We start from the raw sequence: 64,424 nt of genomic DNA, 5'->3' as shown, positions 1-64,424 counted from the left end.
GACACTACAACCACAGAGAATGCATGAATTGTAGAAATACATTCACAGTGTACCTGGCGGGCTGCGAGGCCTGCGGTTTGCAGTATGTAGGGATGACCACAAGGGAGACCAGAGTGCGCATCAGAGAACACCTCTCTGATATCAAGGCTGGTACCCTAACAACACCACTCGTCCAGCATTTCAAATTGGTCCATTACAAAAACAATTCTAGTTTTAAATGGACCATAATAGAGAGTGTAAAAGCTGGCCGAAGGGGTGGGGGACAGGAAGGCAGCACTTGCACGAAGAGAGATTTTTTGGATATTTCAAATGAAAACAAGACATCCTACTGGATTAAACTCAGCCTATGACCTCATAAATTACTGGTACTAAGAGAAAGCAAGGTAGGAGGCTGGGATAATACATCTTTAGTGAATACCACTTAGTGTTTATTCACTCAATTGTTATTTATTCATTTAATATTTCAGGGCCATTCATGTTCAGTCATAGGCATTTATAGCATAGGTCTATTTTGCCAATACACTTATTTCTAATGTTGATATTTAATGGTTTTGATTGAAATATTTTTGCCCTGTACAAATTGAGAAATATGAATATATAAATATATAAAATTGTAAATATATAAAATTGTAAGTCCAGTCTAGGAGTATAGGTGTAATACAGAATATAATGTGCACAATGTGTACAATATAGTATATATTTATCTATACACTGTTTCCCCTTTCCAATTGAAGTAAGAGGCAAATAGGTAGTTAAAATTGAATTCTTGTTGTCAATATTGGATAAAAACCATTACATGGTATTATAATATGACTAGGTAATAGTGTATATATTATGACAACATTTATACATATATATGAGTCATGTTTCTGTATATTTCTTTGCATAATAGTCAAGTCCTTCATTAGATTCACAGGTAGAATAGATGGTAATAATTTATGTGAATAGGTAATATTGAAATTCACAGGATAAGAAAGAGTTAAGTAATTAATGCCCATCAGCCAATCCGGTGGTTTTTATTCCTTTATTAGGCCCAACAGATGTAAAGGATTTTGAGAGCTATGAATACGGCGATAATGCAGAAACGCGTAAGCTTATCAGTCAACTGAAGGGCATGTTTGTGCTATGCTGTTACCAGACCTGTTTTAAGGATAAATAAAGATATCATACTTTATTTCTGCGGCTCCGGACTTTTCTTGAATCATAGAACAGTAGACAGACTGACTTCACAGCACAAAGACCCTATCTATTTCACTACGAAATATAGTAAACAATTTTACAAAATATGTGGAATCATTAAAAAATATCTCCCAGTACTGAATGGGGATATGATACTTAAACATAAATTAGACAACACAGTAAAATTCACAGCAAAGAAAGCCTCAAATATAGGAGATATAATAAAGAAAAAAATTCATAATAAAGAACCAATACAGACCAACTGGTTGACACCTACGGGCTCCTATAGATGTGGATATGCCAGATGCAAAAGCTGTGACTATACCAATGTGAGTAAGAGATTCACATCAACTCAAACAGGAAAGGAATATTTTATCAAGAGAAGGATTAATTGTACATCCACCTTTGTAATTTATCTGGTGACTTGTAACCAATGTGGTTTTCAATATGTAGGTATAACTACTCGTCCCCTTAAGGAAGGAATAAGGGAACACCTCACATCCATAGAAGAGGATATACCCAGAACTCCGGTAGCAAAACATTTTCACACACATCCAGAAAATATTAGAAATTAGAAAATATTAGAAATTTTTCATTTCAGGGAATAGAACATATAATTAACGACCCCCAGGGAGGAGACAGATTAAAAACTCTACTTAAAAGGGAAGTATTCTGGATTTTCACATTAGAAACGAGGACACCCTTAGGCATCAATAGGAGATATGATGTTAATTTATTTACAGAATGAATATATCTATCACTTACAATCACAAGTAATTTAGTAATGAATCTCAAACTCAACTGGTTTATGTTAACAATAGTGTTTAACTGTCATATAGAATACACACATGTACCAGGCTAGACAAGTCTTTCCTTCAATGTACTATAAGAGATATATTCACATTATTCAAATATTCAAGCAATGAACTATAGAGTATGTATCATCTTATTAGTTCTCTAACTCACCATTGTCAGGCATATTATGAACAATATCATCTTCAATCAGCTCTGAGGTGACTATCGGACTCCTGCACATATGTGTGTCCCTGTGGATGCGCGCCAGGGTGTACTGGTACGCATCCGTGGGAACACATACGGATGCATATGCAGAAGTGAGATTTATAAGATCTCAGAACACCACACTGTTTCCTGCTATTCCTCACATACATATGTCTAAGTATAGACTCATATACGGAATTAACATACAATGTAAGGTTTGGCAGGATTCCAGTGATGGTATCCCTGATATGTTTTCAATTTTAATAATAAGGATATCTTTTTAAAAAAAAGTAGCATATAACAAATTAGGACACACAATTATTACCTAGCAGGTAGTGTGCGTATCACATTTTTGAAAGAAACTCTCTGAATTTGTTTATGCTTTACTCATAGCTACTATTCTTACTTTTCTAACTTAACTATCGTACATAGTATACAGTTTTTGTGCAGAAAGTAACCAGTAAGCATCCTTTTTGTATTTTTTGCATTCTTTTGTATTTTTATGTATATATACATATGTTTTTTTGCATTTTCCTATATGTTGTCTTGGAGAATATGTCTGCACAAGCAATTCTTTTATATATACTTGTAAAGTTTAGTAAAATCCAATGCCAATATTTCATCTCTGTAGTATTTGTTGCAGTGCCAGGGGTTAATGTCTATTCAATATTCCACTTAAGTCTAGACCAATGGGAGGAAATTAATTAACCCTCTTACCCTACTTAAACTCGCCTGTGGCAGTCTAACAACTATCTCTGAGGAAGCGAAACATGTCAGATAATATGAAGCTGCTGCTGTTCACTATCTGCTGAATAAACTCATCCTGACATTTGGCTACCAGTCCGGTATTCTGTCTCTTTTATATATATATATATATATATATATATACACATACACACACACACACACACACTAATCAAAATTAATGTGCAACATAAATGTGATTTTACTACAATCTTCCTCAAATTTATGTTAAACGGATATGGAACCCGAAACATTTCTTTTGAGTTTCATGCAGAGCATACAAAAAAGTTTCCAATTATTCTTTTATCAAATGTACTTAGTACCCATGATATTCATTGTTAAAGCAATACCTAGGTAGGCATCTGGAGCTCTTCATGGTAGGAAATAGTGCTCCAGAAATGGGCTAGCTCCTAAGCATATGTCCCTGCTTTTCAACAAGAATGATACCAAGAGGATGAAGAAAAGTTGATAATAGAAGTAAATTAGAAAGTTATTTAAAATCACTTGCTCTATCAGAATCATGAAAACAATGTGGGTTTCATAAACCTTTCACTTGATTGTTAATTTTTAATTATTTCTCCATATTCTCTGTTATTTGCTTTAGTGGGAACTGTTTGGTGATCTGTTCTCTCTCTCTCTGTCTCTCTCGCTCTTTTTTTTTCTCTCTCTCTCTCTCTCTTTTTTTCTTTTTTTCTCTCTCTCTCTCTCTCTCTCTTTTTCTTTTTTTTTCTCTCTCTTTTTCTCTCTCTTTCTTTTTCTCTCTCTCTCTTTTTCTCTCTCTCTCTTTTTCTCTTTTTCTCTTCCTTAGAGCTTGAATGGTGTTTGGCTGAACAAGGAGAGGTTGGAGTCGTGCAGAGCCTACATTGTGAGCGTTGGAAGCTGCATCCAGCTTGGTGTGCCGCTGCCTGATAAGGAGAGACCAGAGTTTGAATACAGACTGGTTCAGGAGCGCATGTCACAAGCCTTTCCGTTACCAAGTGCACCAAAAACTTTGAAGACAAATGGGTCCCGGGCTAAACGGAAACTCAACACTGAGGACTTTGAGGTGTCCACTAATTCCTCTAAAACAAAAATCCATCGGACATCAATAGAATGTGAGAATCCTGCTAAATCCTTGCACAGAACAGAGCTAGCTAAGCAGCCCACTCTGAGGGTGGAAGATGTGGCCTCCGAGGACTTGCCAGAATCATGTGACTCAATAGATGGCGATACATTAGCGCCCACCCAGCAGCAGTGCCGCAGTACCTTACAGCTGTCCAAGGTGAGACAAACCATGGTGGAGATAAGGAGGTTAAATGTGCAAATGCAGGAGAAACAGATGGAAATGCAGGAGAGGTTAAACGCGCCCCACCAAAGCCAAACAGGAGACCTCAAGGATGTGCTAGCCATGGAAAAAGAACTACACGAGCTGCAAAACCAGCTGAGCAATGAGCGTAAGGAGCATCTCCAGAGGGTGCAGGACCTCAAGCAGATCTACCAGGAGGAACAGCAGAAGCAGGTTAGCGAGATCTTTCATTATAATATGTAAAATACTGTAGTGTTGTTAAGTCTGCTGCCCCGATTAGTCAAGAGAAGCATAAAGCCTAGGGAGGCGCTGGTCTTAGATCTCTCGTAATGATATTAGATGAATTGTAAAATGTTCCTAGTAACTTGTTATAACAGCAGCCAAGTATGATCTGTTATGACTTGCTCCTTTAGGTTTATATTTGTATTTTAAAGAGCTGCGTTTGCTTGTTCAAACCATCACATATTTTTCTGAAAAATGTGGCTGTAAACAAAGTACAATACTTAGGTACTGATATTTTCATTAGGGGTTATGGTTTTTGTGAGCAAGACCAGCTATTTTAATTGCAAGAATCAACCTATAGGAACCATTTCTAATACATTTATACCCTGCAGCTGACACAACAAGCCTTTGGGAACACATTATAAAGAAACCCACTGTACAGTGTCCCTTTAAAGGGACATGAAACCATTTTTAAGATTGTTATAAAACATGTAATTATTTGTAGTAAAGAACTTACAATATAGACTCATTATATATTTTGCTTTTGTATAATATTTGTTCTTGTTGCATTCATAAAGAGGTTTCCTTTAGAATGCATTGCGCAGGAGTAAATATGCTGACAGCATATGTTGTAGTCTGATGCTGAATTACATCATTATTATTCACTACACTGAGCATTCTTGCCTAGATGACAGCTGAGCTCATGTGCAGCTCTCTGGTATGGGTGCCTTAAACCTGGGCTCAACAAACCCACCTAAAATTTTACCCCTGGCTCCTAACTTTTTTGGTTATTCTCCATATATCTATATACAAATCCCACTGTCTGGCTCCTAATTTTTAAACCGATTTGTCAAGCACTGTCCTAAACACTGTGTGTAATTGGTGTTGGTAATATTTATAGTAGCTCAGTAAATGAGTATATTGCTCTAAAGATTTCAGTGGGTGGTTAGTGCCTCTTCCTGCAACTGGTTTAGGGAGCCGGGGTGTGATTTGCAACACACCTCTTTTTCCATCCTACTGCCCTTAGCACCTCACCTGCTGCCCCTTACTTGTACTTCAGTCATCTGTAGAGCCCCTCATTTTTGTTAATTTCTCTCTGCGTTTGTCTGCAGCAAGTACGATCTAAAATGTCAGTTGTTTAGAGAAGCCCAGTAAATGCAATCACACAAGAACATAAGCCATGGCTTCCTCAGTCAATCGGTTGTCACTCATTAGTCCCCACTTATTAAACCTTCGGAAAATAGAAAGGAGCGTTAGTGGAAATATCCATGTCACACCGAGTGCTCTGAATGACAGCCTGCCTAAGGAATTTATTGCAAAAAAATCTGCAGCAATTCCGATGTGGTACTAGGCAAACAATTGATAAATAAGAGAACAATATTGCCACGAATATGTTAATATATCAAACCTTCTACGCTGTGAAAGGTGTTTTTTTATCTTTTGTGCTCATGTGATAAAGGGAAGTAAATATTCTCACGGCACAGTTCTACCTGCATGCAGTGCAAAAGGTATGTATGTGTGTGTGTATATATATATATATATATATATATAATATAATATGTTTGTGTGTGTGTGTGTGTGTATATAGGGGAATCTCTATTTAATCGCAATTTTCACGTCAGCAGCCCCTGTAACCTAAATAAGCCCCATAAGCCCCCCTCTGTATTCTACATAAGCCCCATCAGCTCCCACTGTAACCCCACACCCCCATAAGCCCCCCTCTGTAACCTACATAAGCCCCATCAGCTCCCACTGTAACCCCCCAATAAGCACCCCCTTTAACATCGTAAGCACAGCCTGTAACCACCATCATGTCCCAGCACACCCCCCACCCTGTAACCTGCATCAGCCACAGCACGCGCAACCCCCTCCCTGTAACCCGCATCATCCGCAGTGCTCCCCGGTAAGTCGGCTCAATGTCACAAGGCGGGCACAGCAAGTTAGCGGCCCTCCTGTACATCATAGGTGATGTCAAAGGGGGCGGGGCTAAAATTGCATACTCTCACGGTTTTCAAACTGCGGCTATTAATCACGGATTCTGGATCCTGACTGGATGTGTGTGTGTATATGTATGTATGTGTATATATGTATATGTGTATATATATATATATATATATATATATATATATATACATATACATACATATACACACACACACATACATCCGGATTTATAGTTAAAACTTTCATAAATGGAGGCCATTGTCTCTACTGCATCTAGTGCCTACCTCCATCGTCAGCTCATGTGGGTGCAGGACCTTAATATATGTATCTTTTTATTATCATTTGTTTGTATTTTCCATTGTCGAGTACTGTATAGTATGATGAATATATGAACAGACATCTTAATATTTTTATAATGGATACAGTAAATTGTCTGAACTTTTAGCATTGTTTTGTTGACCAACATAATGTTTTGCCTTTTACAGGGAGAACGGAAGTTGGCTGAAGAGGAACATCTAAGGGAGCAATTGGCACAAGCCCTTCAAGAGGTATTGCAACTGCACATGAGTTTAATAGTGTATGCACCAATGGTGTGGGATTTTCTGGTGTATACGCCAATGGTGTGGGGTTTTTCTGGTGTATGTATCGGTAGCATGCGTTACCTGTATCAGCTGTCAGACGTCACTGATCATGCCAAGTAGCGTTATCAACCTCCAGAAGGCTTGTAGGGTCAAGTCGTGTCTGTTTTTTCAGTGCAGCTGACCCATTACAAGCCCTACCGTATGGTCACTGACTTATATTAGAATCATTTTAGAATCATTTCATATTCTTATCCACATAGTAAGTAAATTTCCTGTCTTGTTTTCACAGCATACTCTCCTCATGGAAGAACTGAATCGTAATAAGAACAATTTTGCACAGATTATTGAAGCTAAGGATAAGGAGCTCCAAGAAACCAAGGTACTGAAGTTGTCTCTGCTTAAAGGTGACGGTGACATATATGTGTAGCTGTGTGCGATCATGGCTTTATGTGAAACAGTGAAACCTCTTGTAACGTTACACGAGCAAACAGATCACACACTTAATGGAGACCTGAAACTGTGTTCATCTCTGCAGCAGAGCTTAGAAACATTTCTGTATGCTGCTGTTTGTATGATCCTACATGAAAAACATAATTTATGTAAGAACTTACCTGATAAATTAATTTCTTTCATATTAGCAAGAGTCCATGAGCTAGTGATGTATGGGATATACATTCCTACCAGGAGGGGCAAAGTTTCCCAAACCTTAAAATGCCTATAAATCCTATAGAAATATAAATATAAATCCACCCCTCACCACACCCACAATTCAGTTTAACGAATAGCCAAGAAGTGGGGTGATAAGAAAGGAGCGAAAGCATAAAAAATAAGGAATTGGAATAATTGTGCTTTATACAAAAAAATCATAACCACCACAAAAAGAGTGGGCCTCATGGACTCTTGCTAATATGAAAGAAATGAATTTATCAACTTCCATGCAAGAGTCACTAGAGAGGGAGGGATAAAATAAAGACAGCCAATTCCGCTGAAAAAAATTAATCCACTACCCAATCAAAAGTTTCAATTTTTATAATGAAAAAAAACTGAAATATAAGCAGAAGAATCAAACTGAAGCAGCTGCCTGAAGTACTATTCTACCAAAAACTGCTTCTGAAGAAGAGAAAACATCAAAATGGTAGAATTTAGTAAAACTATGCAAAGAAGACCAAGTCATTGCTTTGCAAATCTAAACAACAGAAGCTTCATTCTTAAAAGTCCAGGAAATAGAAACTGATCTAGTAGAATGAGCCGTAATCCTCAGAGGCGGGGATTAACCAGACTCCAAATAAGCATGATGAATCAAAAGCTTTAACCAAGATGCCAATGAAATGGCAGAAGCCTTCTGACCTTTCCTAAAACCAGAAAAGATAACAAATAGACTAGAAGTCTGTCTGAAATCTGAGAAGCTTCAACATAATATTTCAAAACTCTTACCACATCCAAAGAATGTAAGAATCTTACCAAAGAATTCTTAGGATTAGGACACAAGGAAGGGACAATAATCCCACTACTAATGTTGTTAGAATTCATAACTTTAGGTAAAAATTGAAATGAGGACAGCAAAAACCACCTTATCCTGATGAAAATCAGAAAAAGGAGATTTTACAAGAAAGAACAGATAATTCAAAAACTGTTCTAGCTGAAGAGATGTCTAAAAAGAACAATACTTTCCATGAAAGTAATTAATGTCCAAAGAAAGCATATGCTCAAACAGAAGAGCCTGTAAAGCCTTCAGAACCAAAATAAGACTCCAAGGAGGAGAAATTGACTTAATGGCAGGCTTGATACGAACCAAAGCCTGAACAAAACAATGAATATCAGAAAGATTTAGCAATTCTTACTGTGAAACAGCACAGAAAAAACAGAGATTTGTCCTTTCAAGGAACATGCAGACAAAACCTTATGAAGAGACTATAAAATCCTAGGAATTCTAAAAGAATGCCAAGAGAATTCATAAGAAGAGCATCATGAGATGTAAATCTTCCAAACTCGATAATAAATCCTACTAGACACAGATTTACGAGCCTGCAACATAGTATTAATCACTGAGTCAGAGAAAATTCTATGACTAAGTACTAAGCGTTACATTTTCATACCATCAAATTAATAATTAGAATTCCTGATGAAAAAAACGAATGTTAAGATATAAGGTCTGGCCTTAATGGAAGTAACTAAGATTGGCAACTGGACATCCGAACAAGAACCATATACCAAAACCTGTGAGCCCATGCTGGAGCCACCAGCCACACCAAAGATTGCTCTCTGATGATTTAGAAAATCACTCTCAAAAGAAGAACCAGAGATGAAAAAATATAAGCAGATTGATAATTCCAAGAAAGTGTTAATGCATACACTACTTCCGCCTGAGGATCCCAGGACCTGAATTGGCCCCTGGGAAGTTTCTTGTTTAGATGAGATGCCATCAGATCTATTTCTGGAAGCCCTCACATCTGAAAAATTGAAAAACATATCTGGGTAAAGACCATTCTCCCGGATGTAAAGCTTGATTAACAGAGATAATCCGCTTCCCAATTGTCTATACCTGAGAAAAAGACCACAGAAATTAGATAGGAGCTGGATTTAGCCCAAGCAAATATCCGAGATACTTCTGTCACAGCCTAAAGACTGATAGTCCCACCCTGATGATTGACATACGCCACAGATGTGACATTGTCTGTCTGAAAAAACGTCTCTTCTTCAAAAAGAAACCAAACTGAAGAACTCTGAGAATGCACGGAGTTCCAAAATATCAAATGGTAATCTCGCCTCTTGAGATTTCCAAACCCCTTGTGCTGACAGAGATCCTCAGACAGCCTCCCAACATAAAAGACTTGTATCTGTAGAGATCATGGTCCAGGTTGAAAGAACCGAAGAGACCTGTAGAACTAAATGATGGTGATCTTAACCACCGAATCAAAAATAGTTAAACCTTTGGATTCAAAGATATAAAAAGAGATATCCTAGAATCCCTGCACCATTATTCAGCATAAAAAACTGGAAAGGTTTCCTATGAAATGAGCAAAGGGAATCGAAACCAATGCTGCAGCCATGAAAACCTAAAATTTCCATGCATATATAGCAACTTGAAGGAAATAATAGAGACTGAAGGTTCCGACAAACGGAACCCAATACACTTGTCACTTGTCTGTTAGAGACAAAAACATTGACACAATCTATCTGGAAACCTAAAAAATGTGATCCTTGTGTGAGTATTCAAGGAGCTTTTGATAAAAAGATCCTCTAACCATGTCTTGAAGAAACAACAAAGTTGAATCGAATGAACTTCAGGAAAGTGTTAGTCTTACTGGAATAGCTGGAATATGATAGAGAAAAAAGACTTCTCACAGACGGTTTTACTCTGAAACCTATTCTGTACCCAAAGTCTAAGAAGTTTGGACCGAATAGAACCAAACAAATTTCAAAAAAAGTCTTAACCTGCCCCTTACCAGCCAAGCTGGAATAAGAATCGCACCTACATGCAAATTTGGGGGGCTGACTTTGAACTTTAAAAGGCTTAATTGAATGAAGAAAAAAACTTCCAATTATAAACATGTTACTTGGGGAAGAATTCAGGATTCCGTTCCTTAGTAAGAACAGAAAACTAATATTATCTTAAAGTTTTAGTCTTAGAACTCAATCTTGAAGCCCAGAGTAACAGTTAAATAATTGAATCCAATTATGAACCAAATAATTGATTATCTTGGAAAAAAAAGAAATATGGATTTTAGAAATCAAATTGGCATTCCAAGATTAACCCCTTAATGACCACATCACTTTTCCATTTTCTGTCCGTTTGGGACCAAGGCTATTTTTACATTTTTGAGGTGTTTGTGTTTAGCTGTAATTTTCCTCTTACTCATTTACTGTACCCACACATATTATATACCGTTTTTCTCGCCATTAAATGGACTTTCTAAAGATACCATTATTTTCATCATATCTTATAATTTACTATAAAAAAAATTATAAAATATGAGGAAAAAATGGAAAAAAACACACTTTTTCTAACTTTGACCCCCAAAATCTGTTACACATCTACAACCACCAAAAAACACCCATGCTAAATAGTTTCTAAATTTTGTCCTGAGTTTAGAAATACCCAATGTTTACATGTTCTTTGCTTTTTTTGTAAACTATAGGGCCATAAATACAAGTAGCACTTTGCTATTTCCAAACCATTTCTTTTCAAAATTAGCGATAGTTACATTAGAGCACTGATATCTTTCAGGAATCTCTGAATATCCATTGACATGTATATATTTTTTTTTAGTAGACAACCCAAAGTATTGATCTAGGCCCATTTTGGTATATTTCATGCCACCATTTCACCGCCAAATGCAATCAAATAGAAAAAATTGTTCACTTTTCACAAATTTTTTCACAAACTTTTGGTTTCTAACTTAAATTATTTACAAACAGCTTGTGCAATTATGGCATAAATGGTTGTAAATTCTTCTCTGGGATCCCCTTTGTTCAGAAATAGCAGACATATATGACTTTGGTGTTGCTTTTTGGTAATTAGAAGGCCGCTAAATGCCACTGCGCACCACACGTGTATTATGCCCAGCAGTGAAGGGGTTAATTAGGGAGCATGTAGGGAGCTTTTTGGGGTAGTTTTAGCTTTAGTGTAGTGTAGTAGACAACCCCAAGTATTGATCTAGGCCAATTTTGGTATATTTCATGCCACCATTTCACCGCTAAATGCGATCAAATTAAAAGAAACGTTAATTTTTTCTCAATTTTAGGTTTCTCACTGAAATTATTTACAAACACCTTCTGCAATTATGGCACAAATGGTTGTAAATGCTTCTCTGGGATCCCCTTTGTTCAGAAATAGCAGACATATATGGCTTTGGCATTGCTTTTTGGTAATTAGAAGGCCTCTAAATGCCGCTGCGCATCACACGTGTATTATGGCTAGCAGTGAAGGGGTTAATTATGTAGCTTGTAGGGAGCTTGCAGGGTTAATTTTAGCTTTAGTGTAGAGCTCAGCCTCCCACCTGAAACATCAGACCCCCTGATCCCTCCCAAACAGCTCTCTTCCCTCCCCCACCCCACAATTGTCCCCGCCATCTTAAGTACTGGCAGAAACTCTGCCAGTACTAAAATAAAAGGTATTTGGCCCTTTTTTTAAAAAAAAAAAAAGCATATTTACATATGCTGATGTGTAGGATCCCCCCTTAGACCCCAACCTCACTGATCCCCCACCATACTGCTCTCTAACCCTTCCCCTCTGCAATAATGGGCGCCATCTTGGGTACTGGCAGCTGTCTGCCAGTACCCAGTTTTGTAACAAAATGAGCCTTTTTTTTTTTTAAATTCCCTTTTCTGTAGTGTAGCTTTCCCCCCCCACCGAGACCAACCCCCAACCCCTTCCAAAACCCTTAGATTGCATTTAAGTTTTTTTTTTTTTTACTTTTTAACTTTTTTTTTTCTGTAGTGTAGCGGTTCCCACCCGCTCCCGCCCCGTGCACGCGCCCGCCCACCACCCCCGTGCACGCGCGCGCTCCCGTGCGCGCCCCCGTAGCTCCCGCCCCCCGATCCCGCCCCCCTCCACTCCACATAGCGCACCGATGGCCGCCACCCGCCTCCCACGTAAGCTCCCACCCACCAACGATACCGGCCATCGATGTCCGGTGCAGAGAGGGCCACAGAGTGGCTCTCTCTGCATCGGATGGCCAAGGGGGGTTATTGCAGGATGCCTCCATATCGAGGCATCACTGCAATAACCGGAAAGCAGCTGGAAGCGAGCAGGATCGCTTCCAGCTGCTTTCCACACCGAGGACGTGCAGGGTACGTTCTCAGGCATTAACTGCCTTTTTTTTGAGGACGTACCCTGCACGTCCTCGGTCGTTAAGGGGTTAAAATCACAAAGGTCTTTTAGCTAAAATAGCTAAAAACATAGATTAAACCTCATTTGCAAAAATATTTAATAAAATGACAACACAAATGAAATTATTAGCATGTTAATCAAGTTAAAGGATCAGACAACACACTGGACTTGCACAATCAACAAATGCAAGATAACAAGACAATGCAATAGCACTTTGTCTGAACTTCAAATAAGTAGAAGATTTTGTCCTTTTAACAATGCTAAACAAATCATAATCCGATACTTGATCTTAAAGTATCCAACCAGAAAGATGCAGCAATTGCAACATCAGCCAAATCAATTACAGGTCTAAGAAAAGTACCAGAAAATAATTTTCCTTAAATAAGATACAACCATCTGAAGGAAAAAAATAAATACTATTTGCTATAAGAATAATAGTATATTTAGCAGGAGTAGAGAGAGCCCCACTAACTTGGGGAATCTTTCCTCAAAACTGAAAACTAACTGCCGGCAAAGAATACAATTTAAAAACCTTAAAGAAGGACTAAAAGAAAATTCTCAGCCTATTCCATTCCCTAGTATCAGGAACTGGAAAAAAACCTCTGAAGAAACCACAGAAGATAAATAAGCAGAATTTAAATGTTAGCTAGTCTTTAAAATCAAAAGAACTAGATATTTCAATATCCAAAATAATCAACACCTTTTGAACAAAGAACAAATGTACTCTATTAAAAAATAAAAAAGTAGATTTGTTAGTGTCAATATCTGATGAAGAAAAATTCTGAATGAGAAAAAAAGCACCATCAGAGAAGGATAATTCATTATGTTGTTGGTCATTTGAAACTTCATCAACTAAAAAAGAAGTTTGAAAAAGACCTAAAATTTTTATTAGAAGGCACGATGTCAGACAAAGCCTTTAAAATAGAATCAGAAAAATATTCTTATAAATTTCTAAGTATATCTTGTACATAAGATATAAAAAGAATAGCAATATATAAAGCATAAATACTAATGGATTCTGCATGTAAAGGTTTATCATGATAACTTATTACAAACCATAGCTAAAGATAAACATTCATAACATTAAAATAAATGAACTTAGCTTTGGTAGGACTGATATCAGTCATCAGGAATCCCACAGTATTTCTTGATACAGGAACAGTGTTTTGAATATCTTGCAATATGTAATAGAAAAAAAACAACATAGAAAGCAAAATGATCAAATTCCTTAAATGACAGTTTCAGGAATGGGAAAAAATGCAAAATAAACAAGCCTCTAGCAACCAGAAGCAACAAAAAAGTGAGACTTAAATAATGTGAGAAAAAAGTGGAACAAGTATGACGCCCACATTTTTGGCGCCAAGTATGACACCCACATTATTGGCGCTAAGTACAACGCCCGTATTTTTTGGCGCCAAGTATGACGCCACATCCTCTGACGCCGAAACCGACGCCCACATTTTTTGGCGCAAAAAAACGTCTGAATACACATGCGTCAAAAAAATTACGTAACTACAAACAACTTCCGGCGTCAACTACGACGCCGGAAATGACAAAATTTTGCGCCAAAAAAGTTTGCGCCAAGAATGACGCAATAAAATGAAGCATTTTCTGCCCCCGCGAGCCTAACAGCCCGCAGGGAAAAATAGTCAATTGAAAATTTTCAAGGTAAGAAAAAAATATTTATTCATATGCATTATCCCAAATAATGAAACTGACAGTCTGAATGAAGGAATACTGATTATCCTGAATCATGGCAAATATAAGTTTAAAGACATATATTTAGAACTTTACATATAAAGTGCCCAACCATAGCTTAGAGTGTCACAGAAAATAAGACTTACTTACCCTAAGACACTCATCTACATATAGTAGATAGCCAAACCAGTACTGAAACGAGAATCAGTAGAGGTAATGGTATATAAGAGTATATCGTCGATCTGAAAAGGGAGGTAGGAGAAGAAATCTCTACGAACGATAACAGAGAACCTATGAAATAGACCCTGTAGAAGGAGATCATGGTATTCAAATAGGCAATACTCTCTTCACATCCCTCTGACATTCACTGCACTCTGAGAGGAAAACCGGGCTTCAGCCTGCTGAGAAGCGCATATCAACGTAGAATCTAGCACAAACTTACTTCACCACCTCCATGGGAGGCAAAGTTTGTAAAACTGAATTGTGGGTGTGGTGAGGGGTGTATTTATAGGCATTTTAAGGTTTGGGAAACTTTGCCCCTCCTGGTAGGATTGTATATCCCATACGTCACTAGCTCATGGACTCTTGCTAATTACATGAAAGAAATGGTTGTGATTAATTGGAAAATGGCTGTTCACACTGGCTGTAGCCATAAAACTGTGTTTTTTTACACAACAAAAACATCAATGACACAGTTATCTATATAATATCTATAGACAACCTACACATGTGCAAGAAAACAAACATTTGGGCTGCATTGGGTTTTTTTGTTGTTTTTTTAATTTGCACACACAAATATGTGTTTATCTAAATGACTCCACACTGGAGCTAAAGATGATGTAAATCACATGTTTGTGTTTAGAGCTCCCGTGTTATTGCAGGATACAGACAGTTGTGTGTCAGGTTGTTGGTAAATGTGCAAATTCACAAATATGTCCGTGACTTGTAGCATTCGGTTTGTTGCTGCCCCGATTTGTTATAATCAAAGCGTAACTTGCAAATACAGATATTTGTGGGCTCTTTTATTCTAGTAAATCCGGTAGTGTAACAATGTAGCTGATGCTACGTTCCTGATTGGTTTGCAAAACAAATACAATGTTGCACATTTTGTTGTTAGTGGGAGGGGATAACGGCAACCGCTGTCACCAACTGCCTATTTGTGTCCTGTGCAGAAGGAGAAGGAAGAGGTCCGCGCGCAGAAGGAAGAGGTCCTGAGCCACATGAATGAAGTTCTAGACAATGAGCTGCAGTGTATCATCTGCTCAGAGCACTTCATTGAGGTAATGCTGGGAACGTTTGTATTGTACATGTGGTTTACAGTCTCATTTGTGTAATTTAGTAAATATTTATCCCGTGGATAAATTCTGCAGCTAATATAATGACACTTAAGAGAAGTAAATCGTCAGGGGTTTTGGATTTCTAATAAATTATTTCATGATCAGGGGCTGATTTATCCAGCTAGAAGTTCTGTTAACTTATAGGGCTCGATTTATCAAGCCTTCTCCTGTACGACGACTGCAGGTTCCCATGAGTACCTGCAGTCAGTATTTATCATGCAGCGTTTATCAGACCGCTGCTCCCTACACTCTTCTCCACCTCTAAGGAGATTGACAGCTCCTGCCCGCGCGTGATTGGCTGTCCGTAGACAGGGGGCGGCATTGTGCCCGTGTGCAGTGTTAATTTACATCAGCGGAATTCTGTCCGCCAGAGGCGAGCTGCGGGAGACAGGGGCGCAAATGTACGCCCCTGTCCGGCATAGCTTGATAAATCTAGTTCTAGCCATTAGAATTATAAAGGAATTGCTAATCTCACCAGTGTAAGATATAAAAGTGCTGGTGATTTCACAGTTCCAAATAGAGAAGCCAAGGTCTATAGACGTGCAAATCCATCACAATGGTCAAAATGTATCATGATTGCAGGCGGACAGGTTCACACGTAATGTTTATATAGTTTAGAAATCCTTTATATTGTCGGATCTCATCTAATTTACAAGAGAGACGAATAGCAAGTTTACGGATTTATCTTCTTGCTTTGTTCACTTTCAGGCCGTTACTCTAAACTGTGCTCACAGCTTCTGTTCCTACTGTATCAAATCATGGAGACGACGCAAGGATGAATGTCCCATCTGTCGGCAGCCGATCCATTCCGAGACCCGTTCCCTTGTCCTGGACAACTGCATTGACAGCATGGTCGCCAAGCTTAGCGTAGAAATGAAGGAGCGGCGGGCAAAACTAATCAAGGAGCGCAAAGGTGAGAGGTGGGTGAACACGATGCAAGTTACTGCACGGTATCATCTGTTTACTTATGGCACCAGCATGCCCCTTCCATCCCTTATCAGTCCAATTTCCCATAAAATGTTAAGAACCTTTGCAATTTACCTTCAGTATCTATTTGACCCATTTCCCACCCTCCTTAGAGAGGCTGGAGTGCATTCTGCCGATTTCAGAATGCCGACCCTAAGACAATGCAATACAGCAATCGCATGATTAGTCCCAAATCTCATTTGTCCTAAACTGTTCACAGCAAAGGAGATGAAATGCTTTTCTGAGCATTACTAGAAAGTACTTATAAGTGACTGAGCATTTGTAGCAAGTGCACAATTGATATTGGTTGTTTGCCAATACATAACTATGTCTCTACATACCAGAGCTTAATGTAGGGGATCATTCGTCAAACCGCATACATAATTAGCAGCACAAAAACTTAATAATCCGTCATTACCACCAAGAGTAAAGAGTTGGCATTATTATGTGAAGTCTGCCCCTCTCTCTAGTTCTGCAGGGTTCTAAAACCAGAAGATATAATATTCCAGACATCTGTATAATCCATTATAAGATCCTAACATCTGGTAACTTTAACCATAAGGAGATCATTAGCATGGATAGGTATATTGGGGCTCGTATAGAAATATAACTGTCAGCTTCTGTACCACATAAACAGGCAGTATACAGTCGTTTTACAGCAGATATACATGGTGTTCTATTTTACTTGCATTAAAAAGGGATATTTTAGCCTCTTTATTTGACTTGTAATCTGTACTTGCGCATGTTGCGTGTGCACGGACTCTGATTGATCCGTTCTGTGCACGATGCATACAAAATCACAGAGATCATTACTGGGTGTGTGCAAGTGGTGATCTTGTTAAACTCAAAATGTCTTTACCTGTATATCAGTTAATTAAAATGTTGCCATATTCATTCCTTATGTCTTTTGCTGTAATTCATTTTTTTCAATTGTGCTTGCCCCATGATCCATAGAGAGAGCAGGAAGTAAAATTACACAGCAATAGCTTAGAGAGCAGTACGCTCATTTACAGGAAGGAAAGGGAAAGCGCTTTTTTTCAGCAATAAAATTGCATATTATGGCATTTTTAAAGTCATACACCATGTGACAATAGGCAATTTTATCCACCTTGATGCACAAGGCACACGTCTTTTAATAGATTTATATTTTGTGCACAATGCATGTGTAACAGGAGCGTTTTCTGCAATTTATTACATAGAATAATTCCTATATCTCGGTACTCGGAGCAGTGCAGGAATTGCTGCACGTTACCAGGTGTGTGACTGCAAGTCCAGCAGTAGATGGTGCTAGAGTTCTCTTTTTTTAATTATATAGTTTTTATACTGGCATTTGCTTGAGGTTGAATGTGATTTTGTTTTTTCCCTCTTTGTTTCATGTAAGGTTTAGCCTGAGCATTTGCTGCTTTGCTATAATATAGTAGGGGCCAAAGTCCAACCACCAGCAGCTTATTTCTATAGTTTATTAAACGTAGTAAAAAGTTTATTTCTTTTTAATGACACGATGAGTCCACGGATCATCTTAATTACTATTGGGAATACCACTCCTGCCCTGCAGGAGGCGGCAAAGAGCACCACAGTAAAGCTGTTAAATATCACCTCCCTTCCCTCCCAACCCAGTCATTCTCTTTACCTACGTTAAGTGCAAGGAGGTGGTAAATTAGGTGTTAGAAAAGATTCTTCAATCAAGAGTTTATTATTTTTAAAGTAGTGCAAGATTGTCCTAGGGTGTAGCCGTAGTCCATATCAGTCTCTTCAGTAGAGCAGTGGTGGCTTTAGAGCAATGGGAACTTGTGGGACATAATTCTCACTTCGCCTCCCATATTCTGATGCTGTCCTTACCCTGAAAACCGGAGAGACAGTTACTCAGGACTTTCCTTTTCTCTTGTTAAGTGTATCCAGTCCACGGATCATCCATTACTTATGGGATTTTAACTCCTCCCCAACAGGAAGTGCAAGAGGATTCACCCAGCAGAGCTGCTATATAGCTCCTCCCCTAACTGCCATTACCAGTCATTCTCTTGCACCCAACGAATAGATAGGATGTGTGAGAGGACTGTGGTGATTATACTTAGTTTCATACCTTCAATCAAAAGTTTGTTATTTTATAATAGCACCGGAGTGTGTTATTCCTTCTCTGGTAGAATTTGAAGAAGAATCTACCTGAGTTTTTCTATGATTTTAGCCGGAGTAGTTAAGATCATATTGCTGTTTCTGAGGAGAGGTAAACTTCAGATCAGGGGACAGCGGGCAGATTAATCTGCAAAGAGGTATGTAGCAGCTTATTATTTTCTGACAATGGAATTGATGAGAAAATTCTGCCATACCGATATAATGTAAACTCAGCCTTAAATGCAGTAGCAGCAACTGGTATCAGGCTGTCATGTATGTATATTTTACACTTCAGTATTCTGGGGAATGGCACTTCACTGGAATTATACTGTATGCATAAAACTTTAGCCTAATTTGCAGGGACTAGCAACAGGCTTTTTAATAACACTCAATTTATTAATGTTAAACGTTTTTTGCTGGCATGTAAAATCGTTTAATTTTCTGAGGTACTGGGTGAAAAAATGTTTTGGGCACTATTTTTTTCCACTTGGCAGTCGTTTTATTTAATTTATGACAGTTTACTGATCTCTCTCACTGTTATGTGTGATGGGGAGGGGCCTTTTTTGGCGCTTTTGCTACGCATCAAAAAATTCAGTCAGAAGTTTGTCTTCCCTGCATGATCCGGTTCATCTCTACAGAACTCAGGGGTCTTCAAAACTTGTTTTGAGGGAGGTAATCACTCACAGCAGAGCTGTGAGATTGTAGTTGAATGTGATAAAAAAACGTTTATTTCTGTTTTTTTTTTTTTTTTTCTGCTATCAGGGTTAGTTATCCTTTGCTAATGGGAGCAATCCTTTGCTAAAATTGTGTTTTTTACAAAGATTTGATGCTATAACTTTTCAGTTTATTAATTTTCAACTGTCATAACTTTTTCTGTGCTTCTTATAGGCACAGTACGTTTTCATATTATAGTAAATTACTTGAAAAGTATTTCCAAGTTGCTAGTTTATTTGCTAGTGTGTTAAACATGTCTGATTCAGAGGAAGATATCTGTGCTATATGTGCTAAAGCCAAAGTGGAGCCCAATAGAAATTTATGTACTAACTGTATTGATGCTACTTTAAATAAAAGTCAATCTGTACAAATTGAACATATTTCACCAAACAACGAGGGGAGAGTTATGCCGACTAACTCGCCTCACGTGTCAGTACCTGCATCTCCCGCTCGGGAGGTGCGTGATATTGTAGCGCCGAGTACATCTGGGCGGCCATTACAAATCACATTACAGGATATGGCTACTGTTATGACTGAAGTTTTGTCTAAATTACCAGAACTAAGAGGTAAGCGTGATCACTCTGGGGTGAGAACAGAGTGCGCTGATAATATTAGGGCCATGTCAGACACTGCGTCACAATTTGCAGAACATGAGGACGGAGAGCTTCATTCTGCGGGTGACGGTTCTGATCCAAACAAACTGGATTCAGATATTTCAAATTTTAAATTTAAGCTGGAAAACCTCCGTGTATTACTAGGGGAGGTGTTAGCGGCTCTGAATGATTGTAACACAGTTGCAATACCAGAGAAAATGTGTAGGTTGGATAAATATTTTGCGGTACCGGCGAGTACTGACGTTTTTCCTATACCTAAGAGACTTACTGAAATTGTTACTAAGGAGTGGGATAGACCCGGTGTGCCGTTCTCACCCCCTCCGATATTTAGAAAGATGTTTCCAATAGACGCCACCACACGGGACTTATGGCAAACGGTCCCTAAGGTGGAGGGAGCAGTTTCTACTTTAGCTAAGCGTACCACTATCCCGGTGGAGGATAGCTGTGCCTTTTCAGATCCAATGGATAAAAAGTTAGAGGGTTACCTTAAGAAAATGTTTGTTCAACAAGGTTTTATATTGCAACCTCTTGCATGCATTGCGCCTGTCACGGCTGCAGCAGCATTTTGGTTTGAGTCTCTGGAAGAGACACTTGAATCAGCTCCATTAGATGAGATTACACACAAGCTTAAAGCCCTTAAGTTAGCTAACTCATTTATTTCAGATGCCGTAGTACATTTAACTAAACTTACGGCTAAGAATTCCGGATTCGCCATTCAGGCACGCAGAGCACTGTGGCTAAAATCCTGGTCAGCTGACGTTACTTCTAAATCTAAATTGCTTAATATACCTTTCAAAGGGCAGACCTTATTCGGGCCCGGGTTGAAAGAAATTATCGCTGACATTACAGGAGGTAAAGGCCATGCCCTGCCTCAAGACAGAGCCAAACCTAAGGCTAGACAGTCTAATTTTCGTTCCTTTCGTAATTTCAAAGCAGGAGCAGCATCAACTTCCTCTGCACCAAAACAGGAAGGAGCTGTTGCTCGCTACAGACAAGACTGGAGACCTAACCAGTCTTGGAACAAGGGCAAGCAGGCCAGGAAACCTGCTGCTGCCCCTAAGACAGCATGAATCGAGGGCCCCCGATCCGGGAACGGATCTAGTGGGGGGCAGACTTTCTCTCTTCGCCTAGGCTTGGGCAAGAGATGTCCAGGATCCCTGGGCGTTAGAGATCATATCTCAGGGATACCTTCTAGACTTCAAATTCTCTCCCCCAAGAGGGAGATTTCATCTGTCAAGGTTGTCAACAAACCAAATAAAGAAAGAGGCGTTTCTACGCTGCGTACAAGATCTTTTATTAATGGGAGTGATCCATCCGGTTCCGCGGTCGGAACAAGGACAAGGGTTTTACTCAAATCTGTTTGTGGTTCCCAAAAAAGAGGGAACTTTCAGGCCAATCTTGGATTTAAAGATCCTAAACAAATTCCTAAGAGTTCCATCGTTCAAAATGGAAACTATTCGGACAATTTTACCCATGATCCAAAAGGGTCAGTACATGACCACAGTGGATTTAAAGGATGCTTACCTTCACATACCGATTCACAAAGATCATTACCGGTATCTAAGGTTTGCCTTTCTAGACAGGCATTACCAGTTTGTAGCTCTTCCATTCGGATTGGCTACGGCTCCGAGAATCTTCACAAAGGTTCTGGGTGCTCTTCTGGCGGTACTAAGACCGCGAGGAATTGCGGTAGCTCCGTACCTAGACGACATTCTGATACAAGCTTCAAGCTTTCAAACTGCCAAGTCTCATACAGAGTTAGTACTGGCATTTCTAAGGTTGCATGGATGGAAGGTGAACGAAAAGAAGAGTTCTCTCTTTCCACTCACAAGAGTTCCCTTCTTGGGGACTCTTATAGATTCTGTAGAAATGAAGATTTACCTGACAGAAGACAGGTTAACAAAGCTTCAAAATGCATGCCGTGTCCTTCATTCCATTCAACACCCGTCAGTAGCTCAATGCATGGAGGTGATCGGCTTAATGGTAGCAGCAATGGACATAGTACCCTTTGCACGCCTACATCTCAGACTGCTGCAATTGTGCATGCTAAGTCAGTGGAATGGGGATTACTCAGACTTGTCCCCTACTCTGAATCTGGATCAAGAGACCAGAAATTCTCTTCTATGGTGGCTTTCTCGGCCACATCTGTCCAGGGGGATGCCATTCAGCAGGCCAGATTGGACAATTGTAACAACAGACGCCAGCCTACTAGGTTGGGGCGCTGTCTGGAATTCTCTGAAGGCTCAGGGACAATGGAATCAGGAGGAGAGTCTCCTACCAATAAACATTCTGGAATTGAGAGCAGTTCTCAATGCCCTTCTGGCTTGGCCCCAGTTAACAACTCGGGGGTTCATCAGGTTTCAGTCGGACAACATCACGACTGTAGCTTACATCAACCATCAGGGAGGGACAAGAAGCTCCCTAGCAATGATGGAAGTATCAAAGATAATTCGCTGGGCAGAGTCTCACTCTTGCCACCTGTCAGCAATCCACATCCCGGGAGTGGAGAACTGGGAGGCGGATTTCTTAAGTCGTCAGACTTTTCATCCGGGGGAGTGGGAACTTCATCCGGAGGTCTTTGCCCAAATACTTCAACGTTGGGGCAAACCAGAGATAGATCTCATGGCGTCTCGACAGAACGCCAAGCTTCCTCGTTACGGGTCCAGATCCAGGGATCCGGGAGCGGTTCTGATAGATGCTTTGACAGCACCTTGGACCTTTGGGATGGCTTATGTGTTTCCACCCTTCCCGATGCTTCCTCGATTGATTGCCAGAATCAAACAGGAGAGAGCATCAGTGATTCTAATAGCGCCTGCATGGCCACGCAGGACTTGGTATGCAGATCTAGTGGACATGTCATCCTGTCCACCTTGGTCGCTACCTCTGAAACAGGACCTTCTGATCCAGGGTCCCTTCAAACATCAAAATCTAATTTCTCTGAAGCTGACTGCTTGGAAATTGAACGCTTGATTTTATCAAAACGTGGTTTTTCTGAGTCAGTTATTGATACCTTAATACAGGCTAGGAAGCCTGTTACCAGAAAGATTTACCATAAGATATGGCGCAAATACTTATATTGGTGCGAATCCAAGAGTTACTCATGGAGTAAGGTTAGGATTCCGAGGATATTGTCTTTTCTACAAGAAGGTTTAGAAAAGGGTTTATCCGCTAGTTCCTTAAAGGGACAGATTTCAGCTCTGTCCATTCTTTTACACAAACGTCTGTCAGAAGTTCCGGACGTTCAAGCTTTTTGTCAGGCTTTAGCTAGGATCAAGCCTGTGTTTAAAACTGTTGCTCCACCATGGAGTTTGAACTTAGTTCTTAATGTTTTACAGGGGGTTCCGTTTGAACCCCTTCATTCCATTGATATCAAGTTGTTATCTTGGAAAGTTCTGTTTTTAATGGCGATTTCCTCGGCTCGAAGAGTCTGAGTTATCTGCCTTACATTGTGATTCTCCTTATCTGATTTTTCATTCAGACAAGGTAGTACTGCGTACTAAACCTGGGTTCCTACCTAAGGTGGTCACTAACAGGAATATCAATCAAGAGATTGTGGTTCCATCTTTGTGTCCTAATCCTTCTTCGAAAAAGGAACGTCTGCTACACAATCTAGATGTAGTCCGTGCCCTGAAATTTTATCTACAGGCAACTAAGGATTTTCGACAAACGTCTTCCCTGTTTGTCGTTTATTCTGGTCAGAGGAGAGGTCAAAAAGCTTCGGCTACCTCTCTCTCCTTTTGGCTTCGTAGCATAATACGGTTAGCCTATGAGACTGCTGGACAGCAGCCTCCTGAAAGAATTACAGCACATTCTACTAGAGCTGTGGCTTCCACTTGGGCCTTTAAGAATGAGGCTTCTGTTGAACAGATTTGCAAGGCTGCAACTTGGTCTTCTCTTCATACTTTTTCCAAATTTTACAAATTTGACACTTTTGCTTCTTCGGAGGCTGTTTTTGGGAGAAAGGTTCTTCAGGCAGTGGTTCCTTCCGTATAAAGAGCCTGCCTGTCCCTCCCGTCATCCGTGTACTTTAGCTTTGGTATTGGTATCCCATAAGTAATGGATGATCCGTGGACTGGATACACTTAACAAGAGAAAACATAATTTATGCTTACCTGATAAATTTATTTCTCTTGTAGTGTATCCAGTCCACGGCCCGCCCTGTCACTTTAAGGCAGGTCATTTTTCCATTAAACTACAGTCACCACTGCACCCTATGGTTTTCCTTTCTCTGCATGTTTTCGGTCGAATGACTGGTAATGGCAGTTAGGGGAGGAGCTATATAGCAGCTCTGCTGGGTGAATCCTCTTGCACTTCCTGTTGGGGAGGAGTTAATATCCCATAAGTAATGGATGATCCGTGGACTGGATACACTACAAGAGAAATAAATTTATCAGGTAAGCATAAATTATGTTTTTTCTTTCACAGGTCCATGTGAGGGATAGGACCTCTCAAACCTGGGAACTGCCCATATGAGGTAAGTGCTGGCTTTATTTCTGAGGGATAGAATAAGACTCAGAAAAAGATGGGCACTTTATTAAATGGGACAGACCTCATACTTAACATAATAGATTCTCCTAGGAGCATAGGGGACATATTGGCCAGCTTAGACGCGGGCAGTGGGGCTGGTTCTAAAATATTGGCGGTGGTTCCACATCCCCCGGCGGTTTTATAACTTAAATAACCGACCGGGAGATTCCTTAGTGACACGCCCATGATGGGAGGTTCTCCAGGAAGCGGCAAGTAATTGCGCGCCCTTTTTCCATTCTCTCCGTCCACTGTAGGAAGGCATTCTACACATCTATAAGTCATAGCTGCGTATTAAAGGGACATTATACACTCATTTTTTCTTTGCATAAATGTTGTGTAGTTGATCTATTTATATAGCCCATAAAGGTTTTTTTTTTTTTTTTTTTTTAAATAAATGTATAGTTTTGCTTATTTTTAAATAACATTGCTCTGATTTTCAGACTCCTAACCAAGCCCCAAAGTTTTATGTGAATACCGTCAGCTACCTTCTACAGCTTGCTCCTGTTTGTGTAAAGGGTCTTTTCATATGCAAAAGAAGGGGGAGTGTCTTATTTGCCACTTGCAGTGGGCTTTCCAACTACCTTTTCAACAGAGCCAAACTGACAGCTTCTAAGTAAGTTTTTAAACAGTTTTATAATGGATTTTTATATCAGTATCTGTGCATATTATTCTTTATAGTAGTGTCTATTACATGCAGTTATATGAAAATGAGTGTATACTGTCCCTTTAAGTCCAGAGGCCGACATTGCTCAGCTTGTTTACAATGGAGACTGACTGTACGACCGAAATCCAAGTTCCGTGATCATACGACTCCTGCTCAGAGGAGGTAGGCACCTCCACAAACTGTTGCTGAGGTGTAGAGGTGTTTGCAGGGTTATTTTAGCTTAAGTCCTTCTATACTAAAATTAATTAAACGGATAAAAAAGTTAGTTTATTTTTTAAAGAGACAGTAACGTTTTTTATATTTTTACATTTCATTAATAAAATTTAATTATTTTATGTCAAATTGTTTAATTGTGAGTTACAATGGACCAAGAGACCTTACAAAGTGTCACATGCTCTTTATGCTTTGATGCCAATGTGGAACCACCAATCCCTTTCTGTTCCTCATGTATCTGGCCTGGCCCCAGTTAGCCTCGGTCCAGTTTATCAGGTTCCAGTTGGATAACATAACTTCAGTGGCTTACATCAATCATCAGGGAGGAATGCGGAGTTCCTTAGCGATGACAGAGGTAACCAGATAATTCAGTGGGCGGAAACCCACTCTTGCTGTCTGTCGGCGATCCACATCCCAGGGGTGGACAACTGGGAGGCGGACTTCCTAAGCAGCCTGACCTTTCATCCGGGGGAGTGGGAACTCCATCCGGAAGTGTTTTCCAGAATTTGATCTCATGGCATCTAGGCAGAATGCCAAGCTTCCGAGGTACTTGTCGAGGTGCAGGGGCCCTCAGGCGGTACTGATAGACACCCTAGCGGTACCTTGGACCTTCAGTCTAGCATACCTATTTCCTCCGTTTGCTCTTCTTCCTCGGGTTATTGCTTGAATCAAGCAGGAGAGGGCCTCGGTGATCCTTATTGCACCAGCTTGGCCTCGCAGAATTTGGTATGCAGATCTGGTGGAAATGTCGTCTCTGCCACCTTGGAGACTTCCGTTGAGGAAGGACCTTCTAATGCAAGGGCCCTTCCATCACCCAAATCTAGTTTCTCTGAAGCTGACTGCTTGGAGATTGAACGCTTCATTTTATCCAAGCGGGGATTCAGGCTCATAAACCTGTAACTAGAAAGATTTACCATAAGATATGGCGTAAATATCTATATTGTTGTGAATCTAAGGGCTACTCCTAGAGTAGAGTTAGGATTCCTAGAATTTTTTTCTTTTCTCCAAGAGGGTTTGGAGAAGAGATTATCGACAAGTTCCCTAAAGGGTCAAATTTCTGCCTTATCTATTTTGTTTCACAAACTTCTGGCCTGTGTTCAAACCAATTACTCCTCCATGGAGTCTTAATGTGGTTCTCAAAGTTCTTCAAGGGGCTCTGTTTGAGCCTATGCATTCCTTAGATATTAAATTGTTATCTTGGAAAGTTTTATTTCTTCTGCTCACAGAGTGTCAGAGCTCTCGGCTTTGCAGTATGAGTCCCCTTACCTTATTTTTCATTCCGATAAGGTAGTACGAAATTAGGATTTCTTCCTAAGGTTTTTTCTGATCGGAACATTAATCAGGAGATTGTTGTTCCTTCCTTGTGTCCTAATCCTACCTCTCAGAAGTAACGGCTTCTGCACAATTTGGACGTGGTTCGTGCCTTAAAGTTTTACCTGCAGGTGACTAAGGATTTTTGTCAGGCTTCTGCTTTGTTTGTTGTTTTCTCAGGAAAACGTAAGGGACAGAAAGCTACGGCTACTTCTCTTTCTTTTTGGCTGAAGAGTATCATTCGCTTTGCATATGAGACTGCTGGACAGCAGCCTCCAGAGAGAGTTACGGCTCATTCCACGAGGGCTGTTGCTTCCTCATGGGCATTCAAGAATGAAGCTTCTGTGGAACAGATTTGCAAGGCTGCAACTTGGTCCTCTCTTCACACTTTTTTTCAAAATTCTACAAATTTGACACTTTTGCCTCGGCTGAGGCCGCTTTTGGGAGAAAGGTTGTTCAAGCAGTGGTGCCTTCTGTTTAGGTTCCCTGTCTTGTCCCTCCCTTATCATCTGTGTACTCTAGCTTGGGTATTTATTCCCAATAGTAATTAAGATGATCCATGGACTCATTGTGTCATTAAAAAGAAAAAAAAAAATTATGCTTACCTGATACATTTATTTATTTTTTGACATTTTTTGGTATTTTTTGACACAATGAGTCCACGGCCCGCCCTGTTTTTGAAAGACAGGTTGTTGTTTTTTATAAACTTCAGACACCTCTGCACCTTGTTACTTCCTTTCTCTCCTTTACTTCGGTCGAATGACTGGGTTGGGAGGGAAGGGAGGTGATATTTAACAGCTTTGCTGTTGTGCTCTTTGCTGCCTCCTGCAGGGCAGGAGTGGTATTCCCAATAGTAATTAAGATGATCCGTGGACTCATCGTGTCAAAAAATAAATTTTTATCAGGTAAGCATAAATTTTCTTATCCGTTAATACCATTCACAAATACATTATTTAACACTGAGGCAAATCATTTAGTATCTTTGCTATTGCCATTAACATGAATATAATTTTCATATATATTTTCAAAACTGTATTTCATTTCAATGGGTAACATCCTAGTTCACATGTGAGTTGCACTTGTCTCACACGGGCCGGCGTTTATCAACTGCCAGACAGACCCCCGGGATCACAGAATGCGGGCAGCGAGTCTGCAGCGATCAGCCCCCAGAGCTGTATACGCCGCTTGATAACTGGGGGCCACGGTGCTATTAGTATGGTCCTGCATGCACAGCTTGATAACTGGGGGCCACGGTGCTATTAGTATGGTCCTGCATGCACAGCTTGATAACTGGGGGCCACGGTGCTATTAGTATGGTCCTGCATGCACAGCTTGATAACTGGGGGCCACGGTGCTATTAGTATGGTCCTGCATGCACAGCTTGATAACTGGGGGCCACGGTGCTATTAGTATGGTCCTGCATGCACAGCTTGATAACTGGGGGCCACGGTGCTATTAGTATGGTCCTGCATGCACAGCTTGATAACTGGGGGCCACGGTGCTATTAGTATGGTCCTGCATGCACAGCTTGATAACTGGGGGCCACGGTGCTATTAGTATGGTCCTGCATGCACAGCTTGATAACTGGGGGCCATGGTACTAGTGCTATTAGTATGCTCCTGCTCGTGCTAGTGCTCTAGCTCCTGCTAGTGCTCTAGCTCCTGCTAGTGCTCTAGCTCCTGCTAGTGCTCTAGCTCCTGCTAGTGCTCTTGCTCGTGCTAGTGCTCCTGCTAGTGCTGGTGCTAGTGATCCTGTTAGTGCTGGTGCTAGTGATCCTGCTAGTGCTAGTGCTCCTTTTAGTGCTAGTGCTGCTGCTAGTGCTAGTGATCCTGCTAGTGCTGCTGCTAGTGATCCTGCTAGTGCTAGTGATCCTGCTAGTGCTAGTGATCCTGCTAGTGCTAGTGATCCTGTTAGTGCTGGTGCTAGTGCTCCTGCTAGTGCTCCTGTTAGTGCTAGTGATCCTGCTAGTGATCCTGCTAGTGCTAGTGATCCTGCTAGTGCTGGTGCTAGTGATCCTGCCAGTGCTGCTGCTAATGATCGTGATAGTGCTAGTGCTCCTGTTAGTGCCAGTGATCCTGCTAGTGCTCCTGTTAGTGCTCCTGCTCATGCTAGTGCTCCTGCTTCTGCTAGTGCTCCTGTTAGTGCTCCTGCTATTGCTCGTGCTTCTGCTAGTGCTCCTGTTAGAGCTCCTGCTTGTGCTAGTGCTCCTGTGCATGCACAGCTTGATAACTGGGGGCCACGGTGCTAATGCTATTAGTATGCTAGTGCTAGTGCTCCTGTGCATTCACAGCTTGATAACTGGGGGCCACGGTGTTAGTGCTATTAGTATGCTAGTGCTCCTGCTAGTGCTAGTGCTTCTGCTAGTGCTAGTGCTCCTGCTTCTGCTAGTGCTCCTGTTAGTGCTTGTGCTTCTGCTCATTATCCTGCTAGTGCTATTAGTATTCTCCTACTAGTGCTATTAGTATGCTAGTGCTATTAGTATGCTTGTGCTATTAGTATGCCCCTGCTAGTGCTATTAGTATGCCCCTGCTAGTGCTATTAGTATGCTAGTGCTTTTAGTATGCCCCTGCTAGTGCTATTAGTATGCTCCTGCTAGTGCTATTAGTATGCTCCTGCTAGTGCTATTAGTATGCCCCTGCTAGTGCTTTTAGTATGCCCCTGCTAGTGCTATTAGTATGCTAGTGCTTTTAGTATGCCCCTGCTAGTGCTATTAGTATGCTAGTGCTTTTAGTATGCCCCTGCTAGTGCTATTAGTATGCTAGTGCTTTTAGTATGCCCCTGCTAGTGCTATTAGTATGCTAGTGCTTTTAGTATGCCCCTGCTAGTGCTATTATTATGCTAGTGCTTTTAGTATGCCCCTGCTAGTGCTATTAGTATGCCCCTGCTAGTGCTATTAGTATGCTCCTGCTAGTGCTATTAGTTTTCTCCTGCTAGTGCTATTAGTATGCCCCTGCTAGTGCTATTAGTATGCTCCTTCTAGTGCTATTAGTATGCTCCTGCTAGTGCTATTAGTATGCTCCTGCTAGTGCTATTAGTATGCCCCTGCTAGTGCTATTAGTATGCCCCTGCTAGTGCTATTAGTATGCTAGTGCTTTTAGTATGCCCCTGCTAGTGCTATTAGTATGCTCCTGCTAGTGCTATTAGTATGCTCCTGCTAGTGCTATTAGTATGCTCCTGCTAGTGCTATTAGTATGCCCCTGCTAGTGCTATTAGTATGCCCCTGCTAGTGCTATTAGTATGCCCCTGCTAGTGCTATTAGTATGCCCCTGCTAGTGCTATTAGTATGCCCCTGCTAGTGCTATTAGTATGCTTGTGCTATTAGTATGCTCCTGCTAGTGCTATTAGTATGCTAGTGCTTTTAGTATGCCCCTGCTAGTGCTATTAGTATGCTCCTGCTAGTGCTATTAGTATGCTCCTGCTAGTGCTATTAGTATGCTCCTGCTAGTGCTATTAGTATGCCCCTGCTAGTGCTATTAGTATGCTAGTGCTATTAGTATGCTAGTACTTTTAGTATGCCCCTGCTAGTGCTATTAGTATGCCCCTGCTAGTGCTATTAGTATGCTAGTGCTATTAGTATGCTCCTGCTAGTGCTATTAGTATGCCCCTGCTAGTGCTATTAGTATGCTAGTGCTTTTAGTATGCCCCTGCTAGTGCTATTAGTATGCTCCTGCTAGTGCTATTAGTATGCCCCTGCTAGTGCTATTAGTATGCTAGTGCTTTTAGTATGCCCCTGCTAGTGCTATTAGTATGCTAGTGCTTTTAGTATGTCCCAGCTAGTGCTATTAGTATGCTAGTGCTTTTAGTATGCCCCTGCTAGTGCTATTAGTATGCTAGTGCTTTTAGTATGCCCCTGCTAGTGCTATTAGTATGCTCCTGCTAGTGCTATTAGTATGCCCCTGCTAGTGCTATTAGTATGCTAGTGCTTTTAGTATGCCCCTGCTAGTGCTATTAGTATGCTCCTGCTAGTGCTATTAGTATGCTCCTGCTAGTGCTTTTAGTATGCCCCTGCTAGTGCTATTAGTATGCTCCTGCTAGTGCTATTAGTATGCTCCTGCTAGTGCTATGAATATGCCACTGCTAGTGCTATTAGTATGCCACTGCTAGTGCTATTAGTATGCCACTGCTAGTGCTATTAGTATGCAACTGCTAGTGCTATTAATATGCAACTGCTAGTGCTATTAGTATGCTCCTGCTAGTGCTATTAGTATGCTCCTGCTAGTGCTATTAGTATGCTCCTGCTAGTGCTATTAGTATGCTCCTGCTAGTGCTATTAGTATGCTCCTGCTAGTGCTATTAGTATGCTCCTGCTAGTGCTATTAGTATGCTCCTGCTAGTGCTATTAGTATGCTCCTGCTAGTGCTATTAGTATTCTTCTGCTAGTGCTATTAGTATGCTCCTGCTAGTGCTATTAGTATGCTCCTGCTAGTGCTATTAGTATGCCCCTGCTAGTGCTATTAGTATGCCCCTGCTAGTGCTATTAGTATGCTCCTGCTAGTGCTATTAGTATGCTTCTGCTAGTGCTATTAGTATGCTCCTGCTAGTGCTATTAGTATGCTCCTGCTAGTGCTATTAGTATGCTCCTGCTAGTGCTATTAGTATGCTCCTGCTAGTGCTATTAGTATGCTCCTGCTAGTGCTATTAGTATGCTCCTGCTAGTGCTATTAGTATGCTCCTGCTAGTGCTATTAGTATGCCCCTGCTAGTGCTATTAGTATGCCCCTGCTAGTGCTATTAGTATGCCCCTGCTAGTGCTATTAGTATGCCCCTGCTAGTGCTATTAGTATGCCCCTGCTAGTGCTATTAGTATGCTTGTGCTATTAGTATGCTCCTGCTAGTGCTATTAGTATGCTAGTGCTTTTAGTATGCCCCTGCTAGTGCTATTAGTATGCTCCTGCTAGTGCTATTAGTATGCTCCTGCTAGTGCTATTAGTATGCTCCTGCTAGTGCTATTAGTATGCCCCTGCTAGTGCTATTAGTATGCTAGTGCTATTAGTATGCTAGTACTTTTAGTATGCCCCTGCTAGTGCTATTAGTATGCCCCTGCTAGTGCTATTAGTATGCTAGTGCTATTAGTATGCTCCTGCTAGTGCTATTAGTATGCCCCTGCTAGTGCTATTAGTATGCTAGTGCTTTTAGTATGCCCCTGCTAGTGCTATTAGTATGCTCCTGCTAGTGCTATTAGTATGCCCCTGCTAGTGCTATTAGTATGCTAGTGCTTTTAGTATGCCCCTGCTAGTGCTATTAGTATGCTAGTGCTTTTAGTATGTCCCAGCTAGTGCTATTAGTATGCTAGTGCTTTTAGTATGCCCCTGCTAGTGCTATTAGTATGCTAGTGCTTTTAGTATGCCCCTGCTAGTGCTATTAGTATGCTCCTGCTAGTGCTTTTAGTATGCCCCTGCTAGTGCTATTAGTATGCTCCTGCTAGTGCTATTAGTATGCTCCTGCTAGTGCTATGAATATGCCACTGCTAGTGCTATTAGTATGCCACTGCTAGTGCTATTAGTATGCCACTGCTAGTGCTATTAGTATGCAACTGCTAGTGCTATTAATATGCAACTGCTAGTGCTATTAGTATGCTCCTGCTAGTGCTATTAGTATGCTCCTGCTAGTGCTATTAGTATGCTCCTGCTAGTGCTATTAGTATGCTCCTGCTAGTGCTATTAGTATGCTCCTGCTAGTGCTATTAGTATGCTCCTGCTAGTGCTATTAGTATGCTCCTGCTAGTGCTATTAGTATGCTCCTGCTAGTGCTATTAGTATGCTCCTGCTAGTGCTATTAGTATGCTCCTGCTAGTGCTATTAGTATTCTTCTGCTAGTGCTAGTGCTATTAGTATTCTTCTGCTAGTGCTAGTGCTATTAGTATTCTTATGCTAGTGCTATTAGTATGCTCCTGCTAGTGCTATTAGTATTCTTCTGCTAGTGCTAGTGCTATTAGTATTCTTCTGCTAGTGCTATTAGTATGCTCCTGCTAGTGCTATTAGTATGCTTCTGCTAGTGCTCGTGCTAGTGCTCCTGTTAGTGCTCGTGCTAGTGCTCCTGTTAGTGCTCCTGCTAGTGCTCCTGCTAGTGCTCGTGCTAGTGCTCCTGCTAATGTTCGTGCTAGTGCTCCTGTTAGTGCTCCTTCTAATGCTTCTGCTAGTGCTAGTGCTCCTGTTAGTGCTCCTTCTAATGCTAGTGCTTGTGCTCCTGCTAGTGCTTGTGCTCCTGCTAGTGCTTGTGCTCCTGCTAGTGCTTGTGCTCCTGCTAGTGCTCGTGCTCCTGTTAGTGCTCCTTCTAATGCTCCTGCCAGTGCTAGTGATCCTGTTAGTGCTCCTTCTAATGCTAGTGCTCCTGCTAGTGCTAGTGCCATGAGTATGCTCCTGCTAGTGCCACGAGTATGCTCCTGCTAGTGCCACGAGTATGCTCCTGCTAGTGCCACGAGTATGCTCCTGCTAGTGCCATGAGTATGCTCCTGCTAGTGCCATGAGTATGCTCCTGCTAGTGCCATGGGTATGCTCCTGCTAGTGCCATGGGTATGCTCCTGCTAGTCCCGTGGGTATGCTCCTGCTAGTCCCGTGGGTATGCTCCCGCTAGTCCCGTGGGTATGCTCCCGCTAGTCCTGTGGGTATGCTCCCGCTAGTCCTGTGGGTATGCTCCCGCTAGTCCTGTGGGTATGCTCCCGCTAGTCCTGTGGGTATGCTCCCGCTAGTCCTGTGGGTATGCTCCCGCTAGTCCTGTGGGTATGCTCCCGCTAGTCCTGTGGGTATGCTCCCGCTAGTGCCGTGGGTATGCTCCCGCTAGTGCCGTGGGTATGCTCCCGCTAGTGCCATGGGTATGCTCCCGCTAGTGCCATGGGTATGCTCCCGCTAGTGCCATGGGTACGCTCCCGCTAGTGCCATGGGTACGCTCCCGAGTGCTATAAAATTTACCAACTGTCAATGAAAATCTCTACTACCTGAACATAAACGTAGTTTCTCTTGTAAGGTGTATCCAGTCCACGGATCATCCATTACTTGTGGGATATTCTCCTTCCCAACAGGAAGTTGCAAGAGGATCACCCACAGCAGAGCTGCTATATAGCTCCTCCCCTAACTGCCATATCCAGTCATTCTCTTGCAACTCTCAACAAGCATGGAGGTAGTAAGAGGAAAGTGGTGAAATGTAGCTGTTATCTTGCTTCAATCAAAAGTTTGTTATTTTTAAATGGTACCGGAGTTGTACTATTTGTCCCAGGCAGAAAAATAGAAGAATCTGCCTGTGATTTTCTATGATCTTAGCAGGTTGTAACTAAGATCCATTGCTGTTCTCACACATGACTGAAGAGAGAGGTAACTTCAGCGGGGGAATGGCGTGCAGGTTATCCTGCTATGAGGTATGTGCAGTTAAGATTTTTTCTAGAAGATGTGAATGCTAGAAAATGCTGCTGATACCAAATTTATGTAAGGTAAGCCTGAATACAGTGATTTAATAGCGACTGGTGTCATGCTTACTTTCTGAGGTAATACTCTTTTATATTTACAATATAAAACGTTTGCTGGCATGTTTAAACGTTTTTATATATACTTTGGTGATAAAACTTTATTGGGGCCTAGTTTTTTCCACATGTCTGGCTTAAATTTGCCTAGAAACAGTTTACTGAGGCTTTCCACTGTTACTATGAGTGGGAGGGGCCTAATTTAGCGCTTTTTTGCGCAGTAACTTTTACAGACTGAGACATCCAGCTTCCTCCAGGAGTCCCCTGAATGCTATAGGACATCTCTAAAGGGCTCTTAGGCTTTCCAAAATCGTTTGTTGGGGAAGGTAGGCCCACAGCAAGGCTGTGGCAGTTTGGTGTGACTGTTAAAAAAACGTCTATATCGTTTTTTTTATCCGTTTTTTGAACTAAGGGGTTAATCATCCATTTGCAAGTGGGTGCAATGCTCTGTTAGCTTATTATACACACTGTAAAAATTTCGTTTGATTTACTGCCTTTTTTCACTGTTTTTCAAATTCTGACAAAATTTGTTTCTCTTAAAGGCACAGTGCCGTTTCTTATATTTGCTTGTTAACTTGATTTAAAGTGTTTTTCAAGCTTGCTAGTCTCATTGCTAGTCTGTACAAACATGTCTGACATAGAGGAAACTCCTTGTTCATTATGTTTAAAAGCCATGGTGGAATCCCCTCTTAGAATGTGTACTAAATGTACTGATTTCACTTTAAGCAATAAAGATCATATTCTGTCTTTAAAAAAATGTATCACCAGAGGAATCTGACGAGGGGGAAGTTATGCCGACTAACTCTCCCCACGTGTCAGATCCTTTGACTCCCGCTCAAGGGACTCACGCTCAAATGGCGCCAAGTACATCTAGGGCACCCATAGCGTTTACTTTACAAGACATGGCGGCAGTCATGGATAATACACTGTCAGCGGTATTAGCCAGACTACCTGAATTTAGAGGAAAGCGAGATAGCTCTGGAGTTAGACGAAATACAGAGCATACTGACGCTTTAAGAGCTATGTCTGATACTGCCTCACAATATGCAGAAGCTGAAGAAGGAGAGCTTCTTTCAGTGGGTGATGTTTCTGACTCAGGGAAGATGATGCAACCTGATTCTGATATCTCTACATTTAAATTTAAGCTTGAACACCTCCGCGTGTTACTCAGGGAGGTTTTAGCTGCTCTGAATGACTGTGATACAATTGCAGTGCCAGAGAAATTGGGTAGACTGGATAAATACTATGCAGTGCCGGTGTGTACTGATGTTTTCCAATACCTAAAAGGTTTACAGAAATTATTACTAAGGAATGGGATAGACCAGGTGTGCCGTTCTCTCCCCCTCCTATTTTTAGAAAAATGTTTCCAATAGACGCCACCACACGGGACTTATGACAGACAGTTCCTAAGGTGGAGGGAGCAGTTTCTACCCTAGCAAAGCGTACTACTATCCCTGTCGATGACAGTTGTGCTTTATTAGATCCAATGGATAAAAAGTTAGAGGGTTACCTTAAGAAAATGTTTATTCAACAAGGTTTTATCCTACAGCCCTTGCATGCATTGCTCCTGTCACTGCTGCTGCAGCGTTCTGGTTTGAGTCTCTGGAAGAGGCTTTACAGGTAGCCACTCCATTGGATGACATACTTGACAAGCTTAGAGCACTTAAGCTAGCCAATTTTTTTGTTTCTGATGCCATTGTTCATTTGACTAAACTAACGGCTAAGAATTCTGGTTTTGCTATCCAGTCGCGTAGGGCGCTATGGCTTAAATCATGGTCAGCTGACGTTTCTTCAAAGTCTAAGCTGCTTAACATTCCTTTCAAGGGGCAGACCCTATTCGGGCCTGGTTTGAAGGAGATTATTGCTGATATCACTGGAGGAAAAGGTCATGCCCTTCCTCAGGATAGGTCCAAATCAAGGGCCAAACAGTCTAATTTTCGTGCCTTTCGGAACTTCAAGGCAAGTGCGGCATCAACTTCCTCTAATGCAAAACAAGAGGGAACTTTTGCTCAGTCCAAGACGGTCTGGAGACCTAACCAGACCTGGAACAAAGGTAAGCAGGCCAAAAAGCCTGCTGCTGCCTCTAAGACAGCATGAAGGAACGCCCCCCTATCCGGTAACGGATCTAGTAGGGGGCAGACGTTCGCTCTTCGCCCAGGCGTGGGCAAGAGATGTCAAGGATCCCTGGGCGTTGGAAATTATATCCCAGGGATATCTTCTGGACTTCAAGGCTCCACCTTTCACAATTATCTGCAAACCAGATAAAGAGAGAGGCATTCTTACACTGTGTACAAGACCTCCTAGTTATGGGAGTGATCCATCCAGTTCCAAAGGAGGAACAGAGACAGGGATTTTACTCAAATCTGTTTGTGGTTCCCAAAAAAGAGAACCTTCAGACCAATTTTGGATCTAAAGATCTTAAACAAATTCCTCAGAGTTCCATCATTCAAGATGGAGACTATTCGTACCATCCTACCTATGATCCAGGAGGGTCAATACATGACTACAGTGGATCTAAAGGATGTTTATCTTCACATTCCGATACACAAAGATCATCATCAGTTTCTCAGGTTTGCCTTCCTCGACAGGCATTACCAGTTTGTAGCTCTTCCCTTTGGGTTAGCTACAGCCCCAATAATTTTTACGAAGGTTCTGGGGTCGCTTCTGGTGGTCCTAAGGCCGCGGGGCATAGCAGTGGCCCCTTATTTAGACGACATCCTGATTCAGGCGTCAAACTTCCAAATTGCCAAGTCTCATACGGACATAGTGTTGTCATTTCTGAGGTCGCATGGGTGGAAGGTGAATGAGGAAAAGAGTTCTCTATCCCCCCTCACAAGAGTTTCCTTCCTAGGGACTCTGATAGATTCTGTAGAAATGAAAATTTACCTGACGGAGTCCAGGTTATCATAACTTCTAAATTCCTGCCGTATTCTTTATTCCATTCCTTGCCCTTAGGTGGCTCAGTGCATGGAAGTAATCGGCTTAATGGTAGCGGCAATGGACATAGTGCCGTTTGCACGCCTACATCTCAGACCGCTGCAACTCTGCATGCTCAGTCAGTGGAATGGGGATTACACAGATTTGTCCCCTCTACTAAATCTGGATCAAGAGACCAGGGATTCTCTTCTCTGGTGGCTATCTCGGGTCCATCTGTCCAAAAGTATGACGTTTCACAGGCCAGATTGGACAATTGTAACAACAGATGCCAGCCTTCTAGGTTGGGGTGCAGTCTGGAACTCCCTGAAGGCTCAGGGATCGTGGACTCAGGAGGAGACACTCCTTCCAATAAACATTCTGGAACTAAGAGCGATATTCAATGCACTTCAGACTTGGCCTCAGCTAGCGACAATGAGGTTCATCAGATTTCAGTCGGACAACATCACGACTGTGGCTTACATCAACCATCAAGGGGGAACAAGGAGTTCCCTAGCGATGTTAGAAGTCTCAAAGATAATTCGCTGGGCAGAGATTCACTCTTGCCACCTATCAGCTATCCATATCCCAGGTGTAGAGAACTGGGAGGCGGATTTTCTAAGTCGACAGACTTTTCATCCAGGGGAGTGGGAACTCTATCCGGAGGTGTTTGCACAATTGATTCATCGTTGGGGCAAACCAGAACTGGATCTCATGGCGTCTCGCCAGAACGCCAAGCTTCCTTGTTACGGATCCAGGTCCAGGGACCCCAAGGCAACGCTGATAGATGCTCTAGCAGCGCCTTGGTCCTTCAACCTGGCTTATGTGTTTCCACCGTTTCCTCTGCTCCCTCGTCTGATTGCCAAAATCAAGCAGGAGGAGAGCATCAGTGATCTTGATAGCGCCTGCGTGGCCACGCAGGACTTGGTATGCAGATCTGGTGGACATGTCATCCTTTCCACCATGGACTCTGCCGCAGAGACAGGACCTTCTACTTCAAGGTCCTTTCAACCATCCAAATCTAATTTCTCTGAGGCTGACTGCCTGGAGATTGAACGCTTGATTTTATCAAAGCGTGGTTTCTCTGAGTCAGTCATTGATACCTTAATTCAGGCACGAGAGCCTGTCACCAGGAAAATCTATCATAAGATATGGCGTAAATATCTTTATTGGTGTGAATCCAAGGGCTACTCATGGAGTAAGGTCAGGATTCCCAGGATATTATCTTTTCTCCAAGAAGGATTGGAGAAAGGATTGTCAGCTAGTTCCTTAAAGGGACAGATTTCTGCGCTGTCTATTCTTTTGCACAAGCGTCTGGCGGATGTTCCAGACGTTCAGGTATTTTGTCAGGCTTTAGTTAGAATCAAGCCTGTGTTTAAACCTGTTGCTCCACCTTGGAGCTTAAATTTAGTTCTTAAAGTTCTTCAGGGGGTTCCGTTTGAACCTCTTCATTCCATAGATATCAAACTTTTATCTTGGAAGTTCTTTTTTTGGTAGCTATTTCCTCGGCTCGTAGAGTTTCCGAGTTATCTGCCTTACAATGTGATTCTCCTTATCTGATCTTCCATGCAGATAAGTTAGTTCTGCGTACCAAACCTGGGTTTTTACCTAAGCTGGTATCTAACAAGAATATCAATCAAGAGATTCTTGTTCCGTCTTTGTGTCCTAATCCTTCTTCAAAGAAGGAACGTCTATTACACAATCTGGACGTGGTTCGTGCTTTAAAGTTTTACTTACAAGCTACTAAAGATTTTCGTCAAACATCTGCTTTGTTTGTTGTCTACTCTGGACAGAGGAGAGGTCAAAAGGCTTCGGGAACCTCTTTCTTTTTGGCTAAGGAGTATAATCCGCTTAGCCTATGAGACTGCTGGCCAGCAGCCTCCAGAAAGGATTACAGCTCATTCTACTAGAGCTGTGGCTTCCACATGGGCCTTTAAAAATGAGGCTTCTGTTGAACAGATTTGCAAGGCTGCGACTTGGTCTTCGCTTCATACTTTTTCAAAATTATACAAATTTGATACTTTTGCTTCTTCGGAGGCTATTTTTGGGAGAAAGGTTTTACAGGCAGTGGTACCTTCCGTTTAAGTACCTGCCTTGTCCCTCCCTTCATCCTTGTACTTTAGCTTTGGTATTGGTATCCCTCATGTAATGGATGATCCGTGGACTGGATACACCTTACAAGAGAAAACATAATTTATGCTTACCTGATAAATTTATTTCTCTTGTGGTGTATCCAGTCCACGGCCCGGCCTGTCATTTTAAGGCAGGTGTTTTTTTAATTTTAAACTACAGTCACCACTGCACCCTATGGTTTCTCCTTTCTCTGCTTGTTTTCGGTCGAATGACTGGATATGGCAGTTAGGGGAGGAGCTATATAGCAGCTCTGCTGTGGCTGATCCTCTTGCAACTTCCTGTTGGGAAGGAGAATATCCCACAAGTAATGGATGATCCGTGGACTGGATACACCACAAGAGAAATACATTTATCAGGTAAGCATAAATTGTTTTTTCATCGGCTTTGTATAATGAATGAATGATTTGTGTAATTGTTATCTGAAGCAGCACGAGTGCACTTTACTACTGCCCATGTGATTAATATTAAGCATTATGGGTGAAAAGGTAAGCGGTGTTGAAGAACAGATATATTATGTCAGTGGTGTTAACATTTCTTAGCTAAAGAAGCGCTTGGGAGCCGCAGGGAACTGCTGGTATGGAGCAGAAACTGCCACTGATTTACACACAACCAACAGTTCTCTGCAGCTCCAGAGCAGTAATTTTGTGGGGGTTAAACTCCTCACGTTGCAGTGATCCTAGTGATAAAATGACATGCTGTAACGCATTAGATCAGGTCATTTTATCACTCTTAAAAGGATATGAAACCCAAAATTCTTCTTTCATGATTCAGATAGAGCAGCAATTTTAAGTAACTTGTCAATTTACTTCTATTATATAATTTGCTGTGTTCTCTTGGTATCCTTCGTTTAAAATCACATATCTAGGTATGTTCAGGGCAGCAGAGAGCGTTACTGAGAGCTTAGTGACTGCACATAAATGCCTCTAGTGCATCGCCTCTCCTTCAACTAAAGATACCAAGAGAATGAAGCAAATTTGACAATAGAAGTAAATTGGAAAGTTGTTTAAAATTCTTTTGTGACTCATGAGAGAAAAAAAATTGGTTTCATGTCCCTTTCAATATGGTGGGAGAAAGACACTGACATTTCTACACACACTCTGGGGGTTAGAATAATGTGAATCATTAAGGTAAATGGTGCTTATACCAAGTATTTATTATACCAGGTATTTATTGTACCAATTATTTATTATACCAGGTATTTATTGTACCAATTATTTATTATTCCAGGTACTTATTGTACCAATTATTTATTATACCAGGTATTTATTGTACCAGGTATTTATTATTCTAAGTATTTATTATACCAGGTATTTATTGTACCAAGTATTTATTATACCAGGTATTTATTGTACCAATTATTTATTATACCAGGTATTTATTGTACCAAGTATTTATTATACCAGGTATTTATTGTACCAATTATTTATTATTCCAAGTACTTATTGTACCAATTATTTATTATACCAGGTATTTATTGTACCAGGTATTTATTATTCTAAGTATTTATTATACCAGGTATTTATTGTACCAAGTATTTATTATACCAGGTATTTATTGTACCAGGTATTTATTGTACCAATTATTTATTATACCAGGTATGTAATGTACCAGTTATTTAGAATTCCAGGTACTTATTGTACCAATTATTTATTATACCAGGTATTTAATGTACCAATTATTTATTATTCCAGGTACTTATTGTACCAATTATTTATTATACCAGGTATTTATTGTACCAATTATTTATTATTCCAGGTACTTATTGTACCAATTATTTATTATGCCAGGTATTTATTGTACCAATTATTTATTATACCAGGTATTTAATGTGCCAATTATTTATAATACCAGGTATTTAATGTACCAATTATTTATTATACCAGGTATTTATTGTACCAATTATTTATTAATCCAGGTACTTATTGTACCAATTATTTATTATTCCAGGTATTTATTGTGCCAATTATTTATTATTCCAGGTATTTATTGTACCAATTATTTATTATTCCAGGTATTTATTATACCAGGTACTTATTATACCAATTATTTAGTATACCAGGTACTTATTATACCAATTATTTATTATACCAGGTACGTATCATACCAATTATTTATTATACCAGGTACTTATTATACCATTTATTTATTATTCCAGGTATTTATTATACCAGGTACTTATACCAATTATTTAGTATACCAGGTACTTATTATACCAATTATTTAGTATACCAGGTACTTATTATACCAAATATTTATTATACCAGGTACTTATCATACCAATTATTTATTATACCAGGTACTTATTATACCATTTATTTATTATTCCAGGTATTTATTATACCAGGTACTTATACCAATTATTTAGTATACCAGGTACTTATTATACCAATTATTTAGTATACCAGGTACTTATTATAGCAATTATTTATTATACCAGGTACTTATCATACCAATTATTTATTATACCAGATACTTATTATACCATTTATTTATTATACCAGGTACTTATACCAATTATTTAGTATACCAGGTACTTATTATGCCAATTATTTAGTATACCAGGTACTTATTATACCAAATATTTATTATACCAGGTACTTATTATACCATTTATTTATTATTCCAGGTATTTATTATACCAATTATTTATTATTCCAGGTATTTATTATACCAATTATTTAGTATTCCAAGTATTTATTATTCCAGGTATTTATTGTACCAATTATTTATTATTCCAGGTACTTATTATACCAGGTATTTATCAATTTTAAATTTTCATATGAACTAGCAACCACATTTTATACTTTTATTAGTGGAAATAATGTATTTGTGTTTGACATGTTTTTCATAAGTTCCAAAATGGGGAAATACTGAAGCTGGCCACAAAGAAGAGGCAAAGACACCCCAGCCAAAAGCATAAATAGCTCTCCCACTTCCCCTATCCCCCAGTCATTCTTTGCCTTTGGTCACATGAGGTTGGCAGAGAAGTGTCAGATTTCGGAGTAGTTCCTTAGTCAGGATATCTGCCCTTCGATATGGGACTGGAGTTTTAAGTAGTCTTGTCGGGCTCTCAAAGCATTGACAAAGTTAGGGTCTGGAGATGCAGGGAGAGTCTTTCTGCGAACCCATACAGACTGCCTACTAACAGCTCCTAAGCAATCAGTGTTGACGGAGCAATCAGTGTTGACGAGTTTCACTGCCTGCTTTTTTTCTCACTTAAGTCCATGTCAGGAGAGATGCTACAAGACTGTCACACTCTTGAGAGGGCTGTGTTTCACAGCATGGGTTCTGGTAAGATCGTTTCAATTTTTACATATGTTGAAAACGGTTAATATCTCCTGAGGGGGATTATTGAACAGTGGGGATTAATCAAATGTGATACTTTGATTTTATGCTGCTTTATGTGTGAGATTTATTGGACTCAGACTGACTGTTATGGGGCTGAAATGCACAGGTTTTTACTTTCACTTGAGTGCTACGCAGCTTGTGGCTTGGCACGCTTTTTCTCATAGCAGGGGCAGTCCTGCCTTGCGCTCCATGTGACCGGGTGTGGTCTTTATTTAATTTTCTCTTTCCTGACCAAGCTGGCTATTGGAGAAGACGCTATTTCTCTGCATTGTCTGTGTCTAGGAGGTGGTGAGTGCCCCAGCCATTGGGAGTGTAAAGGTGTCTTTTTTTGAGAAATAAAGATTGTTTATTTTCTGTGTTCTGCTGTCATTAGCTTAAGCTATGGAGGATTCTGATATATTAGAGGGTACTCCCTCTATTCCAAATAGTAATACCTGTTTTATATTGTGAGGAGACCTTTGTATGCCCGCCCTCTCAACTATGTTCCACATGCCTTGACAATGTTATTCGGTCAAAGAAGGTTAACCCTTTTAATACCACTGAGCCATCCGCCTCTGAGGACTCACCGTCCCATGAGGTGCACACCCAACATTCATCTTCTTCTACACACGCAGCTTCCCGTAGCATGCTTAATCCTCCTTCTGGAGGGGGCCTTTTACCATCGGATTTTACAGCGCAGTTAAAAACAGCGGTGTCTGAGGCCCTCAGTGCTTTACCTTGCCCTGCTAAACACAAGCAAATAGTTAAACATAGCTCTCCTGCCCCAGGGTCATCATGTAATTTATTGGATTGGAGGATGGGTCACACTCTGAGACTTTAGAGGGTGAACTTTCTGGGACGTAGTCTGTTGCATCTAAACCTCCTGCTGCAGAGGAACCAGACTTTAGATTTAAGATTGAACACTTACGGTTTCTTCTAAAGGAAGTCCTGTCTACATTAGAGGTTCCAGAGGCCAAGCTGCCTGATGAACCTTTGATTCCTAAATTAGAGTTTACGAGGATAGGGTAGTGCCTTTAAATTTTCCTGTGCCTGTAAAGATGGCGAACATTATTAAGAACGAATGCAACAGAATTTGATCTTCCTTTTCCCCTTCGTCTTCCTTTAAAAAATTATTCCCGGACTCTCAATTGGAGTTGTGGGGTTCAGTCCCTAAGGTGGATGGCGCTATTTCCACACTTGCCAAGCGTACTACTATCCCGCTTGAGGATAGCTCGTCATTCAAAGAGCCGATGGATAAGAAGATGGAAATTCTTCTAAGAAAGATGTTTCAACATACAGGATATTTATTTCAACCGGCAGCAGCCGTTGGCCCGGTCGCTGGAGCAGCTACCTACTCGTGCGACTCCTTATTGGAATTGATCGAGGTGGAGGGTCCCTTCAACATTATCCATGAAAGAATTAAAGCCTTGAGAATTGCTAATTCTTTTATCTGTGATGCAAACATGCAGATTATTTGCCTAAATGCTAAGGGTTCTGGCTTTTTGGTTCAGGCCCTTCCTGGTCTGCGGATGTGACTTCTAAGTCCAGACTTATTTCCCTCCCCTTTAAGGGAAAGATTTTATTTGGTCCAGGCCTGGACTTCATTATCTCCACGGTTACAGGGGGCAAGGGTGCCTTCCTACTGCAAGATAAAAAGAACAAGTCAAAGGGACAAGTTTCTAATTTTCATTCCTTTCGTTCTGCTAAATCCCAATGACAGCAACCCTCCACTAATCCCGAGCAAACCAAGAGCACTTGGAAGCCGGCTCAGTCCTGGAATTAATCCAAGCTGAGCAAGAAGCCCGTCGAGACTAAATCGGCATGAAAGGGCGGCCCCTGATCCGGCACTGAATTGTGTAGGGGGCAGACTGTCACTCTTTTCATATGCTTAGTTCAGGGACGTGCAGGATCCATGGGTCCTGGAGGTCATACAAGATAGGTTTCAAGTCTCATCTACCCAAGGGCAGATTTCTTCTCTCAAGCCTGTTTTACAGGCCAGAAAAGAGGGATCTGTCCTCCTTATTAGGGGTCATTGTTCCAGTACCTATTGCAGAAAGAGGTTTAGGATACTATTCAAACCTTTTCGTGGTCCCAAAGAAGGAGGGAACTTTCCGTCCGTTTCTGGACCTAAAGTGCTTAGGGTCCCCTCGTTCAAGATGGAGACGATAAGGTCCATCCTTTCCTTAGTTCAGGAAGGACAGTTTATGACCACTATAGATCTGAATGATGCTTATCTTCACGTTCCAATCCACAAGGATTATTTTCAGCTCCTAAGGTTTGGGTTCCAGCACCAGCACTTCCAGTTCATTGCACTTCCGTTTGGTCTAGATACTGCTCCAAGGATTTTTACGAAGGTTCTAAGGACTCTTCTAGCCATTGCCTGAACACGGCGTATAGCAGTAGCTCCCTACTAGGAAGATATTCTGGTACAAGCACCATCTTTTCGTCTGGCGGAGGGCCATTCAGAATCTCTTCTCTCTCTTCTTCGATCTCATAGATGGAAGATAAACCTAGAAAAGAGTTCTCTTATTTCAAGCACCAGGGTGGAATTCCTGGGTACTATAATAGACTCCATATCCAGGAGGATATTTCTAACAGACCAGAGACGTTGCAAGCTAGCTTTGGCATGTCTTCCTCTCCGGACCTCCTTAAGGCCCTCTGTGGCTCAGTGTATGGAGGTGATTGGTCTCATGGTGTCTAGTATGGACATCATTCCTTTTGCCAGGTTCCGTCTCAGACTGTTACAGCTGTGCATGCTGAGGCAGTGGAACGGCGATCATTCGGATCTGTCTCAACAGATTTCTCTGGACATCCAGTCAAGAGAATCACTCTCTTGGTGGCTCTGTCTAGATAATCTGTCCCGGGGGACATCCTGTTTGGGTTGCCAAGAAGGCACAGGGCGGCTGGACTCGGGAGGAATCCTCCCTCCCGATCAACATTCTTGAACTTCAGGCAATCTTCAAAGCTCTGAAGGCTTGGCCACTTTTGGGTTTGTCCCAGTTTATCAGATTCCAATTAGACAATATAACCTTGGTGGCTTACATCAATCACCAGGGGGGAACAAAAAGTTCCCTAGCAACGAGGTAAGTATCTCGGATTCTGGAGAGGGCGGAGGTCCACAGCTGTTTGCTGTCAGTGATCCACATTCTGGGTGTGAACAACTGGGAAGTGGATTTTCTCAGCAGACAATACTTTCATCCATGGAATGGTCTCTCCATTCCGAAGTGTGTGTGGAGATATGCAACAGGTGGGGGATGCCGGAGATAGATCTCATGGCTTCTCATCTCAATACCAAGCTACCCAGATATGGGTTGAGGTCCAGGGATCCTCAGGCGGAGCTAATAGATGCATTAGCAGTGCCTTGGAGATTCAGTCTAATCTGCCTTTTCCCGCCGTTACCACTCCTTCCTCGTGTAGGGTCTCGCATCAAGCAGGAAGCGGTTATCAGTGATACTGATTGCTTCATTGTGGCCGCGAAGGATGTGGTTCGCGGATCTGGTGAGGATGTATTCGTCTCCTCCGTGGAAGTTACCTTGTCGCAGGGATCTAATGGAACAAGGTCTTTTTGTTCATCAAAATCTAGATTCTCTGAGGCTGACTGCGTTGTGATTGAACGATTAGTTCTAGCCAAGAGAGGTTTTTCTGAGTTATTGATACTCTCATTCAAGCTTGTAAGACGGTTACACGTTGCATCTATCATAAGGTGTGGAGAACCTACTTATTCTAGTGTGAAGAGCGTGGATTTTCCTGGCATAAAGTTAAGGTTGCCAGGATCCTGTCGTTTCTCCAGGATGGACTGGAAAAGGGCCTTTCTGCCAGTTTCCTTAAGGGGGCAGATTTTGGCCCTGTCTGTTTTACTGCACAAGAGGCTCTCAGAGCTTCCTGATGTACAGTCCTTTGTTAAGGCTCTGACTAGAATCAGACCTGTGTTTAGATCTACGGCTCCTCCTTGGAGTCTAAATCTTGTTCTTAAGTTGTTGCAACGGGCTCCGTTTGAGCCTATGCATATAATTGACATTAAATTGTTGTCCTGGAAGCTTCTTTTTCTACTGGCTATTGCTTCTGCGTGCAGAGTATTTGAAATTGCTGCCTTGCAATGTGAGCCTCCTTATCTGGTGTTTCATTCTGATAAGACTGTCCTACATACTAAGTTAGGTTTTCTTCCTAAGGTTGTGTCAGACCACAACTTTAATCAAGAGATTGTGGTTCCTTCCTTGTGTCCCAATCCTCCTCTTTCGAAGGAACGTTTGCTTCATAATTTGGACGTGGTTTGCACCTTGAAGTTCTATCTTCAGGCTACTAAGGATTTTAAAAAAAATTCTTCCTTGTTTGTTGTCTATTCTGGGAAGCGTAAGGGTCAAAGGTCTCTTCGACTTCTTTATCTTTTTTGGTTAAGGAGTGTTATCCATTTTGCTTATGAGACAGCGGGACATAAACCTACTCAGAGGATTACGGCTCATTCTACTTGAGCAGTGGCTTCTTCTTGGGCCTTTAAGAACAAGGTCTCTATGGATCAGATTTGTAAGGTGGCTACCTGGTTCACCTTACATACTTTTTCTAAATTTTACAAGTCTGATGTTTTTGCATTTGTCTGAAGCAGCTTTTAGGAGAGAGGTTTTGCAGGCTGTGGTGCCCTCAGATTAGGATCCGCCTCTTTTTTTGTCCCTCCCGTTTATTATTCAGTGTCCTCTAGAGCTTGGGTATAAGTTTCCCAACAGTAAGGAATGATGCTGTGGAGACTGTGATGAACCAAGGTTATCCAACCCTGCGCCAGTCACTTATTTGGCACAGAAAGGGTTATCAGACCCCTTCTACTCTCACTGATAGGTCACAATCTAGCCACACCAGGCCAGCTTGTGATGTAGTTCAGTGGGTGCAAAGGTCAACAGCACTCTCCAGTCTTTACTAGACGTAAAAGAAATGCCCCAAAACTCCTTTAATGCCACCCGCACTAACTAACTACAATATCTCAGCTGCCACCACTTAAAATTTATTAAAGGGAAAATCCTAAGGAAAAACCCAGACTTACACATTAACTCTCTGAGTACAATTTAGCAGAAAAATAACCTAAATTATACAGTTCTAATATTAGTCTCCTTCAGTAACGTGGTTCAATTATTAGACAAAGGCCAAACTTAATAAAATAATTATTTATTATGCCAAAATATATTATGCACAATGCATTATTAATAAAAGTTGATAAAATGGCACATTAGCAAACAGTGTTTTAAAATAAAAAGGGAGAAAAACAGAATTGAATACTTTCCTAGTTTCAAGATCTGTGCCAGGGGCTGGCATGAAGCAATGGATTCTTAGTCTGTAGAACAGCTCCCCTTGTAAGAATGACATCTCATAGCTGAAAAAGATTCTTATACCTCTTTTCCATAGATCAGGTTGCCTGACCACACCCTCCTGGGCAGGCTAAGAAACCCCCCTGTCTTAAAGGACCAGTCAACACAGTAGATTTGCATAATCAACAAATGCAAGATAACAAGACAATGCAATAGCATTTAGTCTGAACTTCAAATGAGTAGTAGATTTTTTTTCTGACAATTTTAAAAGTTATGTCTTTTTCCACTCCCCCTGTACCATGTGACAGCCATCAGCCAATCACAAATGCATACACATACCATGTGACAGCCAACAGCCATTCACAAATGCATACACACTTATTCTTGCACATGCTCAGTAGGAGCTGGTGACTCAAAAAGTTTAAATATAAAAAGACTCTGCACATTTTTTTAATGGAAGTAAATTGGAAAGTTGTTTAAAATGGCATGCTCCATCTGAATAATGAAAGTTTAATTTTGATAGTGTCCCTTTAAAACACATATAGGCATTAGACCAATGTCCTTTTATTGACCTTATCAGGATGTGGGGGAGAAGCACTGTGGTATCTCTGGAGCTAACAGATTGACTCAATGCATACACAATAACATTTGGAGGAAGGTTTTTTTTTAGAAACTATTTATGATGGGTCCTGGCACACCAAAGAAAGCACAAACAAACCCAGTGCACAGCTATTTCTAAAAAAACAAACAACTGTTCTTATTTCACCACTACACAGAATTAAGCCCTTTCTCAGCTAACTCCTGAGGTATTCGTGACACCTCCCCCAATAAGAGACGCAAAAGGGGGGGTGTCTACGAGCCACTCCCGATGCGTATCAAAGGGAGCTTCCCCTTGCGGTGATAACGCCATTGCCAGACATTTTGCACATAGCAGTTTTGCCAGCAAGATGCCCTCCTTTTAAAAGTGACACACTAGTTGCTCTACCCAACTGATTTAATATATTGCAGGGCCCCTCCTATGCAGCCAGTAGCTGGTTCTGCCCCATGGGTGTTAGTACCAGAACATTTTGCCCCATCTCAAATACTCCCTCTCTGGCAGTAAAATCCTGCTACTGTTTTTTGTGGGAATATGGCATCTCTGGGTTTTGCAGGTACCTCCCCCCAATAAGGCTTGCATCTTATCCCTGAATAACACATCATTCCCTGTTACAGAGGTGCCTGTGAAACCTAGGGTCTTGCTACCTATGGTGTGCTCTCTGAACATATTGTGTGCTGTCAGTTGCTGCTTAACTACCCAGGGCTCTTGCCCTCCCACTGGAGTAGAATTCCTGTACTCCTGCACTCTGTTATGGTTGGTAGGGGGTTGACTAACTGCCCCCCTTCTCTCCACTGTGGGTCCTAGCTGCTGGGGAGTTTGATGCTGTACACCTCTCAGGGTATTTGCTGAATGGCACTGTGGGGCTGTGTAAATACACTTCTCTGTACTCCCCCCCCATGCCTGCAGTCTGTGTCAATCTCTGTCCCCTAGTCTGTGCAGTCTGTTTATAGGTCACAGCTGAGGTTACTGGGGTCTCTGTCACCCACAATCTTTCACACTCATTCTGGGGGTCCCTCAAAGAGTATCCTGTACCCTCCTCCCCCACACACTCTGAAATCTGTGGCTCTGCTGCTTCTGTCATAGAGTGGGCTAGCTCTTCCCCCTGCTCTCTCTCACAGACAGTTTCTCCCTGTACAGCTAAACTCGGTTCAGGCACAGACAGACCCACACAGTCTATCTGCCTTTCTCCACCATCAGTCTCACACGGTACAGTTTCACATCTCCGCACAGACACCCCCAGTTCAGGCACAGCACTTTGCACACATGCACTCTGTCCTCTCTCCTGGTCATAATGTCTCTGAGCATTTTCACACACAGCCCTTTTTACATAAGGGTCCACAACAGACAGACACTCCCCACTCATCTGCCTCCTCTCACAAACAGTTTCTCCCTGTACAGTTAAACTTGGTTCAGGCACAGACAGACCCACACAGTCTATCTGCCTTTCTCCCCCATCAGTCTCTCCTCGTACAGGTTCACATCTCAGCACAGACACCCCCAGTTCAGGCACAGCACTTTGCACACATACACTCTGTCCTCTCTCCTGGTCATAATGTCTCTGAGCATTTTCACACACAGCCCTTTTCACATAAGGGTCGACAACTAATGTCCCTAGGTCACATGTAGCATTGTCGGGCACATAAAGAGATAACAATCTACCCAAATCAGTACCCCTTAAAACATCATTAGGGATATTTTCAGATACCCCCACATTTCTTAAACCTCTCCCCGCTCCCCAATCAAGATATACACGTGCCATAGGCACTGCAAGTTTCATTCCCCCAATCCCTTTAACTGCTAGTCTTTCCAGGGATATTGTTCTCAGAGTTCACTAGCTTTGGATGCACAATAGTCACTTCTGCACCCGTGTCCCTAAGCCCCAAGGTTACCTTGTCTCAAACAGTCACAGGTTGCAAGTTCTCATGGTTGTTTTCCTCTGGACGGGTAACAAACAAAACAGATGCTGGTACTTCTGAGGGATTACCCCCTCCAGCTGATTGCTCCAAGTTAATCCTCTCTGGGCAAGTGGAGCTGATGTGGCCCACTTTGTTGCAAACAAAACTTCTGCGGGTATCCCCCTGCCCAGATGCAGCACTCGCCCCTCCTTTCCCAGAGGGAATAGACACAGGAAACAAACGCACAGCAGGTTTTGTGAAGGGGGGTCGTGCAGCAGCTCCTTTCCAGGTGGATCCCCCTTAGAAAAGGATTTCCCCCCATTCTCTGGTGACCTGTTGGCTGTGTAAAAATCAGCCAGCTCACCAGCTTCCAATGCTGTTATGGGCTTCCGATCCAAAACCCATGCTTGAACTTCTGCTGGGCACAGCTGCATAAATTGCTCCTTCACGATCACATCTTCCAGCTCCTCCATAGTGGCAACTTTTAATCCTCTGACCCACTGTTTAAAGGCTGTCATACAGCTGTAGTATAGCTCTCTGACAAACCTTTCTGCAGAGAACGGAATTTCTTCCTGTACACCTCAGGAGTAAGATTATACCTCCTCTGCAGTGCAGCTTTAATGGAATCATAGTCCTGATCAAACTCTGTGGGTAGTTCAGCAAACGCCTCCAGTGCGGGACCTTTCAGGCCAGGGGTAAGGTACTTGGCCCACTGCTCCCTTGGAAGCTGGCACTGTCTGCAAACTTTCTCAAAGCTACGCAGGAATACATCCACATCTCCATCTTTCTCCAGAGTGGGAAAATTCTCTGCACGCACTCGGGGAGCAGGTGGGTCTCTAGGTTCACTAACAGGGGAGACCATCCCTCTCTCTAACCGTGCAAGCTGTAGCTGATACTCTCTCTCCGCCTGTCGTTCAGCAGTTTGTCTTTCAGCTGCCAGAGCCTCTCTCTCAGCTGCCAGAGACTCTCTCTCATAAAATGTTGTAATCAGTTCCATGCGCAAACTTGCATCCACTGAGCCCATATGTTTAAGAGCAGTTTGCAAATAACAGTCCAATGGATCCCCAGATCCTGATGAATCACTGCCCCCAGCTGCAGACATCTCTCCTGAGACCTCAACTGGTGTGATTTGGCTGTTATCATATTCAACAAGAGCTTGTATTAGTACATCTTTGTTCTTTCCACATGTTGGAATATCACGCTCCTGGCATAAGAGTGCCAACGCTTCTTTAGTCTGTTGCTCGTATGATTCCATGGTAAAAATAAAATAGAAAAGAAAAACGGAGAATAGGGAAGGGGACTGTTTGCATTGTGTGACTATATAATGCACTGAGTTTTAGCCTTTGGAAATTGTAAGAAACAATTTATTTTAGTACCGGTATTTTCACTCTAGTAAATCCACAAGCACTAAAATCTAATTAAAAAAAAAATGATCTACACCGCTGCCCACCAATTTGTGACGAACCAAGGTTATCCAACCCTGCGCCAGTCACTTATTTGGCACAGAAAGGGTTATCAGACCCCTTCTACTCTCACTGATAGGTCACAATCTAGCCACACCAGGCCAGCTTGTGATGTAGTTCAGTGGGTGCAAAGGTCAACAGCACTCTCCAGTCTGTACTAGACGTAAAAGAAATGCCCCAAAACTCCTTTAATGCCACCCACACTAACTAACTACAATATCTCAGCTGCCACCACTTAAAATTTAAGGGAAAATCCTAAGGAAAAACCCAGACTTACACATTAACTCTGAGTATAATTTAGCAGAAAAATAACCTAAATTATACAGTTCTAATATTCCAGTCTCTTTCACTAACGTGGTTCAATTATTAGACAAAGGCCAAACTTAATAAAATAATTATTTATTATGCCAAAAAATATTATGCACAATGCATTATTAATAAAATTTGGTACAAATAAAATGGCACATTTGCAAACGGTGTTTTAAAATAAAATACTTTCCTAGTTTCAAGATCTGTGCCAGGGGCTGGCATGAAGCAATGTATTCTTAGTCTGTAGAACAGCTCCCCTTGTAAGAATGGCAACTCATAGCTGAAAAAAGATTCTTATACCTTTTTTCCATAGATCAGGTTGCCTGATCACACCCTCCTGGGCAGGCTAAGAAACCCCCCAGTCTTAAAACACATATAGGCATTAGACCAATGTCCTTTTATTGACCTTATCAGGATGTGGGGGAGAAGCACTGTGGTATCTCTGGAACTGACAGATTGACTCAATGCATACACTAACATTTGGAGGAAGTTTTTTTTTTTTTAGAAACTATTTATGATGGGTCCTGGCACACCAAAGAAAACACAAACAAACCCAGTGCACAGCTATTTCTAAAAAACAAACAACGGTTCTTAGTTCACCACTACACAGAATTAACCCCTTTCTCAGCTAACTCCTGAGGTATTCGTGACAGAGACTCCTTATATTAAGAAGGAAAACATAAATTATGCTTACCAGATAATTTAATTTCCTTCTGTATAAGGAGAGTTCACGGCCCCTGCCCGTGTTCTCCAGTGGGCGGCCCTCTAAATTATTTTTTCTTCTGGCCCCATTTATACCCTGATATTTCTCCTACTGTGCCTTGTTCCCTCAGCAGAATGACTGGGGGAAATGGGAGATGTATTTAAGCTTTTGGCTGGGTTGTCTTTGCCTTCTCCTAGTGGCCAGTCTTAGTATTTACCAACAGTAAGGAATGATGCTGTGGACTCTCCTTATACAGAAGGAAATTAAATTATCTGGTAAGCATAATTTATGTTTTTGCATGTGAAGAAAGTAGAGTATTTGATTTATTTTACTTAACTGTTTTATATAGTGTGAAATTCTTCATTCATACAGCTGCTTATAGTGCCCTTGTTCCATAGGGGTAGCAACTGAAGCTTCATTTCAGAAGCTTCCTGTCTAGGATCACTGTTGTTCTCTGCTATAACCTGACTCTCTCTCTCTCTCTCTCCCTCCAGCACTGAGCAGTCAAGTAAAGGTGGCAGAACCCATACATCTAGACAGCGACAGTAGCTCTCAGCATTCGCCTACATTGTACGTGTTCAGCAGCAGCAGCAGCAACTCTGACATTGATGATTTGGGGGAATATGACTATGGTGCTGATTACTGGGAGGAAATCGATGACGTCATTGGATTAAACTCAGATTATTATGATGAGGAAGATGATGAAGATGACAGCTTTCTAATCATCTGATTTATTACAGACTAAATATCTTGCACCCCATATCACCGTGAGCTCTGGAATGCTTTGAAAATTCCAAAAATTAAAAAAACAAAGAAAAAAAAAACGTTGACTGAGCCAAGAAAAGTGAAGTTTTGTATTGCTAAGGTTGATGATAGAGAGATTTTTTTTCAGATTATTATTTATTTACTTGGTTCTTGCAGATTTTCTCAATTAAGGACATCAACCTCGCTATGTCACAAAAACGCTACCGCTCGACTGCTTGGGGACTAAACCTTTGTACATTAATTATTATTTTGTTGGATTTTGCCCAATCAGTTTCCTCCCCCCCCCATTTTCATTCACGATTTTGAGGATTGCTTCTGTGTTCTTCAGGTTTTCATTAGATTTGGTTCATGTGCCGCAGTTCTTTTGTGATGCATTTGTACAATTCACAGTTTTTGCACAACTTGCTACATAGCTGGGATTGCTTTTTCCCCCTCTTACCTCATTCTTAATCAATACACTTATTCCCTGTGCTAAGCAAGTCATATCATAGGTTTCTATACAGATAAACTATATGGTTTAAAAAAAAATAATTGAAGAATTTTTGAATGTCGGTTTCTGTCTTATGGTTCATTGTTCATCAGATACAGATCCCAACACTGGGTGGTGCTGATGAGCAAGCAGTTAAAGGGGCGCTGTTTCACTATTTACAGAACTCTTATCAAGCCTTTATTAACTATGTTGTGTCCAGAAGGCTGCAACTTGTTGCTCTTTATCTTGTTTCAGGGGGAAAATTCCTGTGCACCTCCAAAATACAGCCTTTGTTTTTCACTTTATGCGGTGAAATGAATCCGTCTTTGCCTTTATGCTGCTTTATGTTATAAATATTTTCCATTCCAGTTGTGCAGTTTGCTTCTCATTCAGTATGTCCAATTACGGTGACATTATGGTAAGCTGTGGTTACGCAAGTGTCTTTCTCCTCTGTTGCTTGGGTTATTCCGACTGCCTAGTCCAATTCTATAGAAGTCACTGACCTTTAAGGTAAGAAAATGAAAGCAGCAGCCTAGCGTAGCTGAGTGAGAAACTGTTTCACGGTAATTATGTTTGCTTTGACAAAAACGTGTCAAGACTTTAGTCTTACAACAACACTAGCTTGACATATATATAACTTAATATTAAAATAACATAAAGTGCCCACGATAAAGTAAAACACGAAAGGGTCTGAATTTCCTTCCAAAAAAAAAAAAAAGAAAAAAATTGTAAAATTCCAAATCAGTAAAAATGTATTAACCTGAACGCTGCTGTCCAACAATAAACAGAAGTAAAATAAAACGACACCAAACAGTGAGCAAGTATCTTTGGGCAGCTAAATGCAAAGCAGCAACACCACTGACTAGTCTGTGGGACTGAACCCTACAACGCGTTTCAAGGCCTGGAGCACTTAGACACCTGCGGAATCCGGCCGGACAGTCTGAATTCGGCAGTGTTGCTGTTTTATATCCTCCTTAGTTTTTAGCTACACAACATGCATAACATTAAAAAAAAAAACTTTCTAGTTTAGTACCCTTGGTGTCCTTTGTTGAAAAGCAGGTCAGTCGGTTCAGGAGCATGCACGTGTGAAGCACTATATAGCAGCAATTTAGTAACGATGTTATACATTTGCAAGAGCACTAGGTGGCAGCTGTGTTTCCTGCTATTTAGTGCTCCAGACACACATGCACACTAACTACTGTATCTCTTCCCTGAGAACAAAGCACAGCATACAATTTAATAAAAAGTTTTTAATTTATTTCTGCCTGAATCATTGAGAGAATAATGTTAGGTCCCTCGTGTCTCTTAACTTTCATGATTCAGGTAGGGCAGTAATGTTAAACTACTTTCCAATTTGCTTTTATCATCGAATGTCATTTTTGTTCCGAGTGGTATTCTTTGTTGAAAGCTAAACCTAGGTAGGCTCAAACTGATTTCTAACTCCTTGAAGGCTGCCTCTTATCTCAGTGCATTTTGAAAGGGTTTTTTTTACAGCTAGGCAGTGCACTTTCATGTGTGCCATATAGATAACATTGTGCTCACTCCCTTAGTTATTTATGATTTAGCATTGACTTGCTAAAATAAGTCTGTCAAAAAGACTGAGATAAGGGGACAGTCTGCAGATGCTTAGATACAAGGTAATCACAGAGGTAAACGGTATATTTTGTTATGTAAAGGGATTATTTATCTATTTAAACAATAAACATTCTGGATTAGGTTGTCCCTTTAATTATAAACCCTGGTCTTCCCAGATATGCATTATTTACTGTTTATCTCACAATTGGCATCATACCATTTTATTTTTGTGTTTCTTTGTGTTTTCCCTTTAAAGATGTTGCTTGAAAATAACCCCCAGCGTTTCCCTTACAATAATGTGTTCGCTATAGTATTTACAACTGAAATGTTTTATTTGCATTAATAAACCCTTTTATTTTTTTCCATTTATAATTGGAACTCTTTTTTTGTTTTCTTCTTATTGGGAGAAACTTTTCAATTTATTGTAGCTCAGCTGGCAAGAAAAAATAGATGACTATATTTACAGTGCTGGCAGCCGTTAATAGCCCTGGCTTTAATGAAGGAGCCGCTCTTGTGTACAAGGTTTGCAAGTAAACCCGCAGTTTTCACTACATATATATGAGACTGTCTTCCTTGACTGACCTGATTTGCATGAAGCAATGGATTAAGCCCTTGATGACATAAGTATGCAGACAATTGAGGGGTTAAATCACTGCTGCTTTATACAGGGTATAAATGTGTCTCTGGGAATTTATTTGCATTATGATTTACTATAAAATACTTTCATATCTCCTGCATTGTATTCTAATTTAGCATTATATGTTCTACATGAAGCTGGTCCCTGTGGCGCAGTGACACGATCCCTGATGCCCAGTGTTACCAGTACCAACATAAGATTAGATTTTAGTTTGGTAATTGATTGATATAATAAAACTTCCCTCACTCTCTAATGCTGATAGGTGCATCAGGAGATATCCTGCAGGGATGTGCGCTGAGAATATTAGAATGTTACATTATGTTATGCTTTCTTGCTGGAGATTTTGATGTGAGAGCAGAACATGATGCAATAAAGGTTTAAACATGCTGGTATGTATAGAATTCATCTTGTGACTGAGGTGAGAAGCTGCACCAACGAGCAGTGCTGTGAGTCACAAACCTGATCGATATAACACTAACTCAGTATACTGATTACTGATTTTAATCCTGGAGAAAGCAGTCAAGCTGTAGTCCATAGATTTTGGTGACCAATAAAAAGATCTATAATGACATTCCAGTTTCCAAACTTCCATTTTCTTTCTAATGACACGATGAGTCCACGGATCATCTAATTACTATTGGGAATATCACTCCTGCCAAGCAGGAGGCAGCAAAGAGCACCACAGCAAAGCTGTTAAAAATCACCTCCCTTCTATCCAACCCCCAGTCATTCTCTTTGCCTACTTTAGTGTAAGGAAGTAGCAAAGGTAGGTGTCTGAAAAGATTCTTCAATCAAGAGTTTATTATTTTATTTGCAGTACTAGTATGTGCTGTTTTTACTCCAGGGTGTAGCTGTAGTCCATTTCAGTCTCTTCAGTAGAGCATTGGTGGCTTTTAAGCAAAGGGAACTTGTGGGACATAATTCTCACTGCGCCTCCCTCATATTTAAATAAAAGTTGCTGCCCTTATTATTTTCCACAGGTCAATGTGAGGGAAAGGACCTCTCAAACCTAGTGAGCTGCTTTGCTGCCAGGCAGATTATTGAGGTAAGTGCTAATTTATTTTCTTAAGTTGCTTTAAGGAAAAAACATGGCACTTTACTATTTCCCTAACAGGCATATTTAATACATTACTCCTAGTGTTGTAAGGGGATTATGTATGGCAGTATTGCAGGCACTGGGGACTTGAGGAGAACTTGGCTCCTTTTGGTTGTTTTGTTAATGTTTTTTTCATTAAGATGTCTGCTAAGACATTATTTTTGACACGCCCACGATGGGCGCGGCTTGTGTGAGGTAAAAATTTATCAATTGCGCATTTGTTATTCTCTCACTTCCTGTGTATGGAGGAGAGATATCTGTATCTTATTGTTTTTCAAGTTTAACTGTCATTTGTTAGCCTGTCATTACTGAAACAGCTCCAGTTTGGAGTCAGGTTTTAAAGAATAAAGCAGTTTCTTTTTAAATAGGCACCTCAGCTATTGCTGAGGCGTAGAGGCGGTTCGAGGTGTTAAGATGTTTTTAATACTCAATATCTTGTAAAATAAGGCAGTTTCGTTTTTGTTCAAAAAATAAAGCAGTTTCGTTTTAAAATTTAAAGAAACAGTAACGTTTTTTTCTTTATTTAAATTGTTCATAATTTAATTATTTATATTTATTCTGTTAAAATGGACCAAGACTCTGTTACGGATTACAGATGTCCTTTATGTTTGAATGCTAATTTTGAACCACCAATTCCTTTTTGTTCCCCATGTGTTGAGAGAACATTAAATCTTAAAGGGACAGTAAACACCAGAATGTTTGTTGTTTAAAAATGTAGATAATCCCTTTATTACCCATTCCCCCGTTTTGCATAACCAACAGTTATATTAATATACTTTTTACCTCTGTGATTACCTTGTATCTAAGCCTCTGCAAACTGCCCCCTTATTTCAGTTCTTTTGACAGACATGCATTTTTAGCCAATCAGTCTCCTAGGAGCTTCACGTGCCTGAGCTCAATGTTATCTATGTGAAACACATGAACTAACGCCCTCTAGTGGTGAAAAACTGTCAAAATGCTTTCAGATTAGAGGCGGTCTTCAAGGTCTAAGAAATTAGCATATGAACCTCCTAGGTTTAGCTTTCAACTAAGAATACCAAGAGAACAAAGCAAAATTGGTAATAAAAGCAAATTTTAACGATGTTTAAAACTACATTCCCTATTTAAATCATGAAAGTTTTTTTGACTTGACTGTCCCTGTAAGGATAGATTTCTCCAACATTGGTGTGTCCGCTCCACGGCGTCATCCTTACTTGTGGGATATTCTCTTCCCCAACAGGAAATGGCAAAGAGTCCCAGCAAAGCTGGTCACATGATCCCTCCTAGGCTCCGCCCACCCCAGTCATTCTCTTTGCCGTTGCACAGGCAACATCTCCACGGAGATGGTTAAGAGTTTTTTGGTGTTTAAATGTAGTTTTATTCTTCTATCAAGTGTTTATTTTAAAATAGTGCTGGTATGTACTATTTACTCTGAAACAGAAAAGGATGAAGATTTCTGTTTGTAAGAGGAAGATGATTTTAGCAGACAGTAACTAAAATCGATTGCTGTTTCCACACAGGACTGTTGAGATGAAGTAACTTCAGTTGGGGGAAACAGTTAGCAGTCTTTTCTGCTTAAGGTATGACTAGCCATATTTCTAACAAGACCATGTAATGCTGGAAGGCTGTCATTTCCCCTCATGGGAACCGGTAAGCCATTTTCTTAGTTAAACATAAAAGAATAAAGGGCTTAAAAACTGGTAGACATTTTTCTGGGCTAAAACAATTGCTTTACTAGGCATATTATGCAGATTCTAACTAATTATTGGTATTATAATCTTGGGGAACGTTTAGAAAAACGGCAGGCACTGTGTTGGACACCTTTTTCAGATGGGGGCCTTTCTAGTTATAGACAGAGCCTCATTCTGGGACTGTATAGGGGTTAAATGTAAAAACGGCTCCGGTTCCGTTAATTTAAGGGTTAAAGCTCTGAAATTGGTGTGCAATACTTTTAATGCTTTAAGACACTGTGGTGAAATTTTGGTGAATTTTGAACAATTCCTTCATACTTTTTCACATATTCAGTAATAAAGTGTTTTCAGTTTGAAATTTAAAGTGACAGTAACGGGTTTTATTTTAAAACGTTTTTTTGTGCTTTGTTGACAAGTTTAAGCCTGTTTAACATGTCTGTACCATCAGATAAGCTATGTTCTATATATATGAAAGCCAATGTGTCTCCCCATTTAAATTTATGTGATAATTGTGCCATAGTGTCCAAACAAAGTAAGGACAGTAATGCAACAGATAATGATATTGCCCAAGATGATTCCTCAAATGAGGGGAGTAAACATGATACTACATCATCCCCTACTGTGTCTACACCAGTTATGCCCACACAGGAGGCCCCTAGTACATCTAGTGCGCCAATACTTATTACCATGCAACAATTAACGGCTGTAATGGATAACTCCATAGCAAATCTTTTATCCAAAATGCCTACTTATCAGAGAAAGCGCGATTGCTCTGTTTTAAACACTGAAGAGCAAGAGGACGCTGATGATAACTGTTCTGACATACCCTCACACCAATCTCAAGGGGCCATGAGGGAGGTTTTGTCTGATGGAGAAATTTCAGATTCAGGAAAAATTTCTCATCAAGCTGAACCTGATGTTGTGACATTTAAATTTAAATTAGAACATCTCCGCGCACTGCTTAAGGAGGTGTTATCTACTCTGGATGATTGTGACAATTTGGTCATTCCAGAGAAATTATGTAAGATGGACAAGTTCCTAGAGGTTCCGGTGCCCCCCGACGCTTTTCCTATACCCAAGCGGGTGGCGGACATAGTAAATAAAGAGTGGGAAAGGCCCGGCATACCTTTTGTTCCCCCCCCTATATTTAAGAAATTATTTCCTATAGTCGACCCCAGAAAGGACTTATGGCAGACAGTCCCCAAGGTCGAGGGGGCGGTTTCTACTCTAAACAAACGCACTACTATTCCTATCGAAGATAGTTGTGCTTTCAAAGATCCTATGGATAAGAAATTAGAGGGTTTGCTTAAAAAGATTTTTGTACAGCAAGGTTACCTTCTACAACCAATTTCATGCATTGTTCCTGTCACTACGGCAGTGTGTTTCTGGTTCGAGGAACTAGAAAAATCGCTCAGTAAAGAATCTTCGTATGAGGAGGTTATGGACAGAGTTCAAGCACTTAAATTGGCTAACTCTTTTGTTTTAGATGCCGCTTTGCAATTAGCTAGATTAGCGGCGAAAAATTCAGGGTTTGCTGTCGTGACGCGCAGAGTGCTTTGGCTAAAGTCTTGGTCAGCGGATGTGTCTTCCAAGACAAAATTGCTTAACATTCCTTTCAAAGGTAAAACATTATTTGGACCTGATTTGAAAGAGATTATGTCAGACATCACTGGGGGAAAGGGCCACGCCCTCCCACAGGATAGGTCTTTTAAGGCTAATAATAAGCCTAATTTTCGTCCCTTTCGCAGAAACGGACCAGTCTCTAATTCTGTATCCTCTAAGCAAGAGGGTAATACTTCACAACCCAAACCAGCCTGGAAACCAATGCAAGGGTAAGCAGGCCAAGAAGCCTACCACTGCTACCAAAACAGCATGAAGGGATAGCCCCCGATCCGGGACCGGATCTAGTGGGGGGCAGACTTTCTCTCTTTGCTCAGGCTTGGGCAAGAGATGTTCAGGATCCTTGGGCGCTAGAAATAGTTTCTCAAGGTTATCTCCTGGAATTCAAGGAACTACCCCCAAGGGGAAGGTTCCACAGGTCTCAATTATCTTCAAACCAAATAAAGAGACAGGCATTCTTACATTGTGTAGAAGACCTGTTAAAGATGGGAGTGATACATCCAGTTCCAATAAGAGAACAAGGAATGGGATTTTATTCCAATCTGTTCATAGTTCCCAAAAAAGAGGGAACATTCAGACCAATTTTGGATCTAAAGATCCTAAACAAATTTCTCAGGGTACCATCGTTCAAAATGGAAACTATTCGAACGATCCTACCTACTATCCAGGAAAATCAATTTATGACTACCGTGGATTTAAAGGATGCGTACCTACATATTCCTATCCACAAGGAACATCATCTGTTCCTAAGGTTCGCTTTTCTGGACAAGCATTACCAGTTTGTGGCACTTCCATTTGGATTAGCCACTGCTCCAAGGATTTTCACAAAGGTACTAGGGTCCCTTCTAGCGGTTCTAAGACCAAGGGGCATTGCAGTAGTACCTTACTTGGACGACATCCTGATTCAAGCGTCGTCCCTGTCAAAAGCAAAGGCTCATACGGACATCGTCCTAGCCTTTCTCAGATCTCACGGATGGAAGGTGAACAAAGAAAAAAGTTCTCTGTCCCCGTCAACAAGAGTTCCCTTCTTGGGAACAATAATAGATTCCTTAGAAATGAGGATTTTTCTGACAGAGGTCAGAAAATCAAAACTTCTAAGCTCTTGTCAAGTACTTCATTCTGTTCCTCGTCCTTCCATAGCGCAGTGCATGGAAGTAATAGGATTGATGGTTGCAACAATGGACATAGTTCCTTTTGCACGAATTCATCTAAGACCATTACAACTGTGCATGCTCAGACAGTGGAATGGGGATTATACAGACTTGTCTCCGACGATTCAAGTAGATCAAAAGACCAGAGATTCACTCCGTTGGTGGCTGACCCTGGACAATCTGTCACAGGGAATGAGCTTCCGCAGACCAGAGTGGGTCATTGTCACGACCGACGCCAGCCTAGTGGGCTGGGGCGCGGTCTGGGAATCCCTGAAAGCTCAGGGTCTATGGTCTCGGGAAGAGTCTCTTCTCCCGATGAACATTCTGGAACTGAGAGCGATATTCAATGCTCTCAGAGCTTGGCCTCAACTAGCAAAGGCCAAATTCATAAGGTTTCAGTCAGACAACATGACGACCGTTGCATATATCAATCATCAGGGGGGAACAAGGACTTCCCTGGCGATGAAAGAAGTGACCAAGATAATTCAATGGGCGGAGGATCACTCCTGCCACTTGTCTGCGATCCACATCCCAGGAGTGGAAAATTGGGAAGCGGATTTTCTGAGTCGTCAGACATTCCATCCGGGGGAGTGGGAACTCCATCCGGAAATCTTTGCCCAAATAATTCAATTATGGGGCATTCCAGACATGGATCTGATGGCGTCTCGTTCGAACTTCAAGGTTCCTTGCTACGGGTCCAGATCCAGGGATCCCAAGGCGACCCTAGTAGATGCACTAGTAGCACCTTGGACCTTCAACCTAGCTTATGTATTCCCACCGTTTCCTCTCATCCCCAGGCTGGTAGCCAGGATCAATCAGGAGAGGGCCTCGGTGATCTTGATAGCTCCTGCGTGACCACGCAGGACTTGGTATGCAGACCTGGTGAATATGTCATCGGCTCCACCATGGAAGCTACCTTTGAGACAGGACCTTCTTGTTCAGGGTCCATTCGAACATCCGAATCTGGTTTCCCTCCAACTGACGGCTTGGAGATTGAACGCTTGATTTTATCAAAGCGTGGGTTTTCAGATTCTGTAATAGATACTCTGATTCAGGCTAGAAAGCCTGTAACTAGAAAAATTTACCATAAAATATGGAAAAAATATATCTGTTGGTGTGAATCTAAAGGATTCCCATGGAACAAGATAAAAATTCCTAAGATTCTATCCTTTCTACAAGAAGGTTTGGAGAAAGGATTATCTGCAAGTTCTCTGAAGGGACAGATCTCTGCTTTATCTGTTTTACTTCACAAAAGACTGGCAGCTGTGCCAGATGTTCAAGCATTTGTTCAGGCTCTGGTTAGGATCAAGCCTGTTTACAGACCTTTGACTCCTCCCTGGAGTCTAAATCTAGTTCTTTCAGTTCTTCAAGGGGTTCCGTTTGAACCCTTACATTCCGTAGATATTAAGTTATTATCTTGGAAAGTTTTGTTTTTGGTTGCAATTTCTTCTGCTAGAAGAGTTTCAGAGTTATCTGCTCTGCAGTGTTCTCCGCCCTATCTGGTGTTCCATGCAGATAAGGTGGTTTTGCGTACTAAGCCTGGTTTTCTTCCGAAAGTTGTTTCCAACAAAAATATTAACCAGGAGATAGTTGTACTTTCTTTGTGTCCGAATCCAGTTTCAAAGAAGGAACGTTTGTTACACAATTTGGACGTAGTCCGTGCTCTAAAATTCTATTTAGAGGCTACTAAAGATTTCAGACAAACATCTTCCTTGTTTGTTGTTTATTCTGGTAAAAGGAGAGGTCAAAAAGTGACTTCTACCTCTCTTTCCTTTTGGCTTAAAAGCATTATCCGATTGGCTTATGAGACTGCCGGACGGCAGCCTCCTGAAAGAATCACAGCTCACTCCACTAGGGCTGTGGCTTCCACATGGGCCTTCAAGAACGAGGCTTCTGTTGACCAGATATGTAAGGCAGCGACTTGGTCTTCACTGCACACTTTTGCCAAATTTTACAAATTTGATACTTTTGCTTCTTCGGAGGCTATTTTTGGGAGAAAGGTTTTGCAAGCCGTGGTGCCTTCCATTTAGGTGACCTGATTTGCTCCCTCCCTTCATCCGTGTCCTAAAGCTTTGGTATTGGTTCCGACAAGTAAGGATGACGCCGTGGACCGGACACACCAATGTTGGAGAAAACAGAATTTATGCTTACCTGATAAATTACTTTCTCCAACGGTGTGTCCGGTCCACGGCCCGCCCTGGTTTTTTAATCAGGTCTGATGAATTATTTTCTCTAACTACAGTCACCACGGTATCATATGGTTTCTCCTATATATATTTCCTCCTGTCCGTCGGTCGAATGACTGGGGTGGGCGGAGCCTAGGAGGGACTCTTTGCCATTTCCTGTTGGGGAAGAGAATAGCCCACAAGTAAGGATGACGCTGTGGACCGGACACACCGTTGGATAAAGTAATTTAT

General features: G+C 41.2%; 1 protein-coding gene across 2 annotated transcripts; it reads left to right on the top strand.

Annotated features, from left to right (window-relative positions):
* Positions 1–3,730: 3,730 nt before the first annotated feature.
* RNF8 (ring finger protein 8) lies at positions 3,731–56,205 on the top strand (the record flags this gene model as incomplete). 2 transcript variants are annotated; one of them, XM_053712706.1, is given in 6 exon segments in its annotated part: positions 3,731–4,420; positions 6,859–6,921; positions 7,244–7,333; positions 15,658–15,765; positions 16,531–16,735; positions 53,519–56,205. In XM_053712706.1, coding segments are annotated over 6 exon segments (1,392 nt in total), but the record flags the coding sequence as incomplete, so codon positions are not given.
* Between the last annotated feature and the right edge of the window lie 8,219 nt (positions 56,206–64,424).

The sequence above is a fragment of the Bombina bombina genome, chromosome 4 (assembly GCF_027579735.1).
Source record: "Bombina bombina isolate aBomBom1 chromosome 4, aBomBom1.pri, whole genome shotgun sequence".
Lineage (NCBI taxonomy): Eukaryota > Metazoa > Chordata > Amphibia > Anura > Bombinatoridae > Bombina > Bombina bombina.
The sequence above is the reverse complement of the archived record's forward strand: the minus strand, read 5'-3'. Positions and strand labels throughout refer to the sequence as shown.